Below are 72,089 nucleotides of genomic sequence, written 5' to 3' on the forward strand. Positions count from 1 at the left end.
TAAAATCACATATATTATAATAAATACTTTATTGTGGTATAATCCAAAAATTGGATTTTACACAAATCATATCACATATAAGATAGCTCAGATACAGACAACATATAGCATCAAATGTCAAGCATAAAAATCACGCATAACAACAGTATAAGAAGAGTATAAGAACAGGAGCACACTAGATAAATTTCATATACATATACATACATACATACATATAATTTGCCATATAGGCACAGGCTAAACAAACAACAATATGATAATATCATTTCAGTCGTTCATTCAACCATTGGTCTTTAAATTTCACAGTCCCATGGAGCGGCAGTGTATTAAGATACAATAAGGGATCATTTTATTTCTGGGGTAAAGAGATTGTTATTTCCGGAATAAGTAAGTAAGGGCTTTATTTGAGTCCATACCCTAAAAAGGGCTAGCTGTAAGCTTAGGGAAACTGGATTTAAGCATCCATACCAGAACACTTCGTCTTTTATAGTATCATAATTATGGACCCATTTTCCATATGCATTCATATATGTTGGGCCGAGTTTTGGGCACAAGGTTAGAACATGCCGCACAGTTTCCAGCATTCCTGTCACCTGACATATTCTACAAGTCCTGGACTCACGAGGGATTTTCAACCTTGGCCCAATTATAGTAAGGACCGGGAGCTGATTCGTTCTTAATTGTAGCAAAAATCACCTTAATTCAGGCGCCGGGTATAGCAATAGATAGATCTGGGGTCTTAAGTATCTGTGGGAAACATGAGAGACTGCCTCATATCCTTTAAGCTTAGTTAAGTGTTCTGTGTTCATACACCAGTCCCACTTATTAAGCTTATCTTGGAACGCTCTTTTCTGGTGAATGTAAGGCAAATGTTTTAACTTTTCATATGGCCAGTCAATCTCCACAAACAGTGATTCATTCAGCTCTTTGTATGAACCACCTCTAGGATGTTTTTCTAGGTAGTAGCTTTGCCCTGCCAGCCTGAACAATTTACAACAAGGGTTCGCTAAGGCTTTCAAATAGAAAGAACCTCGTGCCCGCAATGCCATTCCTCTCAGGAAGATAAGGCCCAATTCCAATCTTAGATATTGGACTGAATAAGATGGTCCCAGGCCCAAAACACTCCGCCAATAGAATCCCTCCAGGATGTTTAACCACATCAGGTCCTGCATTGCCAAAGCCTCCACCACATATATTGCCATTCCTGTCCAGAATATGTTAAACAGTTCTACCGCCTCTTAAAATGTGCAGCCACAAATTAGACTAACAACTCTGTCCTTTTTATATTTTTCACCACTTTGAATAACAAGTTTTGAGTCTTTAAAAATTGTTCATTGTTCATTCTTAACAGCACATGGTCCGCCCCTTAGTCTCTCCCTGGAGTCCATGAGTAGCACCCTCCTTTGGGGAATTCCTTCCAGAAACAGTTTACGACCCTTTCGCACCCCCGTTTCCTGGGCTGGAGGATCTGCCATTGTTCATTCTCTTTTTGTAGACAAACGTCTGGCCTAACCCACAATTATCATCTGCCAGTGAGTTTCTGCTGAGAGGATTTCCCTCCCCTTGCAGCTCAGCCAGGATAATTTATTCTTAATTTCTTAAACCCAGCGGATCCCAGCGGAACCCATCTTGATGGATCAAACATAAATACATTACTTTCTTAGCTTTAAATCTGTAGGATCAAAAACACAACTGAGATCTGTATTCCTTTTAGCAACAATCCTTTTGTGTTTGCTAATCCGGCAGACTTTTAATTTAGATACTTTACAGTTCCATCAGGAGCTCATCTGACAGCTGTCATTTACAGGTAGCCCGGTGTACTGCACACAGATTTAAACAGGAGCTGTCAGTTTACAGACAATCCAGTTTGTCTGAGGAAATGTTTTGCTTTTTACACTTTAGGACTTTGTATATTCGCCATGCTTCATTAGATTACATGCATTTTAGCACCAAGCAAGCTTTTGAATTTTGAGAAGTGTTGTGTATAGGTATTTTGGAGTTTTTAGCAACAAAGCAAATGTCATTTATAGGCACATTTTTGGAGTTTCATTTGCAAAGTGCTGCTTCTCTCTCTGCACTCTGTTTGCTGGTCATGAAGCCCACTGGCACATTTTCTACAGTGTGTGCTCTATCCCAACCCATATGCACCATGGGTGGCAGGTTGTGCATCCATCTTTTTGTGCATTTAAACACTCGGTTTTGGAGGTTTTTGGTGCACACAAGAGCTCTGCCTCCTTTGTTGCTGTTCCTTACATCATAACTATCAGAGTGATGCTGCATAAGATAGCGGAGTGGGTCAATACGTCCCACAAAGGGGACACAAAGATGATGCTGTATTGAGTGAGGGGCAGGAGGGCTATGATGAAGGAGGACTTTAAGAAAGGAGTGGGACGATGAAGTTGGAATGTGATGAAGGTGGACTATGATGAATATGAATGAATGTAAGGAAGAATGCAATCAAATAGGACTGTGATTAAAGTGTGCAATGAAGGCGAATGACTGTGGTGAAGGGCTGTCTCAAAAAGAAGAACTTTGATGAAAGATTCTGAAAGAGTCAAACTACCAACTGCACCTCCTCAGAGGTATTCTTCCTTTCCTCTCCTTCCCCTAGAAGCTCACTGTCTCTAGAGCTCTGGTTTGCACTAGACTGGACTACTGCAACAGCGTCTTTCAAAATCTGCCTGCTTCCACTGTTCGCCCTCTGCAACTCATCCAGAACAGGACTTTGAGACTTGTCCTTGGCCTCAGGATTCGTACCTCTCCTGCACTGAAATCTCTGCATTGGCTCCCAGTGGTTGCACGGATTAAGTTAAGGACCCTCTGAATTGTCCACAAAGCCTTCTGGGGCCTGGGTTCTCAATACCTCCAACTCTCTCTTTGTAAATACTACATGAGCTCTTCGCTCCCCCTCCTCCAACTCCCCCAGGGTCAGTCGCTTCTCCAAGCAACAGGTTGGTTGTCAATCTCTTTCGTCAGCTGAGGCCTCCCTCTAGAACAGCCTCCCTGCCTATCTGAAACTCGAGGAGAACAATCTCTGGTTGCAGAAGCACCTCAATACCTTCCTCTTTGCTTCTGCCTCCTCTCTTCCTCTCCCCTGCTGATTTCCTGTCTGTCACTGTGCTGGTCACCTGCCCAGTTGCACACCCACACTGCCACCCAGCAACCCTTGCACTTGGGTCTGTATCTGTAACCATACAGTCTCCCTACCTGCACTTTTGGACACCTGCTGTCTGCACTTACCCTTGCACCTGCCACCTGCTGGCCTCACTTCTTGTTATTGTTATGATCCAATGTACAGAGCTGCCACCTCCCCTTTCCCCTTCCTCCTCCCCTGCACTTGTGTGCTCTCAATGTCACTTTGCCTAGTAAGATCGTTGTCTATGTCCTCCCTCTGTTCCCCCTTCCTTACCTCATCGTGCCTGGAAACACTTGTGTATAGGTGCGTTACAAATGCCATATCATATTATATCATATCAAGACTGTGAAGAAGGAGAATGATCCTGGAGGGGAGAAAAGAGAACAATCCTGGAGGAGAGAAAGGAATGTGAAGGGAAATAACTGTGATGAGGGACTGATATGAAGGAGAAGGGCTGACCAAGGGAAAATGACAATGACTTTGACAATCGAGCAGAAAAGTAAATGAAAGAAATTGACTTTAATGAATGAGGTCTGTAATGAAGGAGAAGGACTGTGACATTTGAAAATGGAAAAGGTTAGTGAAGAAAGTGGACTGTAATGAAGGACTATGACACATGAGAAGGACAATTACAAAAAATTGGTGTGAAGCAGTAGGTTTAAAATGAAGAAGGACTGTAATAAAGGAGAAGGATAACGACAAGGTGGACTTTGATGAAGGAAATGTACTGTGATGAAAAACCAGAACTTTGATGAAGGACTGTGATGAAGGATAATTGTGATGAAAGATAAGGATTGTGACAATGGAGAAGTAAAGTGAGGCAGCGGGACAGATGAAGGTCTCTGTTGAAGGAGAAGGACTAAGACAAAGGACTGTGACAACGGAGAAGGCCTGTGAAGAAGAAATTCAGACGTAGAAATACTCACAAAGGGAAGAACTGTGATGACATATGTGGTATAGGAGAATTAATGTGGCAAAGGAATGAGTGGTGAAGTAGAAGGACAATGATGAAAATGGTCTTTGATGAAGGAGATGAATGTGATGAAGGAGAACCGTGACAAGGGAGGAGCGATGTGTGAAGGATTGCAATTTGGCAAGGGTGTAGAAGACCAGGATTACAAATAAATATTTGTATTAATAATACAATCGTGCAGGTAATTCTGTCCCAGAAATGGTTGTGAAAACAAAGAGAAAATATCGAGGCTGAGTACCCCAAAAGGAAATACACTGTTACAAAGGAACATACAAAGGTCTTTATTTTATACTGAACAGTTTCAAAGGATAAAGCAACAGATAGCTATTGGCCCTCAGTACAACACAGCGAACTCCAGCGTGGTTCGGTGTGCTCAGTGAGTGGGACTGTACATTAGACTAGTCTAACTTTATATACCTTCGAAAACATGATGTTCAACCCTTCTGTAAGTTAATATTGGTTAATACATTACAGATCTAGGGTTCATGCCGAGTTCATTCATCTATACATTTAGGGTTTACCATTAATACATTCACCAACAAGTTACAATGACAGTGTGTCTTCGGATTTCTCGTTGAGCCTTCTCATACATCTTTATACAATGCAATTAAACAAGTGTTCACATTTCAGTATTTGAATATATTATGTTTAACATGTGCTCACGGATTAACTTTGTTGGCACAGGTAACCCTCTATACATAGGTCAACGAAGGACAAGGTCTCAGTTCATGACCCTAGCATGTGGCCTGCAGGCAAGTTACACATTAGTTTGTACACAGAGGTCAAGACGGCCATGTTACATTCGGAATGACACTGGCCACCATTTTAGCTCACAGGGTGACTTTACGGAGAGAACCTAAAATGGCGGATAGACCTAAAATGGCAGTTTACATTACCTCTAAGGTCAAGACCTTGTAACACGGATTTCTTCGCAAGTGGCTTATAAGCAGCTTGGCGTAGGCCAATACACATATATTCATCATAATAGGAGGCACAATATAATTTCCCATTCGACAAACCCTCCTTTTGGCCTGTGCCAAGTGCTAAAAACTACTTCTGATACTTTTGCGAGCGAACAACGCGAGCGAACAACTCCATGTCTCATTGTCCATGCACCCTGAATCACTGTCGGAAATATCTATTGCCATTAGATCATCTATCAGGATTTCTTTTAACACATATCCTTTGAAGCTCTTATCTGGGGCATGTACCTTATGTCCTATTGTACCTATCGCCTGTGTGCAACATTCCCCCAGCATCGAACATATACTAGGCAAACACTGGATACAACAGCAAAGAAACAACAGAATTCCCAAAATGATCAGTAAGACCGAAAGCACCTTCAAACCCCAAGACCGCAAGAAGTCCCAGAACCAAGCGCTAAGATCCCAGTTTCCCTCGGGAACATGCACTTCTGAACTAAGGACGTGCAGATTTTGTATTGCCTTAAAGATAGTTGGAGAGGAATCTGGCACGAAAACACAGCAAGCGGACCCCACTAATTTACACACTCCACCAATTTCAGCCAGAATGGCCTCTAATGCCATCCAGTTCTGGAGTGCTACTAATCTTATTGCTTTTTGCTCTAATGTCATATTGTAGAGTATGTCCGTGGTCCGGTTGATGGTTCTCTCCAGTACTCTCGCTAGTCTTCTGATGTCTTCGGAATTCGCTATCTGTCCCCAAAATGGCACAAATGATTTTGCTACATCTCCGAGAACCTGTGCTGGAGTGTCACCATTCTCGTCCCGCCGTGGTCGAGCCTTTGAAACCTCTACAGTACTAGCTATGAATACCCCGGGTAACAGGATCCGCAAATAACAAGTTCCCTGCCAAAGTAGACAGGTTCGCCTACATACAAAGGTCTGTCTTCCCCAATCAAGTTCGCAACAGTGGCGCAACCTTTAAAATTTCCCATTGACTGAGTACCATTCCTCTGTATGCAGAAAGAAACTGAATCGGGGCTATGGTTAACAGCGTAAGATGGAGGCATGGCATCCTTATTGCCTATCGCAGCCATCTTGAAGGAAATCAAAGATTGAAAGGGATGAGACAGTCTATCAGAGGGCCTAATAGAATCAACATTAGGCTTACTTCTATTTGCGAAAAGCGAGCATCCCAGGGGAGTCAGAACACATTTATCAAAACTATTCAAATTAGTACCATCAAAGTTCCCCGAGATGCTATCGTTCCAACGGCCAAAGAACGGTGCTGTAAGAGAAGCATAACAAGAAGTTGTCAAAGGTAAAGGATGAATATACCAACCTAGCCTCTTATCCCCATGTTGCGGTAAATGCGAGCAGACCCAACAGTTGGGTCTATTGAAAATGGCATGTGTAGCATTCATGATAAGTAACAAGGTATTGTTGTAATATCTTTGTCTATGCTGGGAGTCTCTAGGAGACAGAGTATGCAAATGTACAAAGGGAGTAGAAACAGTGGGTACATTTTCAGTCGGTAACAAGGTCTCTAATGGATGTACTTCCTCGAGATGCCAAAGGCCTAAAACAGTGACTATTATAAAACCAATTATCATTATAAAAAAACTGCAATACGTTTTCGGGGCCCAAACAATTTGTCCATTTTCCTGGCCGGTCACATGATCATTTATTAGTCCAGTATGAGAGGTAGCGGTTGCAGGTATGGCAGTCTTCAAATTGAAACCCCAACGTTTTTTTGATGGCAACCTCCAGGCCGAGTGCCTTCTTAGTGCTTCCACAACCCTAGCCAACAGAATCCCCTTTTTCAAACAATTATTTGGGCCAAAAGCAAGCCCTTGATGATTTTCCCTTCCTTCTTCAGATGCACAGCCGAACCGTGCCGTAAATCTATTTCCTTGGACGTAAATTGTACCTTGTTGTCCCTGGTACTGATTGATCCGAGAACAATGTGTTGTCACTTCCCGTTGGAAGCAGAGTATCAAGAGCAAGTGAAGATGCAAGATCCAGAACGACAGTTTCCGGAAGCGAAACATTTGGAGAGTGTGGAGACAAAATGACTGGTTCCCCAGGCCTCACAGGCTCAGAGAGAATCTCTGATGCACTCTGAACGCTATTTACTGCTTCTGGATCGTTGGTTGCAGTGTTAGCAAGGGGTTCTGTTTCTTCTGTATCGTGGGTGAGGAATTCTCTTGACATGCGTCGCATGGATCTAGTTTTTTCTGCCTGCGACACGCACTGCCGTCTGTGTGACCAGCAGGACCTGGAAAGGGCCCCGCCACCGAGGTGCAAGGCAAGAAGATCGCTAAAATGCCTTTGTTAACACCCAGTCTCCGGGCCGAATGCTGTGGCCCGGACCCTCGTATCGCACAGGTAAAGCCTCTTGCACCTGGTGATAAATCAAATACAGGTTTTTAGTCAACTGGCTACAGTAATCTAAAAGAAGTACATTTTCAACATTCCTTAAAGATCGACATTTCGGAAGGTTCCAGATATTGGCAGGTCTCCCCATTACCACCTCAAATGGAGAGAACCCAGTCTTAGTTTGAGGGGTTGTACGCATGGCTAGAAACACGATCAGTAAGGCGTCTGGCCATTTTAATTTGGTGTCGGCGCACGTCTTAGCGAGCTTGTTCTTGATGATACCGTTGTGTCTTTCTACTAGTCCGGCACTCCGAGCGTGTCTGGCCGAATGGAACCGTTTGTCGATCTGCAATGCCGCACATATCTGCAGAATTACAGCAGCGACAAAATGTGGACCATTGTCCGACCAGATGACTCTTTGTAGACCGAACCTGGGAAAATACTCCTTTAACATGGTTTTTGCAGTAGTCATGGCTGTAGCGTCTTTGACAGGGAAAGCCTCGACCCATTTGCTGAAAGCACAGATGACAACTAACACATATTTCAAGTTATTACACCGTTCCATTTCAATAAAATCAAAGTGAATAACCTCAAAGGGGACAGAAGGTGGTCCAAAACTTCCCCTCTGAGTTGATGTTCCCTTTCCCACATTGTGCTGTAAACAGATCATGCAGTCTTAAACATAGCGTTGAGCTATTTTAGAGATTTTGTCATTCGCCCAAACTTTCGCCAACATTTTTGTAAGCTGCTGGGCACATACATGTGTAGGGCCATGAGCCATGACGACCATCATCATCACGTAGGCGTCAGGAAGTAGCCATTTCCCTTTGACTATGTCCACCCAACACCCATCATCATCAAGTTTCTCCAAGCCTTCAGCCCATTTCTTGGACTCTTCTAATGTGGCATCAGCTTGGATATCCCTTACGGAATCAACACCCTCATCAATTGCATAGACATTTACAATCTCCCTTGAAACATGCATTTCTGCAGAGAAATTGGTGGCAGTCTGCTTAGCTATCTGATCAGCGATAGCATTCCCTTTTCCTATATCATCTATAATCTTTCGATGTGCTGCACATTTCACGACAGCTAACTGAGTAAGGAGCGCAAGCGCTGAGAGCAGTTGTACTATTAGGCAGCCATGCTGAATCTTTGTACCATGTGAAGTTAAGAACCCTCTTTCTGACCAAAGTCTCCCAAAGTTGTGAACCACCCCAAAGGCATACTGACTATCAGTATATATGTTTACTGTAAGGCCTTTCGGAAAGTTCACAAGCTGGGGTCAATGTTATAATCTCTGCGGCCTGCGCAGAGTTATGTGTGATTCTCTTGGTTTCCACAACCGTGCTCAATGTAGTGATTGCATAAGCAGCTTTGGATGTACCATCCGGGAGTTTGAAGCAGGAGCCATCACAAAACAGCTCCCTTTGTGGATTGTTCAAAGGAGTGTCTTTTAGATCAATTATACCCTTTGTCTCTTGTTCGGTAGTATACAGACAGTCATGTGACTCTTCGTCACTGCAAGCAGTACCTTGCGGGAAAGGTAAGAGTTCTGCTGGATTAAGAACACAACACCTCTTAATTTGTATGTGGGGAGCGAACAAGATCAATTCATATCTCGTCAACCGTACGGAAGTGAGGTGTTGCGTTTGACTTCTGTTCAGTAGAACATCTACAGAGTGAGGCACCATCAGGGTTAGATCATGGCCTAGGACCATTCCCTCACTCTGTTTTACAGACGCAGCAGCAGCGACAGCTCGCAAACATCTTGGCAAAGCGCATGCTACAGGATCAAGGTCGGAAGAAAAGTAACCGCATGGCCTATTCTTCCCTCCATGTTCCTGTGTTAATACAGCCAAAGCACATCCATCACATTCATGCACAAACAACACAAAGGCCTTTTCATAGTTTGGTGTGCCCAAAACCGGTGCCGAGCACAATGCGGTCTTGAGCAGATCAAATGCTTGCTGGTGCTCCATGGTCCATGGCGATGGTGAAGAAATGCCCTTCTTCATCAAAGCCAACATCGGCTTGATCACTAGTGAGAAGTTCGGGGTCCACAACTTACAGTAAGAAGCCATTCCTATCAAGGCTCTAACTTCTTTCTGCATATTTGGGACAGACATGCCAGAGATGTGTTTTATTCGTTCAGGTGTCAATCCTCTTCCCTCCTTTGACAGGAGGTAGCCTAAATAGGCGACCTCCTAACAACAATATTGAAACTTTTTAAGCAAAGCTTTGTGTCCATGTTTAGCCAGATGATGAGTAATAACACAGTGTCTTCCTTACAAGCACTCTCAGAGTCTGCAGCTAAAAGCAAGTCATCAACATACTGAAGCAGTGTACAAGTAGAGGGCAACTCAAGAGTATGAAGTTGTTATTTCAAAGCTCTACTATAGATGCTAGGACTTTCCGTGTAACCTTGCGCTGCAGGGGTAAAGATGAACGAGCATCCCCCTGAGGTGAATGCAAACAAGTATCTACTGTCCTTGTGTATAGGAATACTTAAGAAAGCATTCTTCAGATCCATAACACTAAAGTAAGTAGCTGAAGCCGGAATCATAGTTAATATCGTCGTCACATCAGGCACAATTGGAAATTGCAGAGCGACGACCTTATTAATGGCACGCAAATCAATTATGAAACGAAATGGAATTGCATGATCGCCTTTTTTGTAAACGGGCAAAATTGGACTATTGCACAAACTACCTGCAATTTCCTCAATCACCCTTCAATGCACAAAATCGGAAACAATGCATTTCAAAGCATGCTCACCCTCAACTGAAATCTTATATTGTGGAATACGTGGCAGCTTTATTCCATGTTTCAAGACTATTTAACAGGCTCAATCTGTTAAACACCAACGTCATTGTCGTCAATTGCCCATAAACACTCTGGTACATCACTGAATTCTGGCAGCAAAGGTCTGGTTAAGAATTGTGAGACAGAAAGTTGCTGTGGTGAAATCGTCAAATGCATTCCATCAGAAGAACAATGAATTACCGCATTTAATTCTTTCAACAGATTCAAGCCCAGCAAATTCTCTCCACAATTCGAAGTCAAAAGGAATGGACAGTGGTTTGTGAAGGGACCCAAAGAAATAGGTACTGGCGAAGAAACTGGGCAGACAACTGGTGTGCCAGAAAACCCTACGGAAACATTGGTTTGCCCTGACAGTGGAATGTTTGGAACCCAAGAATGATCAATGGAACACTTCTGTGCCCCAGTATTTATCAAGAACAGATGTTTCCTTTTTCCCACTATCATTTCAACGTAGGGACCTTTCTGATTAACGGGAATAGGCGTTGTTTCCAAACCCTGCTTCGGGCAGTCCTAACGAAACAGAATATCATCAAAAGGAAGTTCTTCAGAGAGATATGCAGCAGAAGGATGATCAAATATGTTTCGAGTATCCACACTCGGAGTCTGATTATCCTGCGAAAAAGGTTGCTGTGGATCCTGTATAAACTGACCTCTACCAGGACCCCCTGCACCTGGGCGACCTCTGTATCATCTACTCATATTTCCAAATGTGTTATTTGACCTTTGTCGTAGGATCGGGCATTGTGCACGCCAGTGACCCTCTTGCCGACAATAGGCACACTGGTTAATGCTCACAGGACCCAAAGGCAAACTTCCTTGTGGAACATACTGACCTCTAATCTGTGAACTACCCCCTCTAGGGCCTTCTACAATTTGCTGTAATAATACTTTAGTCTTTACATCACTTTTTCTCTTCTCCACTCTTTCCTTTTCATTATTGACACGATTCTCATAGTACTGAGCCATGTGCAGTACTTCTGATTGAGACTTCGCCTGCCAAGCGCTCTCAGAAGACATCATTTGTGACTGGATGTCAGGCAGCAATCCACGCACAAATTTGTACACAAATAATCTTTTCACAGACTAGGTGCCTAAGTCTTGTCCACTGAAATCCGAGAATACCTGTTCGAACCGATTGAACAACTCGGTAACATCCTCAGACTTCCCTTGGACACAGGCCGTAAGCTTGTCCCAAATAATTCTCTTTTCGGGAATTATAGTTTTCAATTTCGCAATGATTCATCAGGTAAAGTTAGTATCACCTGAGGCGGTCTCTCACCAGCTGGCCTTTCTCCATCGAGTCTAATTATGTTAGCCCATGTATCTCCCAACCCTGGTACGTCGTCTATAGTTCTAACCTGTTTCCACAAATCTATGGGCAGGAGTACAGGAAATAACAGATCAATATCACCCAAGGTGAATACCGAGGATTGCAAGACAGACTCTATTTCTTTATTCCTAATATTCCTGTCAGATTTTTCCTAATGTCAGGAATAGATTGTCTAATGGTATTGACTTCCTGTCTTGAGAACGGAACGTGAACAAACTGCGATACATAATGAGCAGGAATGTTCACAGCAACCGTACCCGCTGCAGCATCGGCCGCAATCTCAACCTTCAGGACAAATGCTGGAGGAACCTCTCTCATAGGCAACTGAGAAGTGGGCAACTCCGAACGCTTACTAAGCAACAGAGCCAAGTCGAGCACTAAAGCAGCCGAAGAAGTGTCAAGTGAAAAAGCTCTCTTATAAATACTCAATAACTCTGTGGGACAACAAATCTTTCGTTTTACACATTCATCCTGCAGGTACTCTACCATTACCTGTATCACTTTCCTCTGCACTTCTGGTGTATACTGACTATATGTGTCATATACCTCAACCGGCGTTTATCGACATATCTGAGATCCATATCGCATCTTTCGTACAAATTCGTACTTCCTCAGATATCGATTTACGACAAGGAAGGAACTGTTTCTGTACATACATACTATCCTCGTCATCATCCTCATTCCGTAACCTTTCCAACTCTTTTCTATACTCAAATATCCTCTCGACATGCTCATGTACTTTCTCCACAGTGTCTCTTGAAAACGCTAAAGTGTTCAGATCTCTCAACCCTTTTGGGTTATCTGCATTATTTAATTTGCCCCACATTATACATAAATGAATCCCTAAACCTTCAATATAAACATTTTTCTCAGGAAAATTATCCATATTAGAAAGTGTGGCAAAAACGTTAGCTCGATCATCTTTTTCCATACAATGCTTAGCCCATGCAATTAAATCACGTTTCTTCTCTGGAGGTACAGTATTGCGAGTGACAACCCTTGACCCCGCACCTTGATCGACTACAAGCGGTGCAGGACCACTTGGAAGAGGGGGAGCAGGCAAGTTCAATGGAGGTACTGTCCCTGGTGCAATAGGAAGAGGCGGAGGAGCAGGTGGAGGAACAACAACTGGAGGAAAAGGAACAACGGGAGGAGCAGGAGCAACAGGTGGAGCAGGAAGAGCAGGATAACAGCAGGAAGAGGCAAAGCAGCAGGAAGAGGAACATACGGAGGTGGCGCGGTGGCACCGGGCCTTCGTTCATTTAACAATTTGTCAATACATTTGTCGGAAACATGAAGGTCTTTAGAAGGATAGATTTTCTGAATGCCAAGTGAGAAAGCCCTATCCATATTCCTAGCTTACTGAGACTGTTTATCTTGGTCATATAACAACGCTTTTTCGGCGTTCGTTTTATGACGGCGCGCATGTTTTCTCTACTCTTAAACTGCTGTAAAGCTTCTTTTTTCCAATTCTGCAAAACATCAAATGTTGCAGGTATAGCCTTTTTCTTTAACAAAATTGAATCTAAATACTCAATACGAGGGATTTCAAAACTACCATTGATTGGCCACTGAAGTTCGGAAGCATGTCTGGTTTGTCTGTGCCAAATATCATTCAACCTTATACTACCAATGCCATGCTTACAGTACATAGTACAAGCCGGCGACCCCTCCTGTAGTGCCAGACGGCGAAATGCCAAAGATTGCCTATCACTGTGGAATAACGCCCTGAAGCAGGTAGACAGTTTCCCAGCCATATCAAATTATTGGTGTTATCTGGTCAATAATTGTATTTGCAGATACAATGCGCCAAAACAAATTATCAGGCTACTTAAGAATCGGGTCACGACTCACCTGATCAATCCTAAGGAGGTCCGATCGGATTTCAAAATTCTTTTCTAACTGATACTACCTCGTGTTTGGTGATTTCGGCAAATCTGCCCGCCTCAATAAGTGGACCCTCATCAAGATGCCGTCTCAGCCCACAAGCTCATCGTCCAGGGATCGGGTTGTGCAGCGCTGCTGAGGTGTCGCGTCTCTTTCCGAAAGGGGCCCCGTTTACACCGTCCGATCCCGGTCTGATGGCGTGTGTCAAACTTCGACAATCCGGCATCAATCTTGAGGGTCCCTATTCGGGCGCCATCTGTGAAAACAAAGAGAAAATATCGAGGCTGAGTACCCCAAAAGGAAATACACCGAACACGGGTTACAAAGGAACATACAAAGATTTTTTTTTTATACTGAACAGTTTCAAAAGACAAAGCAACAGATAGCTATCGGCCCTCAGTACAACACAGCGAACTCCAGCGTGGTTCGGTGTGCTCAATGACTGGGACTGTACATTAGAATAGTCTCACTTTATATATACCTTCGAAAACATGATGTTCAACCCTTCTGTAAGTAAATATTGGTTAATACATTACGGATCTAGTATTCATGCCGAGTTCATGCATCTATACATTTAGTGTTTACCATTAATACATTCACCAAGTTACAATGGCAACAGTGTGTCTTTGGATTTCTCGTTGAGCCTTCTCATACATCTTTATATAATGCAGTTAAACAAGTGTTCACATTTCAGTATTTGAATATATTATGTTTAACATGTGCTCGCGGATTAACTTTGTTGGCGCAGGTAACCCTCTATACACAGGTCAACGAAGGACAAGGTCTCAGTTCATGACCCTAGCATGTGGCCTGCAGGCAAGTTACACATTAGTTTGTACACAGAGGTCAAGATGGCCATGTTACATTCGGAATGACACTGGCCACCATTTTAGCTCACAGGGTGACTTTACGGAGAGAACCTAAAATGGCTGATAGACCTAAAATGGTGGTTTACATTATCTCTAAGGTCAAGACCTTGTAACACGGATTTCTTGGCAAGTGGCTTATAAGCAGCTTGGCGTAGGCCAATACGCATATATTCATCATAATAGGAGGCACGATATAATTTCCTGTTCGACAGGGTGACCCGCTGTACACATCTCATTTTAGCAATTCTATGCCAAAGACATAGTGTATACCTGTGCCCTGCTGAATCAGCATCCTGATCTGCAGTGCCTGCTCTCCAGTGGCAGAGAACAGGTTCAGTTGTAAAACATGCCCTCTTGACATGTGATAGCCAAGTCACTTCAGTGCAGCATCTGGATTAAGATATGCACATCTGTTCCTAAAACACATCACTATGTGAGTTACTATCCTTATGGGAGATGTAAACGTTAAATATAAGGCACATCAGAGTTTAAAGTATGGTGGCTAGTATCTCCCTTATTTATTGAAGCCCTATCTAATTAGCATCATAGCTAATGTCAGGCCTGTGAGCACAGCCATGAACCGGCTATGTGTATTCTCCCTAAACTAGCTGGCGTAGTCCTGGAAAACAGGACTCAAGTGGAATGCCCAACACAAAAGGAATAGCCTCACACAGGGGTGCTACATATACAAGGGCCTTTGAGGCTGTGTACAAGGGGATACAAGGGGTTAGTGTAGACAGGGGGCACTCAGCATAGTTGGAGGAGGGTTCCATCATCTTGGTTCGGTCTGTTCATATCCCTCCTTCCTCTACCTTCTATGTCCTTTAGCACAAAGCACATTGGGTATGTTGCAGGCAAATAAACTTGTCTCAAGAACAGGGATTGGACCCCTTCAAGCAGGATTGCTTTAGTCCAATCACATGTTGGAGTTTTACCAATAAGAGGGGGTCACCCATGCCTTGTTTAATTCTCTTTTGGACTTCAAGACTTAAACAATAATTCATTTGGACCTCTTTTGGGAGAGTTGGCCTTTCCAAAGATAATGCCAAGGCAGAGGCAAGCCCCGCTTCCTACCCACTCTGAGGTTGCATGAGGGGTTATTTTTGCTCTGGACCAGGACCTGTGTCAAAAGACTGTATGAAAGCAGAAGGGTGGTGATGAATTAATGTGGTAAAAGGAAAAGACTGCTATTGAGAAGAGTGGCACATACGTAATGTGATGAAGGGGAATGAAAGACTGTGACAAAAGGATTATAACAACGGGTAAGGACTGTGCTGAAGGAGAAGGGATGTTTCAGGGAATGGCTTTGATTAAGGAGAAGAGATGTGATGATGGGCTGTGATGAAGGAGAATAACAAATGAGAAGGACATGTGATGAAGGAGAAGGACCATGATGAAGGAAAAGAACTTCACAAAGGAGACGCAAAGGAGAACAACTGTGACAAAGGACTGTAGTGAAGGAGACAAACTGTGACAAATTAGGACTGGGACAAAGATGAAAGGACTGACAAGGACTTTGACACAGGAGATGGACTGTAACAAAAGACACTCATGCAGCAGAAGGACTGCATCATAACAGCCTCTCTCTTCTCTCTGCCATTGTTTAGGCCACAAAGTCTGCCTATGCAATCTAAAACCAATAAAACACGATAGGGTGAATACACTAAGCTTGCATGCAAGGAGCCCCGAATTACAATGTATCCTTACAGTCATCCAGTAGTACTTGGGGAAAGTTGGGTTCATCGACTTTCATTCAAATCAAAAAGATGAAAGTAAAAGAAACAGGGATAGGTGGAGGAAAGCAGTCAGGACAAACACATGCATTTAAAAATACCTCCTAACACTGAAAGAAATGAACGGGAAACGTGGCCCTGTGCATAGAAGGTTCCCCCCTCTCATAAGAATAAGAATGCCTTTTGCGGCTCATCTATCCATATGCACATAGAGCAACTATTCTTAATTCCTTACTCTCGGATCGCCCTGCCCCTGCACTTAACCTAGCCTGATCTGTGCACTGACTCCATTATCACTTGATTTTGCTTCCCCCGTGCTTGCCTGTGCCGAGGATCTTACAAAGCTCGTGAAAGACGAATTGCCCTCGATCCCTGATCTTTTCCTTAGAGACTCCCCAGAGTCTGTGCTTGCAGGTAGAACCGAACCAGTCGCCTGTAAATGAAGTAAATACACCCATATGCTGACTTCAATTCACTGCCTAATTTTTTTACTCCCTACAACTCATGTTTGGATCATCACTCATATATGCTTCTAGATTCCCTTCAAAAAGCCATTCTAGACTCGGACTAGTCTGGAATGTGCAAGGCTAAACGGGGGGATGTTTACACTTGGCCCACTTCTGCATTCATTCTAGGCTAAGTAGACGCGACGAGCATAACGCCTTCTGCTCTCCTTGCCTGTGGGACTTCACTTTGTATTCGGTTTACCTCCTGGCGGGTCTGAGGGTATCTTTGGTCTTGTCCACCTCATCTTCATGCCCTACACCTGGAGTCTGTGTCTCCTACTCCCTGTTGAACTGCCGGTGCTCTAGGCTTTTAATTTGCCTGGTGTCCACTACTTGTTCCTGCTTTTCCTTTGCTGATCTGTAGCTCCAAATCTTAAAGGAATCAGTGTCTTCCCATGTTTTCACTGTGCATGTGAAACTAGAGAAAGGTTGTGAGGGTGTCTACACGCACGTTCCTTATGTGACAGGTTATCGCTATTTAAATCTTCCCGAAATCTGGAGAAGAGTGCTGCTCAGGGGTGGACTGGGAATCAGTAGAGGCCCTGGAAATAATTCTCAAAGTGGCCTCATATCACACTTTTTCAACAAGGCCAAATCTTTTCCTATGAGAAAATGTGGAAATACCACACTAAAGAGGCCCGGGGTTCAGAGGCCAGCGGGAAAATTCCAGAGTTCACTATAGGCCAGTCCACCCCTGGTGCTGCTGCTGCTTGAGTGATAACATTGTCCTCATTATAGCCTCAGCGCAGTCAGTAAAACAGACAGCATTGTAGAAATACCACCTGTTTTACAACCTGCAACATTACATGCTAGGAGGTATTTACAGCTGGTGTCATGCCAAAGGGCTGGATACCAACAGCAGTAAATACCACCTTATTACACATTGGAATATCACTCATGTTTGTGTCCATTGAAGAGTTGGAGTTAAGTGCTGTAGAAGGTTCCCTGAGGATTGTAATTCCATGTTTCCTATAGTGCAGGGAAACACGTGATTTGCTGCACTACAGGAAGCGCAGCAAAAAGTGTTGAGAAGATGTCCACTGTTGAACCTACTATTCAATGGAATGCACAGAAGGGTCAATGATGACTCTTCTCTGCACTGCAAAGAAGTGTACAGTAGCTGCATGATCAACTACTGTACATAATCCATTGCCATCCTCAAGATAAGGATAGGAACGGTAAGAAAAAGTAATAATAATAATGCATGCATATTTAATAAAATACCACCATTGGAATTTAATGAAATCTGAATCTGTTGCTGCCGTACAGATAGTATGCCTGGAATCTGTTACGCCTCTCACTTAATAGCAACTGATAATTAGCAATGGGGATATTCCACCCACAAAACTGCTGGGATGCAGTGAGGCCTAATGTGTTTCACACTACACACACATATTACCCCCATTGTGAACTGACAACTGGAGATGTTCTGTGTAAAGTACATGCTCAGCTTTATAGATCGTAAAGGGTTGCAGGGTAAAATGGTCCTCCCTCTGCAGTTCCGTATGCACGACAATATGTATTTGTATTTGTATTTGTTTTATTTATAACACGCTGTTATATCCGCCCTACGTCCCGCAGCGCGGTGACGTAGGGCCATCTAATAAAAGCCCCGCCCCCGACAGTGGGAGGCAGTTCCGGGCGAACACAGTACAGCGTGTGGGTGTCTTTTTGTCTGCGCTCCTGCTGATGCCGCGCCCTAGGCCGCGCGGCCTCCTGGACCGGAGCCAGCCCCACGTGCGGGGCCCTCCGGAATACTTATACATAACAATGGCGATGAGGAAGTGAACGAGCAACCAGGCGCTCGAGAACAATCTACACGCGGATGCCCCACGGACGTCCCGAACGAATTTTTGGACACCCGGTGGGGGCCACAGAGACCACGTGACCCCCACCCCAAAAAAAAAAAAAAATGTTTTTTTCTTCTCTCAAGCCCTCTCCCAAGGGGGTCGAGAATTTTTTTTTTTCTTCTTCTCTTTTTCTCCCGCATGGCGCACATGCCACAAGGTGCCCATCGGACGGCGCACAAGTGCCAGGGGGCACATTCACCACGAAAGAACATTCCTCACTGCAAAGTGCAGAGGAACCCATAAGGCAGCTGACCGATCCCTCTCCAAGGAGCAGGAGCTCCCAACCATCACTGCTGGAGCAGTGCACCCCCCCCCTAGAAGGTGTAGCTGGAGCTTCCCTTCCCCGAGGCTATCCCAGGTACTGCCCTGCCGTATGAATCGGCGTTTATTTTTCTTGAAGTGCGACTCCTGCGCACATTTCATCCGCCGCGCCTGCTACATGTAAGCAGCAAGGCTTGCTGCGGCTCCGCACGTCCGTGCCATCTGGGCACCATTCCCGAGGCTGCGGGTGGCGACCATTCCAAGATGGCGGCCCTGCCTCGCTGACTTCACCTCCACCGGCCCCTCCGACGACATCCCTGACCATTGGCCGACGACGGCTACAAGGCAGCCAATCGGGCACCGGGAGGCGTGAGCCGGCCCCACAGAACGAAGGCCAGCAGGAACTAAGGCTGTTTCCTGTCTCAGCCTGTTCCAGCTGACCGATCCCTCTCCAAGGAGCAGGAGCTCCCAACCATCACTGCTGGAGCAGTGCACCCCCCCCTAGAAGGTGTAGCTGGAGCTTCCCTTCCCCGAGGCTATCCCAGGTACTGCCCTGCCGTATGAATCGGCGTTTATTTTTCTTGAAGTGCGACTCCTGCGCACATTTCATCCGCCGCGCCTGCTACATGTAAGCAGCAAGGCTCGCTGCGGCTCCGCACGTCCGTGCCATCTGGGCACCATTCCCGAGGCTGCGGGTGGCGACCATTCCAAGATGGCGGCCCTGCCTCGCTGACTTCACCTCCACCGGCCCATCCGACGACATCCCTGACCATTGGCCGACGACGGCTACAAGGCAGCCAATCGGGCACCGGGAGGCGTGAGCCGGCCCCACAGAACGAAGGCCAGCAGGAACTAAGGCTGTTTCCTGTCTCAGCCTGTTCCAGCTGACCGATCCCTCTCCAAGGAGCAGGAGCTCCCAACCATCACTGCTGGAGCAGTGCACCCCCCCCCTAGAAGGTGTAGCTGGAGCTTCCCTTCCCCGAGGCTATCCCAGGTACTGCCCTGCCGTATGAATCGGCGTTTATTTTTCTTGAAGTGCGACTCCTGCGCACATTTCATCCGCCGCGCCTGCTACATGTAAGCAGCAAGGCTCGCTGCGGCTCCGCACGTCCGTGCCATCTGGGCACCATTCCCGAGGCTGCGGGTGGCGACCATTCCAAGATGGCGGCCCTGCCTCGCTGACTTCACCTCCACCGGCCCCTCCGACGACATCCCTGACCATTGGCCGACGACGGCTACAAGGCAGCCAATCGGGCACCGGGAGGCGTGAGCCGGCCCCACAGAACGAAGGCCAGCAGGAACTAAGGCTGTTTCCTGTCTCAGCCTGTTCCAGCTGACCGATCCCTCTCCAAGGAGCAGGAGCTCCCAACCATCACTGCTGGAGCAGTGCACCCCCCCCTAGAAGGTGTAGCTGGAGCTTCCCTTCCCCGAGGCTATCCCAGGTACTGCCCTGCCGTATGAATCGGCGTTTATTTTTCTTGAAGTGCGACTCCTGCGCACATTTCATCCGCCGCGCCTGCTACATGTAAGCAGCAAGGCTCGCTGCGGCTCCGCACGTCCGTGCCATCTGGGCACCATTCCCGAGGCTGCGGGTGGCGACCATTCCAAGATGGCGGCCCTGCCTCGCTGACTTCACCTCCACCGGCCCCTCCGACGACATCCCTGACCATTGGCCGACGACGGCTACAAGGCAGCCAATCGGGCAACGGGAGGCGTGAGCCGGCCCCACAGAACGAAGGCCAGCAGGAACTAAGGCTGTTTCCTGTCTCAGCCTGTTCCAGCTGACCGATCCCTCTCCAAGGAGCAGGAGCTCCCAACCATCACTGCTGGAGCAGTGCACCCCCCCCTAGAAGGTGTAGCTGGAGCTTCCCTTCCCCGAGGCTATCCCAGGTACTGCCCTGCCGTATGAATCGGCGTTTATTTTTCTTGAAGTGCGACTCCTGCGCACATTTCATCCGCCGCGCCTGCTACATGTAAGCAGCAAGGCTCGCTGCGGCTCCGCACGTCCGTGCCATCTGGGCACCATTCCCGAGGCTGCGGGTGGCGACCATTCCAAGATGGCGGCCCTGCCTCGCTGACTTCACCTCCACCGGCCCCTCCGACGACATCCCTGACCATTGGCCGACGACGGCTACAAGGCAGCCAATCGGGCACCGGGAGGCGTGAGCCGGCCCCACAGAACGAAGGCCAGCAGGAACTAAGGCTGTTTCCTGTCTCAGCCTGTCTATGCCTGCCTTGCCTTTTGCCAGAGACCCTACTCGTTGCCGCCTGTATCCAGACTATCACTAGGTATGTCAGCCTAACTCCCCTAAAAGAAACAGATAGGTCCCCCAGCGACGCAAGCGTGCATTCGCCGTTGCCACGCATGGGGTACTTGACGCAGCCCAATATGGCTGACTTATTCTTGCCGCCGATGGAACTACCTACATTCAAGTAAGGACTCTTTCAGTTACTTGATTGCCTATACTGTCCAGCCAGCCATACCCGGGTATTGCTTCTTCCAGTCACTGATTGTCCTCACTGCCAGGTGCACATCTTGCCTATTGTGATGTTGTGAGCCCTAGTCACTGTTGCTTTTGCACACAGGTGCATATCCAATCTTGCCTATTGTGATGTTGTGAGCCCTAGTCACTGTTGCTTTTGCACACAGGTGCATATCCAATCTTGCCTATTGTGATGTTGTGAGCCCTAGTCACGGTTGCTTTTGCATACAGGTGCACAACCACTTTTTGTTATTACTAATGTCGTGTGATTCAGCTACTGCTGCCTTGCACATAGGTGCATAGTCTCATTCTCCCCTTAGTGAGTTAGCCAGATCACAAGAGAAACCCCCACTCTAGATAGCTAACACCTGCCCACTCCCCTATCCAAACCAAGCCATACCATGCAAGGCTGCTTACTATTCATGATGTTCCCCTTCTGTGCCATCCCGTTTGATACACGTTGCACAGGTGCCCACTTCCTTTTCCACGATAATGGCCTATCCAGAGCAGCCTGCCCCCGTCATCATCCCATCCCATGCCCCACTCCCTTCCTGCCCCGCACCAACCCATTCCACAACCTGCACCCTCCGATCAACAGTTTAACAGATCACAAATGTATCCAAACGCTACGAAGCAACAACACACCTCACTTTTCACCTAAAACAACTACCCCAGTCCTCAGTGCACTTAGACGCACCAGACTCAGATCACGGACCTCCACATCTTCCTATCTCACTACGGGAGGACTACCCAAAGTTAATCAACCCAATCATATCCCAATTATAGGCACATCAAGAACCCTAAGACTCAGATCTAGAACCTTCAACCCTCCTCGTAATATCACTCTTACCAATCATGCTAACACAGAAGGCATACCTCTATCAAGAACTCAAGATAAACACCCCAAAAGTCCCATCATAAGCAAACAACAATCTAACGCTACTGAAACTACCAACACTCACCCACCCACCCCAATCCAAGAGCCACCTCCGGCCTCCCACCTCAAAGCAGCCCTCATTAACGCGCGCTCCATACATGCTCATGCCACTGAAATTCACGACCTCATTACTGAGCAAGAACTTGACCTACTCATAGTGACAGAAACCTGGCTCCACCAAGCATCCGGCCCCTCGCTCTCCATTGCCATTCCCCCAGACTATACCATTCTCAGAACTGACAGAACAAAATCAGTAGGTGGAGGAGTAGCCATCATCTCTAAAGACCACCTCAAATTAAGAACCAGCCCTATCGAGAGCCCAGACGGTTATGAAGTCCTGCTAGCTAAACTAGCTACGGACCACAAAACCACTATTAATTTAATAACCATCTATAGAGCACCTAACACCTTATCCCAACCAGAACTAGACATACCATTATTGCTAACGCCACTCATAAAACCAAACACAAAATGCTTAGTACTAGGGGACCTGAATCTAGGATTCAACGACCCCCAAGACCACAAAGCAGATGCACTACATAGTGCACTTAAAGACATGGCTTTCACGCAACTCGTGAACACCCCTACCCACATAAAAGGGAGGACTCTAGACTGGATACTATATCTTAACACTACAGTATCCATAGATTCCATCTCCCCGGTACCATGGTCAGACCATCACTGCATAAACTTCACTATCCTGAGCAAAAAGCCAGATGCACCCAAAACGGCCATGAAAGAATCATATGTAACAAGAAACACACGTAAACTCACAGCAGAAAATATCAACCCACTATTAGCCAAAGCCCTCAATACCAAAATCATTAACGCCAAAGAACCGTGTGCCCTGGCAGACTTTTACCACAACTCTCTTACTAGTACAATAGACGCCCTAGCACCCTGCGCTAATAAAACTAAACGTAAAGACAAAAAATCCTCCTTCTGGTTCAATGAGGAACTAGTCGCCCTCAGACGAATTAAAAGATCGCTTGAACACCGCCTAAAGAAAAACCAGACCCCAGAAGCTTTGGAAGAATTCAACTCGGCAAACAAAACCTATAAATCAGCCATCATCGCCCATAAAGCAGATGCCTTCAACACAAGAATCAGTAATGCGTCCTCCGATAGCAAAGAGTTATTCACCATACTCAAGGAGCTGGAGAACCCGATCCCTATAATTAACCCAGTCAAACCTAGCAAAGAATGGTGCACCACCATCCAAGATGCCTTAGACACTAAGATTAAATTACTACAAAACAAAATTATCTCTAAAAGAAACCTCCTATCCGACAAACACTCCACGGCCAACCAGATCTCCACTACCGGAGTAAACACTGCCCCTTCCTTCAACTTCACACCAGTCTCTCACGATACAGTACTTAAGACTATAGCCAAACTCAAAGCGTCCAACTGCAAAGGAGACAACTTCCCAGCACACCTAATTAAACTCTGCGCCCCCATCCTCACGCCCATAATCACCAACTTTGTAAATGCCTCCTTCTCCACCAACCAGGTCCCAATCAGCAATAAAGCAGCCTGGGTCACCCCCCTTCTAAAAAAGCCCACGCTAGACCCACTAGTGCCTACTAACTACCGGCCCATAACAACTGTCCCATTTCTACTTAAAATCATTGATAAAATAGCGTATAACCAACTACAAACTCACCTAGAACAAAATAATTTGCTAGGAGCCAGACAATCAGGCTTTAGGCCTAACCACAGTACTGAGACAGCACTCTTGGATCTAAAAATCCAATTAGACGCTATCAGAGACTCAGGCAAACTAGCTACACTACTGCTACTGGACCTATCAGCAGCATTTGACCTAGTAGATCATGACAAACTATGCAACACTCTAAAAAAAGATTTTAATCTTTCCAACAACGCCACTTACTGGATCAAATCCTTTCTTACGGACCGTACATCCAGAGTTGCCATTGGGAACTTTGCAGCGGACCCCATATTAGTGCCCTTAGGGGTCCCCCAGGGATCCTGCCTATCCCCCACACTCTATAATGCATACACCAAACTCTTATTCTCAGCCCTAGACGATATGGGTGTCATCTACACCAATTTCGCAGATGACACACAGATCCTCATCCCTATCTCAGGCGACTACACCCAAGACACCCTCACCATCAATAAAGTTTATTCCATAATCCAAAACTGGATGGCCCTGAACAGTCTTTGTTTAAATGATGAGAAAACGGAGATCCTCATCGTGGGCTCCCAAAAAAGATTAAGCACCCTCCAGCCGGACTACTCCCACATTAACATCGACGGTACCCAGATCCCAGTACTTAAACAAGTCAAAACGTTAGGTGTCTACATCGATGCCAACCTCTCCATGCACAAACAAATAGCAGCCCTCTCCTCATCCACAGCTTACACAGCAAAACTTATTGCTCTTAGTCGCCAATTTCTCACCCCTGTAAATTGTATCACTCTGGCTAGAGCCCTAATCCTAACAAAACTAGATTACTGTAACATCCTCTTCCTGGGAACATCCAAAACCAATATAAACAAAATCCAATTACTGCAGAATAAAGCCCTTAGAGCGGCTCTAGGGATAAAGAAATCAGAACATATCTCCAACATTAGAAGAGAAAATCACTGGCTGCCTATTGAAGCAAGGATCATATTCAAAACCCTTAGCATTGTATACAAATGCACCACTAACAAAGCGCCCAGCTACCTCAACAACTCTATCAAAAACAAAATGGCTTGCAGATCACTGAGATCCAACAATCTGGCCCTCCTAGAAGTTCCCACATTCAAATATAGCAGAGCAGGAGGAAGTAGTTTCAAAGTTCTAGCCCCTTCGCATTGGAACGCCCTTCCACTAAGGATCAAAAAGGAGGAATCTTTACAAAACTTTAAAAAAAGCTCTGAAAACCTGGTTATTCAATAAATATTGAACTATCTCACCAATTGTAATCTGATTTAGGACCATATTTTCCATTGTAACGTCTGTAAAAATATTACTGTCTTGAAACTGTAACATTGTGTATTAATTTGACTACCTTCTGTATCCATTCGCCGTGATACCCCAGGGTCTGGGCGAGTAACAAATGTATTAAATAAATAAATAAATAAATAAATAAATAATAAATCAGGCCAGCACGACAGCACAAACAACAAATCGAAGGTACGTGACACCATGGCGGCTGGGACATCAACTCCTGGACCCTCCACGCCATCCAGGATCGTGGCAAACCTGTCGATGGTATCGCCACCACCCCGCACACAGGGCAGTTCGTCGACGCTGGTACAACCCTTCGACCCGTTCACCGACCCATCGTCCAGTGGACCCAGATGGCAGTTATGGCAGTTATGGCTACAAAAGTTCGAGATGGCCATGGAATGCAAGGACATCACGTCATCCAGAAAGATGAAAGCTCATCTACTCCTCAGTGTGGGCGACGAGGTGCTACGCATCTTCAACTCCCTGAACATTGATGATGGCCAAGACGCATACCTGAGTGCAAAGGACGCGTTAACGGCACACTTTCTCCCACAACTATATCCAGACTATGAGACTTTCATTTTTTGCACAACCATCCAGGCCACTGATGAGACTCTAGACGCCTACCACACGAGGCTGAGGAAACTGGCCATGTCGTGTGAGTTCACGAACACTGAGAGGGAGATTAGAAGACAAATCATAAATGGCATACATTCGGAGAAGCTGAGGCGACTCGTACTCAGTGAGAAAGGCATCCCTCTACAACGCATCCTGGAACTGGGTCGACAGAGGGAGCTTGCCCACTCCAGGGCTGCCAACATGGAAGCAACACTACAGAAACTGCAGCCGTCCCTCTCCACAGCAATGGTCGCCCAGATCTCCGACAGACAATTTACGAGAGGTGAAGGTGGCGGCAGCCAAACCCAGAACAGGTGGCAACCTCGAGTACCAGGACCCACGGAATGTGGGTGGTGTGGTGGCCAAAGACACGGAAGGCGAAACTGCCCGGCACAAGGCACCACGTGCGGAGCGTGCGGCAGGAAGGAACACTACGCGAAAGTGTGCTGATCAGCGAACACGCCGCTGCAGCCCCCGCAAGGCTCTCAGGAAAAGGGGTCACCGAAAAAAAAGAAGCAAGCCAGCGCAAGGAGGGTTGCAGTAGTCAACTCCTCGACAGAAGAGGAAGGGGATGATCTCTCAGCCCTACGGCAAACGGCAGGCACGGAGAGCGAAGGAAAGGGCCGAAAGGTATACCTGGTATCTACACTGAACCAGGGTCCAGTACCACCGCCAAGAACCGCCAGGTGATGAAGATGCACGGTCACCATCCAAGGCCAGTACGTACAGATGACCATCGACACGGGAGCCTCGGTAAACATCATGCCAACCAGTGTTTTCCTAACACCACCACCTGAGCTCAAATCCACAGACACCCGTCTGTTTGCCTACGGCAGCCGGAGACCCCTGCCAGTTATCGGGAGGTTCCGCACCACTCTTGAACATGGCGAACATAAGGTGTGGTCTAAGATATATGTCGTGAAGGCGGGAATCGAAAGCCTACTGAGCGGAGATGCGGCTGAAGACTTGGGCGTGGTCAAATTCAACTGCCAGATTGACAACGCAGCCGAAGTCGAGAACTTTCTCAAGCAACACCCCAAGAAGGGGATAGGCTGTCTCAAGGGAAAGACTATCAAATTACACATTGATCAATCAGTACAACCACGTGCGGTGAGACACCGGAGGACACCGTTCCACATGAGGGAACAGGTAGAGAAAGAGCTAAGGACACTGGAAGCTGCCGGCATCATTGAAGAGGTCACGGGACCAACGCCGTGGGTCTCCCCGATGGTGGTCACCAGGAAGACCAAACAGCCCGGAAAAGTCCGGATCTGTATTGACATGCGCCTGCCCAATGCGGCCATAAAAAGGGAACGACACATAACACCGACAATCGATGAAATCATCACCGACCTCACTGGGTCATGTGTGTTCTCGAAGGTGGACCTAAAGGCGGGGTACCACCAACTCAAGCTCCATAGAGAGTCGCGCTACATTACCACTTTTTCAACCCACCTAGGTCTGAGGAGGTACAAGCGCCTGAGTTTCGGCATCTCATCGGCCGCGGAAGTCTTTCAACAGACCATCCAGGAGGTCATCAGAGGCATACATGGGGTATTGAACGTGAGCGATGATATCCTAATACATGCACCAGACACCAAGGAACACATCACGAGACTCAAGACACTCCTGGGTAGGCTGGAAGAAGCCGGACTCACAATCCATCGAGAAAAGTGCGAGTTCCTAAAATCGGAAATCATCTTCTTTGGGTACAAATTTGACCGCACCGGCATCTCACCTGATCCACAAAAAGTGGCGGACATCCAAGCTGCCAGTCCCCCAGCGACCCCCACCGAAGTACGCAGTTTTCTGGGAATGGCCACATACTGTGGCAGATTCATTCGAAACCTAGCAACCCTATCTGAACCGCTACGGGAACTAACAAAGGTCAGCACTAAGTGGGACTGGGGGCAGGAATGCCAGGAAGCCTTTGAGAGCATTAAAGACTCCCTGTCGACTGAAACCAAGATGGCCTACTACGACACGGACCTCCCGACAGAACTATTCGTGGATGCCAGCCCAGTAGGACTTTGAGCAATCCTGATGCAGGTCACAAAGGAGGGCGAGAAAAGACAGATCGCATATGCATCCAGGGCACTCACAGCAACGTAACAAAGGTACTCCCACATAGAGAAGGAGGCCATTGCCGTACTATGGGGGTGTCGACACTTCCACATGTACCTGTATGGGCGCAAGTTCACGGCAATCACTGACCACAAGCCCCTACTACCAATCTTCATCGGGTCATCGGCGCACCCACCGGCCAGAATCACCAAGTGGCTGCTACACCTCCAGCAATATGATTTCGAACTCGTCTATCAGCTGGGCAGTGGCAACCCGGTGGACTTCCTTTCGAGACACCCACGACCAGCCACTCAGCAGGAAGTTCTGATCGCTGAAGAAACGGAGGAACACATTTGCCAAGTGGTTCGCGCCATGAGGCCCAAAGTGGTAAACATTGAGGACATTGCAACAGAAACCCAGAATGACCCCTGTTGCGACCTGGTAAAAGATGCCATCATGTCAGGAAACTGGAAGGAATTCATGACGCATACCCGCAACAGAACCGAGGGGGCTAGGGAGTTCCTATCTGGCATGTTCACGGTTCGACAGGACCTCTCAATCACCGAAGGAGGGCTCCTGCTAAGGGGAGATCGCATCATCATACCCCCAAAGTTGCAAGACAGGATAGTAGCCTTAGCACATGAAGGACACCAAGGTCTCGCAAGAACAAAGGCCCGGGTCAGACACAGGGTGTGGTTCCCTCATATCGACGATCGTGTCGAAGGCCTAGTAAACACATGCTTGCCCTGCCAAATAACGGGTGGGCCCCCAGATCCAGAACCGATTCTGTCGGCCGAGCGCGGCCGGGCACGATGGGAATCGATCAGTATTGATTTTTGCAAAATCAGAGAGGGTCTACATCTACTGGTGGCAATCGATGATCACTCACGCTATCCAGAAGTCGAGATACTGGAGTCCACCGCCGCAGAAGTGGTCATCCCGGTGAAAGAAAAGATGTTTGCCACTCATGGTCTGCCCACAACTATCAAGAGTGACAATGGACCCCCGTTCACAGGGGAAGAATTCAAGCAATATCTACAGGAACTGGGCATCAAATACCACCATATCATGCCAAGGTGGCCACAGGCCAATGGGGACGTCGAGCGTTTTATGAGGACCATCAATAAGGTGTTAAGAGTATCAAGGGCAAACGCCAGCCCGTGGAAGATCGACTTATAACGGTTCCTGTGGAACTATCGGGTCACCCCACACAGCAGCACGGGCATACCACCTGCTGACCTCATGTTCGGAACAATCATCAGATCATCGATTCCCCATCACCTAAGCAGGACTCCCGATGACGTTGATAATGCCCGCATGGAAATGAGGAGAAGACGTGTCAATGCTCACATGAGTGCCAAAAGAAGAGCAAGGCCGCTCGACCATCGAGTGGGTGACCAAGTCATCATGTTACGAAACCCCACGAAGTCCAAGCTAGACACCAGGTACGAGGAACTGCCATGGACTGTCAGCAACCGGCGCGGGACCATGATAACTGTGACCCTGGGACGCCGGAAACTGACAAGGAATGCCTCCTGGTTCAAGCCCGTGCCCTGCACTCTCTGGACGGATCGCGAGGGCCCTCAAGACGATGACACCTTACAACAGGACAGCGAGGAGCCGGCACAAGACCCAGAGGAAGAAGCCACATGGGACCGCAGCTGGCACCCAGAGAGCCTGCCCGGCAGTGGGGACACACGCAGTGAAGGTGAGCAGATTCACGAGCCGAGCGGGGACGGCCCCCAGGTGAAGCGGTATGGTCTGAGAACCAACACGAGGCCACCCGCGAGGCTGAATGACTATGTATGTTGAGCAGGACACCGTCGCCAGGCATCCCACACAAGGGGGAGCTGGTAGAGTGTGAAAAGAGAACTGTGTCAGGAGGTTGAAGTTGAGTATGTTGATTGTGTTGATGTTAAGTTTATTTGAAATAAAGGAGGAATGTTATATCCGCCCTACGTCCCGCAGCGCGGTGACGTAGGGCCGTCTAATAAAAGCCCCGCCCCCGACAGTGGGAAGCAGTTCCGGGCAAGCACAGTACAGCGTGTGGGTGTCTTTTTGTCCGCGCTCCTGCTGATGCCGCGCCCTAGGCCGCGCGGCCTCCTGGACCGGAGCCAGCCCCACGTGCGGGGCCCTCCGGAATACTGATACATAACACGCGCATACCATCAGGCCCGGAGGCATCAGGGCGCACTTTGTGCAAAGTTACAATAATGCACATATACAGACGAAAATTACATTTACAGGTTTTAAGATTAACAAAAATTACAATAAACTGAATAATAAATAGCGTTTCTAACTACATATATTACAGTGATTACGCTGTCGCTAGACTTAACAGAGGATATACCCATAGGGTGTAAGGAAGTAGTAACGGAGGTCAGAGGGGTAGAGTATGTAAGAGTATGTAAGATGTCTTGTGTTATCTTCTGTTCATTTTTGCGACAACGGTTTAGTCGAATTTAATGTACAAGTAATATTAATCACCCATATAATATTGTGTTTCTTCTTACTTAAAATGATTAGCTTTCTGCGTAGTCGGCATTACATTTACAATCTCATTCTAACAAATGCTGCCCCAAGACCAGCTGATCCCCTTAAAAGTTGCCCTATAAGTATGTTGAGCGGAGGGTGTGGCTTATCCAGGAACCGAGCAGGACGTGCTTGGTGTCGGCTCCATGAAAGTCAGACAGTGGCCTCAGGGAACCCATTGCCCGTGCACTTTGCCAGCACTGGCTCTGGGACACATAGGGAGCAGGGGGGCTGAGCCCCGACTGCTTTGACGGCTGCATCAGGCAGTCAGAGGTTTCCCAAACTGAGCAGAGGTTGCGGCCGAAGATGGCAGCTGCTTTTCTGGAGACAGAGCACACCACGCAATGGAGAGTGCCTGAGCCTAGTGGGAAGACTGCACCTGCCTGTGCGCGATTACTTCTGGGGACCCTCTAGCAGTATGGCGCGATCCGCGCACAAGGCCGATGAAGCAGGCTGTAGGGTCGGTGATGAGAGCTGAGGCAGGGAGCCTTTCAGCCACAGGGAGTGATCTTGGAGTGGCAGAGCATGATCTTGGTGTGGCTAAGCCCTGGGGACCCCTAATTAGATATGGTGCTTGTGGTGGGGGATGTTTGTTGGGAGAGACTTATGGAAGTGGTCAGCAGCATGGAGTCCGGCCGTTGAACCCCTGTATCTCTTGGGTGCTCAACTTTCCTGGCCCTGCCCTTCAACCTTATTTGTAGCCTGGAGAGGCACACTCCCCCAGTTGCCTGACCCGGAAAATCCTATCCTGGACTGGATTTTGGTTATGGTGCTCTCCATGAGAACCACGGTACTGCTGAAGTGGAATCCTCCTCTGTCTCTTAGGGTGGTAAGTTGTTAACATCTCCTGTTACTATCATCTTGGGGTTTCCCTAGCACTGCCTCCTCTCGTTACTTGGTGTGCTGTTGTGATGACGTCTGCCAGCGGGAATGGTGTCGACGGTCGCAAAGTCCGGGGGAACAGGATATTTGATAGTCATGATACGTATTCACGAAAAGCTTTGTAAAACGGAATCTTCCCCAGAAAACCAGTTAGAGCTCGTTCCGAGGAGGGTACCGATCCAAGCGCACTGGCAATGCGGCAGGATCTAGTGCAGAGTATTGTCGACACCAAAAGGGAGTTTCAGAGCTCTGTTGCGGAATTCACCCGGAGACTTGGAGCAATAGATACATTTGCTGAGGTCATTGACTCAGTTAAAATCCATTATTTCGGCTGAACGGCATAAAAGAGAGCACATACAAAAAATACTACATGAATACATACATACTTAAGTTATCTTACATGCAATAGTAAAAATGTAACAATTAAAATGAGGTTGAAGCCAAATTTATAAAAAAACACTATTGGTAAATGAGTTGGCAGTACTGTTATATATGATTCTTTCCTACCCAGCTTTAAAAACATAGTTTAAAAAAACATTTGATGTTAACGTTTCCTTCACACTCGCGCAACCATTATGGTATTGAATGAACTTAAGAACCACCTTTGGTTTTTGCCATCTGTGACCCTCATTTGAATTCCTTATCCTCATAGTACCTTAAGAGAATTACCAGATTGCATCAGCCTTAATATCTGTCAACAGATGTTATCTTAATTTTAAGGCTAAAATTCAGAATACACCAACCAGTATTGTTCCATTCACATTCATTTTCAATAGTAATTGTAATTGTTTATTTGTATATCACTTATACACAAGTGAAGTGCTTCAAAATGTGTCAAGGCGGAAAGGGCACAAGGGAATACAGTAGTCATTCTTAGACCTTGAGGCCGAATGATCTAACAAAAAAGTAACTAGCGTACTAGGCCTGACGTCATTTCTTCTAGTGCAAGCGCATGAAGTGTTTCCAGCACAACCAGATTAGGGAGGGAGGCAAAGTGGACAAAGACAGAACTTACTAGGCCTACTAAATTTGGGTTATGCAAGTGAACAGAAGGAAGAGCAAGGGAAGGGGTTTTGGGGAAACAAGTGCACCCAGTCCAGCAGGGCCCTGGTTTAAGTGCAGAGAGGTTACCCCTCTCATGGAACGTATGCTGAAAGTGCAGTAGTGCTGACCATAGTGCAGAGGCCCGGAGGCAAGAGCAAAGACTGGCATGGGAGCCTGGGACCTGTGAGGCTCTGGAGGTGAGCCAGGCGACCAGACAGCAAAAGCTGAACAGAGTTAGGGGAGAGACAGAGGAGTGAGGCAGGAGAGAAATAGAGAGGTGTTATGCTCACCTGGTATCCACAGGGACGCCATCCAGCCGGGTTACTCGCTGGTATGCTTCTCAGCTTTGCCCAGATGTGGTCTGCGGGGAAGGTTCTTGTGGTAGAGTTAGGCGTGCTCTCCGTCCTGCCTTCTTTGCAGGGGCGTGTTGTCTTTCATGGGCGTGTGCGGTCCAGTTACTTCACTGACGCCAGCCCGTTTGATATTGTTCAGGTAGGTCCTATTGCTGTTCTTTAGTTTTGTTGCTATCCTGCACGCCTTTCTTTGTTTAAAATGTCTCTTTTATCTCCCTTAGATATGCAGAGCTTCAGCGCGGCAAACTGGCTTGGTTCAGCCCCACTGGTAAATGATGGCGCATTAAGAGCGCTATGATGCGGTAAGTAAGCGCTATGCGCAGCGCTACGAAGTCTTGCCTTTGCTAACCTGTGTTTTCTTTCCTTGTAGGTCGTGGTGTTCTTCAGCATGAGTGGAATGTCCAGAGTGGTGCCAGCCGAGAGGCGACCAGCCAGGTAAGCCTTTTGAGCAGTTTGTAATTTACAAATGTCTCTACTGCTTTCTTTAATGTTGCCTCTATCTTCCTCTTTCAGGTCGTTCTGTCCGGGAGGCGTGCAGATTCGAGGAAGCTGTTCTCAGTAGCTGCGAGTGGCTAAAGATGAAGACTGCAGGTAAGATGCTGATGCTAATGATGTTCCTTTTGTCTCCCTGCAGGTTCTGCTTCTCCGAGGTTCGAGGGAACATCTGGACATGGTGAGTGTCACGCTGCAAGCTGCAAAGTAACGCAAAGCGTGTTGTCTTGTCCGGGTGTGGTTTAAATAGCCCCAACAAAATAGTCCAGGTAAAGTAGTCCCTAGGCTACCACACCCAAAACACTAGACCGCATAGCTTGGTTCCTGGGAACCAAGCTATGTGGATGCCTCCATGTTGGCTGACAACACAATAAGTAGTTCCCAAGCACATGTTTTTCATGGTGTATGAGCCTGGAGCCATAGGGGCCAGGAGTGGCCCCAATATGGTTTTGGAAAAGCATGCCAGGCTCTAGAGGCCCGAGTCCTGACTCCACCTGGCCAATGGGTTTGCCAGAGGGGGTTTTGGGCGAGGGTCGTGACAGGAGGTTAACAGGAGAGTACATCATAAAAAATCCATACCTCATAACTGGATATGCATCGTAAAGGGATCAAAACCTCCCTACATTGGGCCTCATTCTAAGTCAACAGGTGCACTGATAAAGTGCTGGTATTCATGGATACTGGCACTTTACCACACCGGCCGACTATGGATTTGCCGGTATGGCACCTCGGTTACATGGAGAGAAACCAGGTACTCTACCGGCAAAAAAAGCCACAGGTGATGGTAGTGACGGCAAATACCCTCATGGAGTCTTATAGGGGATTTACACTGTCACTTCGGCACCTGTAATCCAGTGGCAATGCCGCCAGACCAGCTGCTGAAAAGGTACATTTGCTGATATCCTGTCAGCTCTACCGCCAGGATACTGGCTAAGGTAAATATTCTGGCTGTTATCGAACATTGATATATTTCATGTTTGTCACCTAGTGGTATCATATGCCCGAAGTTATAGGCAAATCATGTAGCCATTTTAAAAGGCTTTTCTCTCATTGCCCAAGCTCTAAAAATATACTTTGCAATGGTATTCACCATGCAATTCTCCTTTGTTCTGTAGGAGCACTCCAGTGTTTCAATTTTATTTCTATTTCCTTATTTCAAAAATATCGGGCTCAGATATGTTTTCCTTAGTTTCAGTTAGGTTGTGCAAATTCATAGAAAGTGAAATGTATTCTTGATCGTTCTGTTGCAGCAATGACATTTGTCAGTGACAGTGGGATCCCAATGACTTCTTCGGCTGCTAATGGCAGGATGCCCATCTTATTTATGAGGTATAAAATGACACTTGTGAGATCAGTTACGGTCTTTCGCTCTTTGGCAACAGGATCTATCTGTTGGAGGAACAGCAGAGGCTCCTGCAAGATCGCCAGGAGGATGCCAATAATAGGTCTCAGACTGACCACAAAAGTGATGGGTGGAAGGTTTCGAATGAATCTAAACCACTGGCAATTGCTCTGGGCAACCTTCCACACCACCTTTTTTTAGCCCATCAGCGCCATTGCAAAAGGGGACCAGCCATGTGCAAATCAGTCAGCAGCTGCCGCCACCGAAGGTAGCAGCCCAGCCCGAACTGCTAGGCCGGGTCCCCTCTGCACAGAAAACCAAGCAACCCCAGACATGTTTCGGCATTGTTGGACCTCCTCAGTGAGGTGCAGCCTGGTTCCCTGTGGCGCAGCGAGCAAAGGACCCACATCTGGGCATACCCTCTCTCACAAGGAGAAACAAACTGACCACAAAAGTGATGGGTGGAAGGTTTCGAATGAATCTAAACCACTGGCAATTGCTCTGGGCAACCTTCCACACCACCGTTTTTTATCCCGTCTGCGCCATTGCAAAAGGGGACCAGCCATGTGCAAATCAGTCAGCAGCTGCCGCCGCTGAAGGTAGCAGCCCAGCCCGAACTGCTAAGCCGGGTCCGCTCTGCACAGAAAACCAAGCAACCCCAGACATGTTTTGGCCTTGTTGGACCTCCTCAGTGAGGTGCAGCCTGGTTCCCTGTGGTCTCAGAGCAGCAACATCTGGATTTGAGGGTTCTGAGTTTGTGTCAAGGACGCTGACCTACAGCCTTAGGTTGAGGACTCATTTTGCACCCTCCTTGCGAGTTCCGATAGCCAGTCCTCAGAGGTAATAGAACTGGAATGCATGCAGCAGATTATTTCAGCAGCTCAGCAGTGGAATTACTTGATCCTGGATGTCCTAGCGAGGGTCCACCTTTACAAGGTAAAGGACAAGATAATGCTGGAGGCACACTCGTGCACTGACTTCTGGTACAATGGGGATAGACAAATGCTCCTCCAGGGTCCGGCTATAGCGACTTTGGCAAAGAGGGAGCAAGGTTTGTGCTTTCCCTACATGGCTGAGGGAGAGAGAGTACAGATGGGGGTATCCATGTGCTGTGAGCTACTCTGTCAAAGGAGAACGGAGGGTGATCAGGTCCATGCAAGAGGTGAAGTTAATTAGGAATCCCAACTCGAGTGATGCCTCTTCGCCTCGCTGCAGGTACCTCTGAACCCTCTGGTCCCAATAGACCTCAGATATGTCCTTGTTCCAGAGTCAGCAGGCCTAAGGGCCAGAAGAGGAGTAGTGGGGTCCGAGACTGTCACAGTGGGTGCCGGCCCGTGACAAGGAATGCTGATATCCCTCATTGCTTGGTCCTGTTTGCACTTGTCACTAGCCGAAGAGGACTATATACATTGGATACCGGGTGCTGACCCCTACGAGGATGCTGGGGGTCTAATGACAGTTGCTTAACAGAGAGGGTGGGGTTTCCGTGGTGGGTAGTGGGTTTAGGCGTTGTCTGGGTGGTGCAGCCCTGTGCCCTCGAGCTGCAATGGGTGACAGGCAGGTTTGTTTAGTGTTTGTGTTTAGATCTCACTTAAGCAGGGCTTGTTAGTTTAATGGTGGTAAAATGTCACTTGAGATTTCTTGGCCATTTGGTGGAGGGGGATGTGCCCTCTGGGTTTGGGTGGTTGTTAATTGGGGGTCTTTTGATTTATTAGCTTCGCGGAAGGTTTCCTTGCGGGGCCACAGTTGAAAACATGTTGGATAGTTATGTTTAATGTCCAGGGCATGAACCTCCCGGTGAAGAGGAGATCATTATTGTACAGCTTTTGGACACAGGAAGTCGATGTAGTGTTCCCTGGGGGGATTTATCTGCTTTTGATGGATTAGAGGAGGCTTTACAGTCAACACTTTCCGAAGCAATATTTTGCTTCTTGTTACTCCAAAAAGAGGGGCACAGCAATACAGTTCTCTAGAGCCACCCCATTCTGCATGCCGGCTGTGCTCAGGGATCCTGTGGGTAGATACTTAGCAGGGAAGGGTCTTTTGTTTGGACACCGGATGGCCTTGAAATCTGTTTATCTTCTGAATGAGGGGCAGAGTGATTATCTATCCTCTTTGCTCCCAACACTAATTTGTTTTGCTGAGGGAGAGATACTTCCTGGGGGCGACTTCAACCTCGTTCGTGACCCTACTCTAGAAAATACTCTGCACCCTTCTCAGTCACATTTGAGGAATGGAATTGATCTGGCTAGAGTGCTGTGCAAACTGGGTCTAGAGGTCCTAGATTTCTCTCATGGCAAGGAGAGGGATTATACACATTTGTCTCACGTTTATGGGGTCAATCTTGGATTGACCTTTTTCTGTTTTCCTCTTCCTTGGTCCCATAAGTAGAGGAAGTTGCTATTAGGCCTAAAGAACCCTGCAATCAAGCATTGATTCCAGTCACTATACCAGTCACTGCTGAGAGTAGAATTCAAAGGGTGATGCGCCCGCCCACTAGAGAATGGCCATGATATGATCCTCTTCTTCAGGATCCAGTCTTCCGCAGGGTATAGCGGCAGTGATAACAAATCACTTTCTTATGAACACCAAGTGGGGCACTCCCCAGAGGGTGGTTTGGGATGCTTTCAATGATGTGGGCAGGTGCGAGATTATCAGCTGCTCAGTGGCGCATTATTTATCCAGTAGAAAGTTAAATCATCTCATGGAGGGTGAGCTTCATGAGAAGGAGAGAACCCATTCACTATTTGGGTTCAAAAGGGCATATAGGGCAGCGAGATTGTCTAGAGCTGATCTGGAAATGCTATTTGAGGCAGAAATTATGACTTTGCCATACTAAACAATTGTACTACTTGCATGGCAATACGCTTTTGGCCTACAGGCTACGTTGGCTTAAATCAATAAATTATGTGATGTGCATTATTGGCACAAATGGCACTCCCCAGTGTGGCGAGAGGACAAAGCTCAATGCCTTTTCAGCATTTTATCAGGATCTGCTGACCGCAGAGACTCTTCCCCCAAGTGGTGCAATTGGAGTGTGTTAAGGAAGTCAACATCCCTAGGTTCTCACAGCCTATGTATGAGGATTTGGAGAGCCCCATTACAGTAGACGAGGTTTGAAGGTACTTCCTCGAGGACTCCAGGGTCTGATGTTTTTTTGGCCCTATTTTATAAGGATTTTCAGGAATAGTTGAGACCGCCTATGCCCTCTCTGTTTAATTCCTTACTGGCCACTGGCATGGTAAAGGGCACAATGGGGAAATTAGTGACAACTTTTATCCTGAAGCCAGGGAAAGACCCTTATGCATGCTACTCATTTGGGTTTGTAAAGGGCTTCTTATGTGCGGCAAAAGATACCCCGATTCACCCTTTCTACCACATAATGGCCTTGTTTCGTTGATATCTATACATGACAGAAAAAATAAAGATTTTTAAAAAAATATGTTGCGCATCAAAAGGAACATAAAGACAGCCTCCATTTAAAAAAGTTCAATAAAGTCCTGGTGTGCTCAAAAACATTGCTAATTGACCCTTTGAATGCCAGCTCTCCACGGACTAATAATGGCAAACATTCAATGATTCCTAATGCATTTGTGTCACCTATATGCATATTTTTTTAGCAAGATAACAACTTTCTTATGTTTATAGATTTATTCAGTTTCACACTCCATCACATAGTGGCCGATTCACAAGGAATGATGTACCCTTAATTTAAAAGTGGGTATATCTATTATGTTCACAAGTTACTGTGCTTAGGAGGAAATCAGGGTTGGTCATGGTAACTTCTTTGCGAATGAAATAGCTCTTTCCAGGTATAAATCAGGAGTAAGTCAGTTACGCACTGGGCCTCATTACAAGTTCGGTTGTGCGGGAAATAATTTGAGGTAATTCCGTTAAGGCCAATTTTCCAGGCGGTAGATCTTCCACTTTACCTCATAAAATTGGCAGTATTACCACTCTGTAATTCCGCCAGTGGTAATTCCACCAAAAAGCCGCAATATAGACCTATCTTCTCCATAAAATGGAGATTAACACTGCCTACCACCACTTGTAATCCTGTGGTAAACACACAGGACTACGTGGTGGTAACGGTAATTCCATTTGGCAGAATTCCATTGGATTTATGCGGGAGTACCGCCAACTCGTAATGAGCTAGCCCATATTACTTGTTTGTGAATCTGTCCTAGACTGTTACAATGTTGTATTCAAAAGACACCTTCAGGGAGCACTACAGTACTCATGTACATGTTTTTCGCACTACATTACTGAAGACCCATATAGAGTCACACAGAAATCCCCCCCACCCCCCGCCAACCCCCCATGTGCTCCCAGTGAGCCAAAAACCATGGCGGGTATAGGAAAGATATTTGTATTTATTTGAATTGTAGGTAATACAAATCACACTAAACTACACAAGCCACCTTCTTTGTGGCTCACAATTAACTTCTTGTTACACAAGTGAATCACACCAATGGGTTAGGAAAAACACAAATTACAATACTTTTATTTCTACAAACTTCCTTTCAAGAAATAATTAAACTGATCAATAAACAAAAATAAAATAATTATATAGGCAATGCTGAGCAATTTCGATTTTGCTGCACGCTTAAAAGGCTAGCAGTTTTGTTTTACAAATGTGTGCAAATGCATATGGCAATTATTATTTCACCCACACATTTGATTTAAAATAAACCCATGGTTATTTAGCAGTTTGTTTTTCAGACCACCTCCACTTTGGTCAGTATTGGGAAAGCTAGACAGCAATAAAATGGGGATGATATGAGAATATTCGATTTCAGACCCTCCTCCTCTTAAAGGCATGTGCTGGGGAAGCGGGACAGCAGAAATAGGGATGATTTGAGAATTTTGTATTTCAGACTTCCCTTCACCTAAAGGCATGTGCTGGGGAAGCGGGACAGCATAAATAGGGATGATTTGAGAATTTTGGATTTCAGACCTCCTTTCACCTAAAGGTCTGTATTGGGGAAGCTGAACAGCAAAGATGGGGATGACTTGAGAATTTTGGATTTCAGACCCCCCTCCACTTAAAGGCCTGTGTTGGCGAAGCTGGCTTTTAGGGTTTTTTCTTTTAGTTTAGGGACAAAGATACCTCTCTTCCTAAAGGACAAATAAGATTGCCCAATTAAAGTATAGTCTATAGTTTTCAGCGTACACCGGGAATAAGCTTTGTTAATTTAGAATTTTAACAAAAATCACACTGTGGTAATCTGCCTAGAGGAATCAATTAAATTAATATTTTACACGTACATAGAAAGCCTCTGTTTAAAGTTCAGGAAAGCCAGATGCATTTCAAATCCCTCTTGGAGGATAGGGCAGGGGTCTTGTCACTCCACTTTCAAGGATGGCCCGGAGCACTCCACCATAGGACCCATTCATCGTTTAAGCCTCCCTAGCAATAGACAGCTATACCCAGATGCAATCTCCTTTAGTGATTCCTCACGGCTGTTAGTTGGTAAGCTTCAGCAGCTCCCTCTCTTCCTCATATTGCATCCACTTCAAATAGCAGCGATGACACCATCAAGTTTACATTCTTGGGGAGTACCCTGCAAGATTTCTCGCAAATGGGATTGGCTGGTTACCCTTCTCTCTTCTCTCCTCCTCACACCAGCCCATCTCTAAGGATTGGTTTAGGAGTCTGGAGCAGACATATGGCTATTCCATTTGTAATCGCCATTTGTTGACATGTGAAATGTTTGGCAAAAACTAGTTATATATCAAAAACTTTGTGGTATACTAGTAACTGCCATATGACATATATTTTCTGATTCAGCTAATCAGGGGGAATTTAATAAAACAACAGCCAGGTCTGCAACATGGGGTTGACCCTTTACCCCACCCCACATGTATCCTCTTAAAACATTTCAATATTTTTAGTGATTTGTGTTTCGTTATAAATGTCATTCAATATTTATTTTTTATCATAAACACTGTATACCACTTTCCACTATCCCCGTGCTTCCTTGTTCTTTAACTACCACTGATAGCTTAACAGCCCCGCACTCTATTGATCCTACAACTAACTCTGAGCGCAATACTGCATCTCATTCCTTTGCGATTGACAATGATGATCGATTGATTAAACATTGTTTACATTTGAAGCATAACCTATTGGGGGAGAAAACAGCTAATTACAATGGCAATAATTTATTTGTTTCAGACCTTTCAGCCAGTCCCAACCATACAGTTCTAACTTCAATTCCAAAGCCTTTGGATGAAGAAAGCTCATGTGTGGAAGTTGACACTGCTGCCCCAAACAATGCCTCTATATTGGAAATGGAGCATCTCATCTCTTTATCTTCCCACCTTAATTCTATCCTTTCCAAAGTTGATGCGCTTTTCACACTTTGTGCAATTTTTGTTGCAGAACATCACGAAATGAAACAAATTATCAGAAAAGTTGTAGATGTTCCCCTCCCTTTCCCCTTGCACTTCTTGTTCTTGCACTTGCGCAATCCGAATGACAAAAGGCCTAGACATATTGATTGTCTTGTCCTCCCTCTGTCTTCCTTCCCTTGTCTTGTCACATCTATAAACACTTGTGTACAGGCACGTTATAAATGACTTATCATATCATATCATTCTGGCAAGTACGATGGAATCAAATATCCACTTGGGGCCAAATTGCAAGCAGGGGGATACAAATAGACCAGCTCTTTGATAATGTGATCTCACTAGCAAAAATTATGAATATGGTAGAAGTGCAACAGCAGGATAGCCCCCTGCCGGATCCCACTATTCCTTGGAGGGATACTGTAACTATCACTGCAGCGACAGAAAAGGATGGAAATGAAGTGGCATGCCTTAAGATAGCCCTATTAGGTTGCTCACCTGAACAGCACGGTGGGTGTGAGAAAAGGCTCACAAGAAGAAAACAACACCGGCGCTTGAAAAGAGTGGAGTTTTCAAATGAGATGGCAGGCCATTCGAGACCTAGAACTCTTGTCCCTCTAACACCAACTATTATATCTAATGATATGGGCAATCGATATTCAAGGCAGATTAAACTTAGAGGTCCCATTGATAAAGGGCTCAAAGGTAATGCTAAAGGCCATGTACAGGAGCAACTTAGCCTGCCTGTGGGAAGTGAGCAGTCGGGAAATAACGATGATCCCAGGACCTTAAATAACATTCATTTTGCCAACGATTCCAACTTTAATACAACATCTGGTCTTATAACTTCGAAGCACATTGCTAATGTGAACGATAAAGTGTGCCATTGCTCAAGAACTGTCTCTGACTCAGGAACATTCAGGCCAACTCGTAAAACTGGAAGAACTTCTCCCAACGGCCGACAGCCCTTTCTTAAATCGATCCAGACTGCTTGCAATTTGGGAAAGCATCCCATGGCTTTCTTCAATTAAAAGCAATAATCTGCTATGTGTAGAAATACGCAACTGGGCATTGCTTAAATTGGCCTCACCAGCTATCGCTTCTTTACTTGGTGCCTGCTCTGGAGTATTATTGGAGTTGGGGCTTAGGCTGAGGGTATGTCATGATGGGAACGGGAGGGGGTGCATGAGTAGACTTGAAGCCAAATGTGAGTAACTCGGGGCAGGTTGCCAGTCGAATGTGCAAGGTAATGAGGTAGTCTCTGCGCACCCCCTGAAGCCTCTTTCCTGGAATATAGCAGGCCTAAATGGAGTATGATATGATATGAAATAATATGGAATTTATAACCCGCCTATACACAAGTGTTTCAAGGCACGAAATGCGAGTGGTGTAATTTTGTTAGAGAATATCAGGTGCTGATGTTCAAGGAAACACGGGCTTTAAGCCCTGTGAATCTCCAGGGATACGCAAACTGTACGATCCCAGCGACCAAGGGCTCAAGGTGAAGACCATAGGGATGCCTTCAGGTATGGATTGATGCCAAACTTTAATGGAAGGTGGTTAATGTAGAAACTCATTCAGTGGACCTCCAGCTTCTCTCGGTGGTAACAAAACGGGAAGATTGATTCTTATTAACACATTTTTATAATAGGCCAAATTCCAAAGCGAATTTAGTGTTGTTGCTGGAGATATCAACTTTCAGCTAGAACCCCTGAAAGAAACTTTTGAACTATGGGATGACCAATATATAGCCTGGTGTCTCCCTATTCTTTTGGCTGCCCCCCCAAAAAGGGTCCACAAGTGAGCAGTGGAATCAGCCTGTGCTACCACTAATCTGAACTTTAGGGCTTGACCAGCCAGCATAGATAACATTCAATGGCTGTAATGGTTTGTCATTTATTGATTATATATTGATTACAGACAGTAGCTGGTCCAAGGTTCTAGAGTTTAAAGCGGCTGAAAGAAGTTAGAGCGATCACTATCCCCTAATGCTAAAACTCTGCATGAGGGGCCTAATATCACCTCTGAAGTACGGTTCGATTAAAAATCAATCCCTGACAACTTCGGCCAATGTAAGGAAAATAATAAAATGGGCTAATTGGTTAGATAAAGCAGCAAAACGAAAAGTATATGATGCTATGAAAGATAACTTGGGTAACATCCATGGCAATAGCGTGCCTGATAGAATGGTTATCGGAGAATTTGAATGAATAGGCAGGAAACTAATCCCATTTTTAACATACGCAGTAGGCCAATCAAATAAAAAGGCGACAGAGATACATCTTTGGTATGACTGAGATTGTGCAAGGGCAAAGAAAGCTATTATTTTATGTAAATGATTTGGTGCAGCCCTTGATAAGCACCGCCTTTGAGATTCTAGGGCATAATACAAGGCCCTACTTTCTAGGGAAAAAAGCCTGCACGTCAAATCAAGGTGTGGGAAGCCCTGCATGTGGCACTACCACAGGGAAATAGTGTTGGATTTTGGAGACTGGATTCATCAAGCAAGACAAATGTCAATCAAGTATTGCAATGTCATACTTCTGCTGACGTGTGGTGGGGATACTTCTCTAGTCTGTATGCAAGCGCAGACCCATTAACAGGCAACTGGCATATCTCGACTGAGAGGTAAAAAATACCTTATGCTCCCATAAGTCTGGTAAAGCGGCTGGTCCTGGTTGACTTCTACAAAGATGCATTCATGATATGGGTTCCAATTCTATGCAAGTTCTTTAATGCTGCTATCTGCTCTGGAGTAATCCCCAAGACTTGGAGAAAGGTGATCATAGTCCCCATTTATAAGAAAGGGAGGAGAGGCCTCCCAGAGAACTATTGTCCCATCTCATTATTAGATTGTGTCAGGAAGATATTTGGTAAGTTTATCTAGACTTGAAAATTGGGCAGATGAAGCTGGGATTATCACCGAAGCGCGGTTAATTCAAAAAAGACTCTATTAATTCAAAAAAATGTATTCTTAGCAAAAACTAAATTGTAGCCAATTTTTGGGGATGTGAAGTCATCTTTTGATTTTGTCTCAAGAAAAACACTCTGGCAGGTATTAAGTAAAGGGAATGCATCTATGCCACTGGTTGATCTATCAAATTGCTATATTCAGAAACTGAGGCATCTGTATGCTATGGAGAAATGGGGGAGCAATCAGGACCATTTGTTGTGAGCAGAGGGGTGCACCATGGTTGCATTGTGACACCCCTCCTCTTTTTAATCTATACACAGGATATAATAGATGCATTAGAAAGGGGTGCTCTCGACCCTCCAAAAATTGCAACTAGGAGACAGCCTACATTGTTTTATGGTGATGATGCAGGCATCTTTGCTACTTCCCCAAATGGTTTAGAGACCGGATTTCCTATTTTTATTCAGCATGCTTGGCCTTGAATTGAATGCTTAAAAAACTAAAGTTCTGGTTTGTAAACATCCTTTTGTGAACAGTACCCCCCTGAGTATTAAGGTAGATGAAACAATGCTGGAACAAGATGCATTTTTTGATTACTTGGGACTTAGTTTTCATGAATCGGGGGGTGGTGTAAGCGATATTCAATCAACACTACAGCTAAGTCAATGCCTAGTCTGGGATGCTGAGGAAATCCCTTATTGATGTATTTTTATATCCAGTTCAGTACTCTGGATGACAACCCTTGTATAACACCCCCCGCTTAGAATCCCCCTGACCCCACTGAGCCAAGAAGTAGGTTTGTTTTGCAAATTAAAAGGTTTATTTGAACATTTAAACAATATATATATATATCACACTTTATAATAAATTAATATCTGATAGTACACTTAGACATATGATGTTGATCAACAATGGGTAATCTGGCACTAGCACACTTCTTTACAATCAATGAGGAGTTAGTATAGGATGGATAAAGTAGCAAAAATACTTTTATGGTTTCAAAGGAAAAGCAATAAGGAATAAAATGCAGTACAGAAATACTTGATATGATTTTAGCAAAAGATAAGATAATCACTTTTTCTCTGGCAATTCACCCCCTCCCCTATGCAATGTAAGAAATGGAAGGAGATGGAAAGAGGAGCACACAGTTCTCAGGAATGCAATCACATACAATACGAAATTCAGTTCCCCCACAGCAAGCTTAGAGGAAACAGGTAGGAGTTTGAAACACTGGCACAAAATGCTTTTTAAATGTGATGGCAATGGATGGGAAAATGTGCCAACTGATTTTAATTCCCTCTAGAGATTCAGGGTGAGTGGGAGATGCGTGTTGGTAGTAGTTCAGGCTCACTTTAGCAATGCTCTATGAGTTATTTCCAAGTTGCAAACGGATTTTAACAAAAGAAAGAATGGAGCTGCTATTTTGACAAGTGGAGAAATTGAGCCAAAATCGCAAATCACGGTAAATTTCGCGAGTGCGTACATCGTGATTGCAGCAAAAGTATAAGGAGTAGCAAGTCGGTTCTAGGCTTTCAGAGGAAAGTTAAATCTCGTTCCTAGCCCAAACGGTTCCAGAGATACGGACGATTAAATAAAGGTAGATTTTCGGATTTAAAGTAAACTCAAAATGACAGGTGACAGCTTGCAGCTGCAGAATTGACAGGTGACAGTTGTGCAGCTTTAAAATGACAGATGACACGATTTCTAGGAGGCTGTTCTAATTACGTTAAAATAGTTTGGATTAGATTATTTTAACTAAGAGATTGGTTCTGCACAGTTCTGCTAGGTACTCACAATATAAATTTGAACTAGGCCTCGTCACGGATCTGGTCAACACGTCCGGCTGCGGTTCTGGCTGCTCGGCGGGTCAATCAGGCACCGGTTCTGCTCACAGCGATCTGGGTCAGCTCTGCTCTGCTGGTCTAGCCTCTCTGGATTCTGGATGTAACACTGCTTTCTGGGTACTGCTACAGGTTCTTGCAAAAATTCTCGGTAAAACTTCAAACAGCTCGCCCGGCTGTTGAATAGTTTGGTTAGTTTTGAAGCCTGCTGAAGAGGATTCAGCTGGTGGATTCAGGCCTCTCTGCTACAAATTCTGGAGTTAAATTCTGCTACAGGTTCTGGAGATTGATGGATTTGAAGTCTGGATCTCTGGATGTGAAGTCGTCGGTCAGCATGCTCCGCAGCAAATGGAATTGAATGGCCCTACCTGTCCCAGCAGTCTCTTTTTATGTGTTTTGAAAATGGGTGTGTGCCTTGGTCATAACTAAACCTTCCCCTCTCACTTATCATTGGCCAATTCCTCCTCTCTCCCTTGATTGGGGGAAGAAAATGTGAGTCAGAGTGATGCTGTAGGTTTTATGGTCAGAGGAACCTCCCCTTGTCAGATTGCATACAAATCTATTTCTGACCCAAATACATATGTATCTATGTACCATTTTTCCAATATTATAGGTCCAGTTAACAAATTTTCTGTAGCACCAAACCATCCGATCCCTGTCTTTGTACGATGTCGTGTCCACTGATGACAGAATTCTCCCCTTTTCATCCAGATAACGACCTCTAAACCTTTCCAGATTTTACACAAATGTGCACCAGGGATATGGGTTACAGATGATAAAGTGTCAGATTTTTAACATGCATACATTTGGAGTGAGACCCTATTTTCCGCTAGCAACACCCCAGAATACACCACAGGGTCCTAACGCCTCTTAAAATGTTCACAGAAAAATCACAAAAATAATTATATTACTTATATAATTCTGACAAGTCCGCACTATGAGTTATCTACCTTTTTAAAATTATGCTCTGGTCAAAAAGGGGTGTGGCTTCCCACATCACAGGGTGGAATAACTGGTTTATCCACTTCCCCCAAGCTCAGCTGCTAGCAGAGGCACTGCCCCTCCCAGTTTCCCCCAAGAGGAAGCCACTTTACGGCCCCCCAATATAACATTAGCCTGAGTCCATTGTTCAGTTTCCTGCAGTTGCCCCTCCCCTAATCTAATCAGAGAGGTAGCAGGATGCAGCTAGGCCTGGGAACACAGCTGTTGATCCAGTTTCAACTCCTGTCGGGGGTAGTTGTCAGGCAGAATCCAGTTTAATTAAGCCAGGTTTCAGCTAAATGTCACTTTTTGTTCCCAGTTTTCTACATTCAAATCAAACTGACAATTTTTGCATATACATTAAATAATTACTTTCTTCAAGTCGTTTCAGAATATAGTTTTACATTGTATCCACCTCTTAGCAAGTCTTTCCTTGGTCTGGTTTGGGTTCCTCTGTTCAGTTTTACACAAAAGTCTGGTGGTTTTAAAACGCCGGCTTTCTGATAGTGGTGAGTACTGGTAATGCAACCATTTTTGGGATTAAGAAAATGAATTCCCCACAGTTCTGAGTTGCTTTTTTGGCAATCAGCATTGCCATTCCCAATGGTTTCAGGCTACTGTGTGTGTAGCCCAATGGTGGTTTTAGGCAGTGCCCTCCTGTGCTCACAACATAGGCAAAAATGGGTGGCAGCCTATTCTTCATGTTTTCCCTGTGCACTCTCTGGGGAGTTCTGGCCATCATGATGTTTTCCATGCCAGTACTGCACAGTTTTATGGTAGGGCTTGTATGCATGGGTAAAAACATCCCACAAGCCCCCCTCTTGCGATGGACATTCTGTCCTTTCGCTGATGGAACTCGCAAGATCTGGGATGTTCGCCTCCTCTTCTTCCAATTCCATGGATGGCACAGTTCAGCATCTTTTCCTCCCTCCAGTCGATCAATCAGTTCTCCTTGCTGGTCCTGATGGGAGGATTGGGCGGTACCCCGGGCCCCTCGGGTCTCTGCTCCCGTTCCCCGGTCGTCCTCCTTGGTCAGTCTCCATGGTTTCATCTCTCCTAGGATGATAAAGCAAAGCGGCAATACCTATTCGTAGACATTTCTTCACCACTATTAATGGTGTGGCGAACATATACATTTTATGAATCAGAAGATATGAACATATACATTTTCTTTTTTAAATTAGGAGACAAGAACATATATATATACAAGGACCACAGAATTGTATATGCTATATGTGGAATATTTTAGGGTTGGGACTGAATTACTCTGGAGCGGCCCCCTCTGGGATTCCAGTGGATTCCTCCAGTTGTTGCAGAATGTGCCTGGGATGGCAACACTTTAGCTGATTTATATGTGCCCACTTGTCTTCCCCTTCCGCCAGACTGCCTTTGGGGATGCAGATCTTATAGGCAACAGGGGAGATATTGTCTATAATGTCAAACGGTCCCTTCCATGTAGGCAAAAATGTTCTCTGTTTGGCCTGGTTTCTTTGGAAATTGTATAGATAGACCCGATCACCCACCTTATATTCCTTCCGGGTGGTCTTCAGGTCGTAGTGGGTCTTCATGCTCTCGGCTGATCTTTCTAGATTCCGCTGAGCATAGGCAAAAGCATGTTGAAGGTGTTTCCTTAAATTCTCCACATACTCATGAGTTGTGGAGGCATTTATCAGTGTCTGCTCTTGAGTCCTGTAGAGCAAATGCTGGGGAAGCACCATCTTGCGTCCCGTCATCAACTCAAATGGTGACATTTTAGTTGCAGATGAAGGGGTAGATCTGATGGCCATTAGGACCAGAGGTAATCGGATATCCCAACTTGGCACAGAATCTGCCACAAACTTTTTTAATATGCTCACAATGGTTCGGTTATATCTCTCCACTGCTCCAGAAGAAGCTGGCCGGTAAGCAATATGTAGCTTTCTTTTGACCCCCAGTATCTCCCACATCTTTGTCATTACTTCACTGGTGAAGTGGCTACCTCTGTCTGACTCAATCCTTTGAGGTAGACCAAAACGGGAAAAGATGTGGTTAATCATCAGGGCAGCTGCTGTTTCTGCCTTGCAGTTTGGGGCTGGGAGACATTCCACCCACTTGGTAAACAAGCATGTAACGGTCAACATGTACTTGTTTCCTCTAGACGAGCGAATCACAGGGCAGACAAAGTCGATTTGCAAATCTGACCATGGCAGTGTCATCCCCCTCTTTTGGAGAGGCACACGGTGTGTGAGGGATGATGGCTGAAATTGTGCACATACAAGACAACGTTTCAAGTATTGGTCGAGGTCCTGCCCCATGTGTGGCCAGTATGCAACCTCTCCTAAGATTTCCAGTGTTGTGTGAAACCCCCTATGCCCGGCGGTGGCCGCATCATGGGCGTGACTTAACATCAGGCTTCGGAATGAGGTATAAACTACCCACTGATCATGGCCAGTTTGGGATTTCCTTACCAACAAACCGTCTTGGATTCGGAACATTTTTGGACATTTCATCAACACTCTTAGGTCCTCTTTCCAATTTTAATCTGTGTCCGTCAGGGGAAAGTTCTCAGGGTCCTCAAGGTGTTGGTAAAACTTACCAATGATTGGATCCCCCTTCTGAGCTGTGATCAAATCAGCATCAGGGGTCTCCTTGCTCCATTGGGCAGTTGAAAGATCATTGTGAGCATTTGTCTGGGACCTAGTGATAGCAGTGACCTGGATTTCCCCCAACAGGGACTCTATTTCTATTAGATCCCCTTGGATGGCCCCGGTTTTGGCCAGCTGATCAGCTAAGTCATTTCCAGTTTTGTCTGGTCCCTATACTTTGGAATGACCCTTGATATTTTTCCAGTACATGGTCATCCCATTCGATGTGACCAGATCATCAATGTTTTGGATTAGCTTCCCATGTTTCAAGGGTTTGTTATTAGCACATAACATGCCTCAGGTTTTCCAGTTGACCAGGTGCTCCACGAACCCGTTCCGTACATAATCCGAATCTGTGATTATGACCAGTTTGTGGAGTTGATGCTGGACAGCAGTGAGGATGGCCTGATGCACAGCCAACAATTCAGCCACCTGACTACTTCGGGGAGCAATTTTGTATCCAGCGGAGGGTTCTGGTGACTCATTCACCCATGCATTCCCTACGCCGGCCACCAGTTCTTTCTCCCTGTTGTCGTCAACATGGTACGAGCATCCATCCACATAGACAGTGGGCATTCCCTCACACTTGTCTTCTTCAAAGACTTTGTGTGGGGAATTAAGGTATGCCTCCATGTTGTCCTTGATTTTTAGACTTTCGTCCTCGAGACAGTTTTCTCTGGCACAATCATGCATGTCAGCCAGTCCTTGCGCGAGGGGACTCTTCTTGTTTTGGCCATATCTGACCTCCACAGGAAAGCCTTGCATTGACAGAATCCAGGAAGTAATTCGGGAATTACTCACATTTCCGGCCCGGATTCTGTCACTTTGGAGATATTGCAGAGGCTGGTGTGGAGTCTCCACTATGATGTGTTCCCCCTGGATAAACGGGCGGTAATTCTTCAATGCCCACACCGTTTCTAGGAGTGCCTTCTCACAATCGTTGAATTTTTCCTCCACAGAGGATAAACTTTTGCTCGCATAGGAGATTACTTTATTGACCTTGTCATGCTTTTGATATAATACTGCCGTCAAGCACGTATTAGAGAACCCTGTCTCCAGGAAGAACTCCTTGTTTCTGACAGGGTAAGCTAGGCAGGGCGCTTGTGAGAGGCTTCTTTTGAGTTGTCTTACTGCCTCGGATTGTTCTGGACCCCATTCCCACTTGACCCCCCCCCCTTCAAGAGATGAATCAGGGGTCTAGTGATCTCTGTGTAGCCTTCAATGAACTTTCTGCTGTAATTAGTCAGTCCAAGGAGGCCCCTTAGTTCCCGCAGAGTTGTGGGGTCTTTCAGTTTCTGGAGTGCTTCCACTTTCTTTTCTTGGGGACAGAGACCCTGAGGAGTAATCTCATGCCCCAAGAAATTAACACAGGTTCTACACCACTGTGCTTTCTGAAAGGAAAGTTTTGCTCCGGCGGCCCTCAACTGTGTCAGAACATAACGGATCTCCACTATGTGTTCTTCCACAGATGAACTTTTGATGAGGACATCATCTACATAAGCCAGGTTACCCCTCGCACCCAGGTCGGGCATGGCCTTATGTAGGAAAATGTTGAATTCATTGCCGCAGTTGAGGTATCCGAAGGGAGTCCGGGTCCATGAGTACTGCTGGCCCCCAAAGGTAAAAGCCAGTTTGTATTGGTCCTCCCTACTGACAGGCACGGTCCAGTATCCATTGGTCAGGTCTATTGCTGTGAATACCTGTGACCCCTGGATCTGGGCCAGCCCTTGGTCAATGTAGGGCAGAGGCCATCGGGAAGTATGTACCCGTTTGTTGAGCTCCCTAAGGTCAGCGCAGAGTCTCCACTGGCCGTTTGGCTTCAATATTCCCAGCACCAGATTATTGAAAGTGCTGTGGACTGGACGGATTATTCCCCGGGACTCAAGGTTCTTAATTATTTCAGTAAGGGACTCCATGGATGCGAGAGGCAAACAATATTGCTTCACAAACACTGGAGTCATTCCAGGGTCCATGGGAATTGTTGTTGTGTGGATGTTGGTGCGACCACAGTCATATGAGTGTACCGCAAAGAGATCTTGGAAATCCAAGAAAACTTGTTTCAACTTTTGCTTTTGTTCCAGAGTCACACATGCATCAGCTAGGTTGACTCTCTCTTCCACCATCTGCCTGAAGCCTGGAAAGACTTCTGGTTTGGCTATCTCAGCGGCCTCCTCCAGCTGGGTGGAGAAGTCCCTGGTCAGAGTGTTGATTTGGATTGGAGGCCTCAGGTGGGAAAGGCAGCCTTCATGGACCTGGAAAATCACCTCATCCCTCCTGAAGTCACAAGTCACATCTTCCTTACCATAAGGGCAAGAAGTGTACACCAGGAAGTTCCCCCCATGCCGGGTGAAAATCCTGTCTGGTGTTGTATGGTCATAACTGTCACTGTCAAAACAGTCCTTGGGGATTGGTCCTAACAGTTCATTTCCTAAATCAATGGAGAAATGTCGGTCATCAACCGCCATTCCAATAATGGTGCCTGCGGCTAGAGTAATACTCTGTAAGTCGCTGTTATCCACCTCTATTGGAATGGTGTCATATTCGATGTTGACTAATGGAGTTGGGTTGACCCCCAACCCTTGTTGTTGGAGAGAAGCATTTAGATGAATATAAGCATCAGGGTTTTTCAATTTTTGTCCTCTTTTAACTTTCACTTCCAGGGAGAATTGTCGGGTCCTTTCTGGGATGGTGACTTCCTCTTTAATCTGAATTTCAACTGCATAAGGTAGCAATTGAGCTGACCTAAATGCTTTTTCTGAATCATCAAAGCCCATGGGATTATCGGCTAATCGGGACCAAGCTTTGAAGTTTATTAGGTCCAAACTAATGGCGAAGCGATTGAGAATGTCACTGTCTAAGTAAAAGGCGGCAGTGACATCTCGCACGACCCAACAATTATGGACAAGGCTCTTGTTGCCAATGGAGATTTTGAGCATACACCTGCTTGGCAGGAGATGTTTGGAATTGGGTGCTTCCAGGTCCATTTCCAATTTGTCTATCAGTTTGAATGTGGGAATGGCTGGATCTTTTGGGAGTTGGCGGCACATGGCTTCGCTGATGAAGCTCTTACCGTTGTTCACAGACACTCGAGCGAGAACAGAGTCCTTCCCATCATTTAACTGAACAGGGATGAACAACTGCTCTCCAATTTGCTGAATATCAGCCAGGCTCTGAGCTGATTTCACATCTTTCTGGACTATAGGAGTGGGAGTTTCTGATTGTGGATTAGTAAAGAATTTCAGGGTGTTTCTTTCCAGTGTGGAATACCACCGTAAACTGGAAGGAAGGTTGATTTTCAGAAATAGAGAGGACCCCCCACCACCAGTCTGTTGTCCTACTGCTATTACTGTCACGTCTCGAATTTGGCTAGTCTGGAAGTGAAATTCTACTTGGTCAGATTTTTGTTCAACCATGTGGCATGTGCCGTTTAAACTAACATGGTTGACACTCTGTTTTAATTTTATTGGTCGGCTAGTCTGGGTCCAGAGGACCTTGTTTACGCAATCTATTAGGGGTGACAACCTTCTCAGGAGGTCATTCCCTAGTAAACAAGGGGTGCCCTCTGGAGTCACTACTATGACCGGGTGTTTCACCTTGTGTCGCCCAATTTTAATGTCCAAGTCTGCAGTCCCCTCAACAGGAATTTCCTTCCCGTCAAAGTTCTGCAGTTGTCCAGGAAGAGAGGTGAGAGGAATTCGGTAATTTTCCCCCTTCCTGCATTTAGTTCCTCAAAGGCCCTTTTGGACAGAAGGGTAGCTTGGGATCCAGTGTCCACCAATGCCACAATTGTACCCTGCCCCTGTACTTGTACCAGGGCATAGTATCTTCCCTCCTTCTCCTCAAGGGGGCACAGATAATGCACATTTTTGTACAACTGTTGGGCTAACTTTCTGGTTTTGGACATTGCTAGCGAAGAGATTTGGGCATAATTCTGTGGAGAGCCTTGGGAATCTGAAAGAAAAAGTTGGCAACTGGAGATCAGAGCCATTGTGGGTTCCCCTGGTTCTGGTTCTGGGCCGCCCCGCCCTTTTTGGAGGCAGTCATCAGGATGGGTTTGACCCTTGGGATTTTGGTATTGTCAGTTCTGGGATGAGATGATGGGCGGCGGTAGCTCAGTCTCCACATCTCCCCAGTCTGAATTGGCATCCCTTGGGACCCATTTTTCCTTGGGAGGAGTTCCCCCATCTCTGAAGGAGAAGATCCTTTTCCCAGGATCTTCTGAGGATCCCTCTCCCTCAAATTGGAAGACCTGTACCTCCTCCACAAAGTGGGTCTGTTTGGGTCCTTTGTTTCTGCTACCTCCTCTCTGCTCCTTGGGTGGCAGACTTTCAGGGGTAGGAAATTTTGTTTCCGTTTCCTGGTTTTCCAGGGGCTGTTTACAAGTTGGGAAGGAGACTTCCTCCAAGGCTTTACACCCCCCTTCCCCTTGTGCCTCCTCCCTGGGAACCGGTGGGTTATCGGGGTGCTGCCCCCGTCATTGTTCTGGAGCACCAGGTCCAGAGTTTGGGGCATTCTGCGGTGGCATGCTCATCTGAGGGTTCTGTTGAGCCCTCAGTATGTGACCCAGATCCCGTGCCATATTTTGGACCTGGCGCTCAAGTTGTGAAACCCGCTCAGGCTGATACAGGGCTCTATTTTCTCCCCTGGGCTGATCCCAGGAAGGGTAGCTATCCCTTCTCTGGTAGTACCCCTGGTTGGGAATATTTTGGTACCCCTCCACCCTTGGCCTTCCCTCTCCCGGATTAGGTTGTCTGGGCTCAGGGAATTGGGGAAAGAAGGATGGATGATTTTGGGGCTGGAAATTGGGTGGATACCGGGGGAAAAAGTTCTGCTCAGGATTTGGTGAATTTCTGTCCTCCTGGGGGAAGTTAGAAGGGAAGTTCCCCGGGTCAGGTGCTTGGCTGGGTCCGACCCCCTTGGGCTGGAGGAGTCCACACATAACCCAGGATTGGTCGGTTTCCCTTGTAGCGGGGACTTACATAGTGAGGGGGTCGGAGGACCCCATTTGTGGGACTACCTCCTCGACTCCCTGTCTGTGACTGGCCCTAGGGCCTTCTGGGCTGTGAATTATTTGGTGCAGGCAGGTTTTTAGGCCCCCCCATCTCCAAATCTAAAACGGGGGCAACCATTACCTCTGCCACCTTGGCAGCAGCAGGGGTGCTGTTGGTTTTGGGGTTTTTCGGCGCATTATTTTTATTTTCGATGGGCTTCTGCACCTCATAGATCCGGTTGCCTGTTCAATGACCCAGTCTAAAGATCTTTTCTCATGAAAATCTCTCACGAGCTGGGTCATTATGTATTTGGGTAAGGCATGGAAAAACGTATTGATAAATTCTCTGCTATCCGTGCGCACCCTTCTGGTGGTCTGCGCAAAAGCACGCTTTAATTCTTGCACAAACTCTTGTGGGGCCTGATCCTCCCCACATTGCAAATTGTAGGCTGCCTTGCGAGCCTCTTGAGGATTTCTGTGCACAGAAAAATGTTTCAAGATGGCCGCCCTGTATGTGGACCACCTTGAATGGTTTTGATCCTCCAGCCCCGCAAAGAAACTGGAGTATTCTGGTGAGAAAGTCCACTTTACATATTGAATACAGCTTTGGCTGTCCTTCAAATGGAAAGTCTCCATCATTTGCTCATAGAACTCCAAGTGTTCCCAAACAGAATACTTGGCGTTCTTATGATAAGGCGTGATGACACTCCTTTTTGCCTTTATTTGTTTCAATGGGTCCTTAAGCAAGGCCCTTTTTTGCCTTATTGGCCTTTTTGGTTCGGGTAACCCTGGTCCATTCATCCTCCGACTCAGAAGCGCTGCTCCCAGAGGTGCCCGTCTGATCTTCCAGGTTTTCCCGGATTCTGCGAGCCTGGGAATGGCTGGCAGAATGTGGGGACCTGGTCTCCTGTGTCCTGTAATGCTCAGAGGAGCCTTCAGACCCCTCCTTGCTGCCAGGATTTGATGGGTATCCCCCCCACTGACCTAACTGGGCAGAGGTTTTCAGGATGCCCTTAGTGGGCCTACTCTCCTGGGGTTCCCCACTAAATTGCACTGTGCTTGGGTGCCCATACCCGGATGCCCACCCATCCATTCCTGGGAGGTACTGGCCTATAAGCCCCATACTTCTACCTGGATAGTAATCTGCCATCTCCGTGGCCCTGGGCTCATGTGCGCGAGGGGACATGGGGGTGGCAGAGTCCAGGGACTGGGAGAGATGAAGGCCTCTGGTACTAGGGCTCCTGAGGTTATGCTCAGGAGTTTCTCTTTCCCAGCGAACCTCATCTCTATCCGCCCCTGCTTCCTGTTGCAATGCAAGAGCCTGCGCTTTCAGTTCCTCAGTTAAGGCCTTACTAGACTCTATCAGTCTCTCCTGCATGGCTACCTGTTGCTGGAGCCTATCATTGTGCTGACAGAGAGCCTCATTCTCTCTCTGTGCCTCCTGATTGGTCCTAGAGTACTGGGCCAGTCTTTGCTGCAGGAGGGTTACCTCCTGAGCTGTGTCCCTATCGGCCTGCTCCTTTCTTGCCAGAGCATCCTCCACCCTCCTGGTGTGCTCTAACAAGTTCTGGTGTTCTTTTTGGAGGTCACCCAGTCCCCAGAGGGCCAGGTGATTTTCTTCCATTTTCCTTTTTAAGTGGCAGACTTCCTGGCCTAAGGTATCCCTTTCCTGACTAAGAGCCTGCATCTGTGCCGCCAGGTCGTCCCTTTGCCTTTGGAAGGCACCAGCTTTCTGGCGCTCCTGGTCAAACTCTGCCTGGGTATCCAGGTCTTTCAAAATCAGTTTATTGCTCTCTGCCTTATCCCTATCTAGGTGGCTTTGCAGGGTGACTACCTGCTCAGCACATGCCCTATTGAAATCTAACTGTTGCTCCAGCTTTTTCTGGCTCTGCAGTAGGGAGTCCAAACCTTCTTGGTACTCCTTCAGCAAAGCCAGAAATCTGGTATCCTGGTCCGCCTTTTCCTGTTGCAGTACACCCATATCCTCCTTTATTTTAGTGATGTACTGTTTGCTGTCCTTTTCTGACTCCTGGCTCCTGAGCAGCCTTTGCTCAGAAGAGTCCAGATCAGATTGGGCCTTCTCTAACGCCATCTTTTGCCTATTTGCCAGATCTTGGCCTTCAGCACATTTGTCTTGCACAGCTCCCATATATAGATACAAATATGCCGCTATCCTGGCAATCTTATTATGTTCATCTTTGGATTTAGGGGCCATATATAGTTCACTCAGGGCCACATGTAATGGACCCTGATCTCTCCATAAATCTGACCCTGTTTCAGTGACCTGTTGCGCGATTGCCTGCAACCCGACCGTTTGGTTCTGATGAGTCCACTCACCTCTCAAAAATAGCTTATGTAAGAAGTGCTCTCTGGCTATTTTCATATCTACCAAGGTCGTCATTCTGGAATTTGAGTTCCTTCCTGACTTACAGAAGTTTCCTTAGAGCGTTCCTTTGAGGGATGCTTTCACAGTGTAAAACAGTGTGGTGATCTAACCGGATATGTGTATCTGGTCAGTTGGCACACTGTATTAATCTGCACAAGTGGTAAATCTAACCCAGAATATCCCGGCTCGAGCCCCCACTTTTGTAAGCGATATTCAATCAACACTACAGCTAAATCAATGCCTAGTCTGGGATGCTGAGGAAAACCCTTATTGATGTATTTTTATATCCAGTTCAGTACTCTGGATGACAACCCTTGTATAACACCCCCCTCTTAGAATCCCCCTGACCCCACTGAGCCAAGAAGTAGGTTTGTTTTGCAAATTAAATGGTTTATTTGAAAATGTAAACAATATATATATATATATATATATATATATATATATATATATATATATATATCACACTTTATAATAAATTAATATCTGATAGTACACTTATACATATGATGTTGATCAACAATGGGTAATCTGGCACTAGCACACTTCTCTACAATCAATGAGGAGTTAGTATAGGATGGATAAAGTAGCAAAAGTACTTTTATGGTTTCAAAGGAAAAGCAATGAGGAATAAAATGCAGTACAGAAATACTTGATATGATTTTAGCAAAAGATAAGATAATCACTTTTTCTCTGGCAATTCACCCCCCTCCCCTATGCAATGTAAGAAATGGAAGGAGATGGAAAGAGGAGCACACAGTTCTCAGGAATGCAATCACATACAATACGAAATTCAGTTCCCTCCCAGCAAGCTTAGAGGAAACAGGTAGGAGTTTGAAACACAGGCCCAAAATGCTTTTTAAATGTGATGGCAATGGATGGGAAAATGTGCCAACTGATTTTAATTCCCTCTAGAGATTCAGGGTGAGTGGGTGATGCGTGTTGGTATTAGTTCAGGCTCACTTCAGCAATGCTCTATGAGTTATTACCAAGTTGCAAACGGATTTTAACAAAAGAAAGAATGGAGCTGCTACTTTGACAAGTGGAGAAATTGAGCCAAAATCGCAAATCTCATTAATTTTGCGAGTGCGTAAATCGTGATTGCGTCAAAAGTATAAGGAGTAGCAAGTCGGTTCTAGGCCTGTTGGAAAGTTAAATCTCGTTCCTAGCCCAAACGGTTCCAGAGATACGGATGATTAAATAAAGGTAGATTTTCGGATTTAAAGTAAACTCAAAATGACAGGTGACAGCTTGCAGCTGCAGAATTGACAGGTGACAGTTGTGCAGCTTTAAAATGACAGATGACACAATTTCTAGGAGGCTGTTCTAATTAGGTTTAAATAGTTTGGATTAGATTATTTTAACTAAGAGATTGGTTCTGCACAGTTCTGCTAGGTACTCACAATATAAATTTTAACTAGGCCTCGTCACGGATCTGGTCAACAAGTCCGGCTGCGGTTCTGGCTGCTCGGCGGGTCAATCAGGCACCGGTTCTGCTCACAGCGATCTGGGTCAGCTCTGCTCTGCTGGTCTAGCCTCTCTGGATTCTGGATGTAACACTGCTTTCTGGGTACTGCTACAGGTTCTTGCAAAAATTCTCGGCAAAACTTCAAACAGCTCGCCCAGCTGTTGAATAGTTTGTTTAGTTTTGAGACCTGCTGAAGAGGATTCAGCTGGTGGATTCAGGCCTCTCTGCTACAAATTCTGGAGTTAATTTCTGCTACAGGTTCTGGAGATTGATGGATTTGAAGTCTGGATCTCTGTATGTGAAGTCGTCGGTCAGCATGCTCCGCAGCAAATGGAATTGAATGTCCCTACCTGTCCCAGCAGTCTCTTTTTATGTGTTTTGAAAATGGGTGTGTGCCTTGGTCATAACTAAACCTTCCCCTCTCACTTATTATTGGCCAATTCCTCCTCTCTCCCTTGATTGGGGGAAGGAAATGTGAGTCAGAGTGATGCTGTAGGTTTTATGGACAGAGGAACCTCCCCTTGTCAGATTGCATACAAATCTATTTCTGACCCAAATACATATTTATCTATGTACCATTTTTCTAATATTATAGGTCCAGTTAACATATTTTCTGTAGCACCAAACCATCCGATCCCTGTCTTTGTACGATGTCATGTCCACTGATGACAGAATTCTCCCCTTTTCATCCAGATAACGACCTCTAAACCTTTCCAGATTTTACACAAATGTGCACCAGGGATATGGTTTACAGATGATAAAGTGTCAGATTTTTAACATGCATACATTTGGAGTGAGACCCTATTTTCCGCTAGCAACCCCCCAGAATACACCACAGGGTCCTAACGCCTCTTAAAATGTTCACAGAAAAATCACAAAAATAATGATATTACTTATATAATTCTGACAAGTCCGCACTATGAGTTATCTATCTTTTTAAAATTATGCTCTGGTCAAAAAGGGGTGTGGCTTCCCACATCACAGGGTAGAATAACTGGTTTATCCACTTCCCCCAAGCTCAGCTGCTAGCAGAGGCACTGCCCCTCCCAGTTTCCCCCAAGAGGAAGCCACTTTATGGCCCCCCAATATAACATTAGCCTGAGTCCATTGTTCAGTTTCCTGCAGTTGCCCCTCCCCTAATCTAATCAGAGAGGTAGCAGGATGCAGCTAGGCCTGGGAAACACAGCTGTTGATCCAGTTTCAACTCCTGTCGGGGGTAGTTGTCAGGCAGAATCCAGTTTAATTAAGCCAGGTTTCAGCTAAATGTCACTTTTTGTTCCCAGTTTTCTACATTCAAATCAAACTGACAATTTTTGCATATACATTAAATAATTACTTCCTTCAAGTCGTTTCAGAATATAGTTTTACATTGTATCCACCTCTTAGCAAGTCTTTCTTTGGTCTGGTTTGGGTTCCTCTGTTCAGTTTTACACAAAAGTCTGGTGGTTTTAAAACGCCGGCTTTCTGATAGTGGTGAGTACTGGTAATGCAACCATTTTTGGGATTAAGAAAATGAATTCCCCACAGTTCTGAGTTGCTTTTTTGGCAATCAGCATTGCCATTCCCAATGGTGTCAGGCTACTGTGTGTGTAGCCCAATGGTGGTTTTAGGCAGTGCCCTCCTGTGCTCACAACATAGGCAAAAATGGGTGGCAGCCTATTCTTCATGTTTTCCCTGTGCACTCTCTGGGGAGTTCTGGCCATCATGATGTTTTTCATGCCAGTACTGCACAGTTTTATGGTAGGGCTTGTATGCCTGGGTAAAAACATCCCACAGTGGTCTGACCACCTGGCTAAATTGAGTTTGGGAAAATACAGAGGGGCAATTTCTGCAGCCTTGGAGCTTTATGACAAGCAAGCTTTGCCTGTAGTTCTAAATGGGTCGGAACTGTGGGGTTGCACCAAAGTGTCTGCTTTGTCACGTATCAAGAATACGTTTTTGAAAAAACTTGTGTTGCTGCCTACAAGTGCTCCAACCTCATTGGTGTTAATGTATTATGGCGCTTTTCCCATAGCCAACCAGATTGCCCTGAAACTTGTGCTTTATTAGGTGAGACTGTGGACTTTCCTGGGGTTATCAACATACCCGGAGGCCCTAACAAATGTATTTCTCCTGGAGGGGGCAAAGGGCTGTGGCTGGTTGGCCCATTTAAAAAAAGTACTGTATATGTGAAACATGAAAGCTTTTTGGGATAGCCCCTTGAATTGCTAAAAGTCTGCAAAAGCAGATCTTAAAGTAAATGCCAAAAGAAAATCCCTGGAAAAGTTTGAAGCAAATGAGCCTTCTTGAAGAACGTTCCAGTTTTTTCCTAGGACATTGACGGGCAACATAATGAGCCTCTTGGATGAAATTCATCCACCTTATGAGCGCTCTCTGCTTGTATGCATGAGACTGGGAATGTTGCACACGGCTTGGCACACTCGATAATGGTCAATCATGACATCTGGACTATGTCCCCTGTGTGACTCTGCTGATGAAACAATACATTTTATGTGAATTTGTCATAATACTCTCACCTTAAGGTGCTTGTACTTGAAACCATTATTTATCAAAGTGTTTGTACTACTTATGAAGCCATGAAACTATTAATCTGTTCTATAGGAAGGATAACAGTTTTTGCATCTTCAAGGTATTATTTATTTATTTATTTATTTATTCACATTTGTTAAGCGCACAGCAGCCCGTGGGCATTGTGGCGCTGGTTACAGTAGAAGTTCATATCTTAGTTACAGTAGTCACGTAAACACATGCAGTATGAGGTGGCATTATGGCGCTTGTACAATAGGTGCAGAAGGCATAGCTGTGAGTAAGTACATACGGTGAGCTAACAGTTAATTGAAGAGAGTCGTTTTTAGATTTTTGCGGAAGGCATGCAGAGAGGTTTCAGCTCTGAGGGCTGTGGGTAGCGTGTTCCAGAGCTTAGGTGCTAGGTAGGGGAATCATATTCCTCCTAAATTTTGGCCCTTGTAATTCGTGGCACTGTGAGTTGGTTGGTGTACTCTAGTCTGGTGGGTCTGGTAGAATGTGTTCTGACTAGAGTGTCTGATAAGTAAGCGGGTGCAGTAAGGTTAATGCATTTGTGTGCGGTGGAGAGAATCTTGAAAGTGATTCGGTCTTTAACTGGTAGCCAGTGAGCATTTTTTTCGTGCTTGAGAAATGTGATCTCTTTTAGGAATACTGAGAGCTGCTCTGAGGGAGTTGTTTGGAGTCTGGCTAGGTTTTTTTTTGATGTTCCAGCTAGGAGTGAGGCGCAATAGTCCAGTTTGGCTCCTATGGTGGCTCTCACAATGGAGAGGCAGTTAACTTTTGTTAGAAACGGTTTCATGGCATTGATCAATTTGGTACTCAAAGCGGAGGCCGATACAATGATGCTTACTTGTTTATCCATAGATAGAGTAGCATCAATGTGGACTCTGAGTGTTTTAACTGAGGATAGGACTGGGATGACACAGTTGTCAATGCAGAGGTTTTGATAGGTCGGACCCAATTTGGCTAGTGTGGATTTTTGACCTAGGATGAGGATTTCAGTTTTATCCCCATTGAGGTATAAGCCAATGGTGGCCATCCAGGCTTGGATTGTGGAGTTAATTTGTTGAAGGGTAGAGGTGTCTTGGAGATAACTCCCGGTGAGGGGAAGGAGCACCTGGCTATCATCAGCATAGTTTGTGTATGTGATCCCAAGTGCATCCAGTTTATCAAAGATCCCAGGGGGACACCACAGTGTATGATAGTGGGTTCAGCATTTGCTATATTGGATAATACTTTCATGGCTCCGTCTTCTAGGAAGGAAGTTATCCACGTTGCTGCGTGGTTGGAGAAGTGCGTTGCATGCGTGAGGTGGTTGGTGAGGGTGTTATGGTCGACGAGATCAAACGCTGCTGAAAGGTCTAGGAGCAGGAGTAAGACAGGTTTACCCGTATCAAGGATGAAGGTGATTTGGTTTTTCACATCTAGTAAGGTGGTTTCCGTTCCGTGTCCTTTGTGGAACCCTGATTGTCTCTTTCTAAGGATTGAGTTGGATTCGAGGTACAACTGGATTTGCCTGTGGGCAGCCTTATCTAATATTTTAAGAAGAAATGGGACGGTTGTAATTGGTCTGTAGTTATTAGGTTGAGAAGGGTCTAGTGTAGGTTTTTTTTAGGAGTGGACGTACTCAAGCCTCTTTGAGGCAGTTGTGGACTATTCCTGTTTTGAATGAGGCGTTTATGAAGGCGGTAATTAGAGGAGCGAGTTGCTCAGCGCATTCATTGATGATTTTTGGGGGGCATACATCGCTCTTGCATAGCAATGGTTTGAGATGTTTTAGGATGTCTAAGACATCTATCTCTGATATTTCAGCGAAGGAGAATTTAGGAGGGTTATTACGTGTGCGCTTAGGGTGGGTTTGCTTCTGGATCTTCTGTTTAGGTAATGCTTTGTAGTGGTCAGAGATTTTGTTCTGGAGAGGGTCTATTTTTTTTTAGCATGGCAGCTTGTATGCTAGCGCACCAGGCTGAATCTTTAATGATTTTGTCAGCGCAGGTGGGAGGTTCTGTAAATTCTTTAAAGATGGTAAAGAGTTCTTTGGATTGTGAATTGGCCAAGGAGATTCTATTGTTGTAGGATTCTGATTTGGCTTTGAATATGGAGTCTTTGTGTTTTTTTGCGATGGTTTGGAAGATATCTTTGGTGGTGTCACAGGGGGTAGCCTGCCAGGTTTTTAGCGCCTGACGTTTGGAGTTGCGCAGATTTAGGAGCTCTTCTGTGAACCACGAGTTGGAGTGGAATGATTTCTTTTCTTTTTTGTTTTCTAACGGTGCGACTGTGTTGATGGCGCTGGTTAATGTGTCTCTGAATAATTCCGCTAGTATGACGGGGTCTGGTGAGAATCGTGGCGCTAGGCATGGCAGATTGAGATAGGCACTGATGTTCTCTGCAGTGAGTTTCTTTGCGCTTCTGGCTTCTGTAGCCGGTATTGGAGTGGTGGGCTTGGCGCATGGTGCTATGGGGATGGTGAATTGTAGGCAGTTGTGGTCTGTCCATGGGAGGGCAGTATTGGAAACCATGTTTGTGTCGCAGTTGTGGTCTATAATACAATCTAAGATGCAACCTTTTGTGTGTGTGTGAGATGTGACTTTCTGAGAGAGCCAAGGTCACTAAGGTCTTTTGTGAAGGATGTGGCAGTTTTGTCGTCGGTGTCATTGAAACCTAGATTGATGTCACCTAGGAGTAGCGTTTTGGTAGATTATTTGATATTGTTTCCTAGAAGGTGGGTTACTTGTCCTATGAAGTCTGACTGAGTTCCTGGTGGGCGGTAAACCACATGTATATTTATGGTACTTTTTGGTGATAGATCTATTTTGGTGGATAGGATGTCTACCTTTCCTTCTCCCTGGTAGGGCATAGGTCTGATAGATATGCTTCCTTTGAATTTTAGGGTATGTGCATCGGGCTTGGTTACTGAGGGGAAGACTTATGGGAACTGTTTGTAACAGAGAGGCTGCGAGTGTGCTTTCCTTTAAAATGGGATATCTGATGATGGTGTCATAATTTCCCAAATGGTGGGTTTTTATCAATTATTTTAAATTTATTGTGTCACATGTATAATTTAAATTTGTTTTTTTTATCAGTGCTAATGGTTTTTATGCTGAATAAAACTTTGATGATGATGATGATGAAAAATGATGCATTTATTTGTCAGCCCGCATTATTTGTGCTTTTCCAATCTGCACTTGGATTGTGTTTTTGTTTTTACTTTCTCTGGATTTCCCTTGCAGAACGACACCCACATAGTCTTCCTAAATAGGCCCAATTTTGTGTGCAGGTGTCTGAATGCTGGCAGGTCATTTCTTTTTCAGTGCGCCCTCCATTTGCTTTGTTTTGCGGCCTTTGATTACACCCTACAGTTAGAGCCACTTGGTCCCTTGCGTTTTCCACAGCGTTACAAGTGATGGTAGGGCAGTGTTAGTTCCCATTTATCATAACCTCTGGCATTGCTCTGGGCAACCCTCCAGACCATCCTTCTTCGTCTGCCAAACCATTACAAAAGGGAAACCATACACAAATCAGACTTGGTCGCACACAAAAAAGGGCAGTCCCTTAGGGATTTCTGGCAGAATTACCACCTGCGAAATGATTTTAGAGAAAAATGATCTACCTCCGGAAGCATGCTGGAGGTAAATCCTCCATTTTTCGTCCACAAATTGGCATAATTACCACTCTGTAATTCCCCTAGTGGTAATTCGGCCAAAACGTGTTATGTGGCGATGCAAGAAAAATTGAGGTAATTCCATTACCGTCCAAAAATGTGGTGACAATGGAATCATCACCTCTTTTTTACTGTGCCGTCAAACTTGGAATGAGCCCCGATTAGTGGAAAGGACAGAGTTCGGCGGTATTGATACTGACGAACTCTTAAGGAAGTTCAACATTTTTTCTTTTGTAAAGAAAAGACGACCCTATTGGTGTTTCTTGTGCTTGCAGCTCCACATCCAGTGACTCGTGTTCATGCAACAATAAAAACATTCAAGAACTCAATACTTCCTGATGTTGATATGGAAAATAACAATTTCTCATTACGCCTCTTGGAAGCGTGCAATGAAATCAAGTGAATGCGTCTTCACACTTAGTAAGCAGCCCTCAAATATGTGTCAAAAGAACCAAATGAGCTCCCACTGTAAGCTACAACTGTTCAGAACGTGTACATGTGTAATCCCAGAAATAAGAAAATGAAAGCAGTCGCTGTTTCCCTTTTCTTTCATGCAAAAGAGCTCTTTAAAGAGTTACACTCTTAAGATTAAACGCGCATTTTAGATATTTAGTCATGTCTATAAAGTGTTTGCAATTTGTAGGGGACTGGAACGAAACCGCCATGCACACTACACTTACAAAGAACCAAAGTTTTCCTTTTCCACTTAACTTTTGACCTTTAAACTTCCTGATAAGCGACTTATGTGGGAAAAAGCCATTTTTAGGTTTTCACGAAGGAGCTACCTCGAAAAATGCCTTTCTGGCATGTGAAAAAACGAGAAACATCCCAGGAAGTCAACGGGACGATGCTGCACTGTGAGAATCGGTATAAAAATAAACACTGCCTTATTTCAGGGCTGGTCTCTTGAGAGCACGAGACAAAATTACTCAGAACTGCGGGTCTAATCTTGACAGAACAAGGGAAATTAGCAAACAGTGCCAGGCTTTGGGAAAGTGACTGTGCAGGATATTTTAATGGAGCAGCCAAGTTAATCAGGTTATTCAAACAGCCGCTGTCTGCCCCAGAGAGCCGAGCTCTTTACATCATGTGAAAGAGCAACGTCAGAATGAGTGTCTCAGAAAGGTGTAAGTTGAAATTCGCAGAGGGGGCCATGCGTGGCTGAAAAGCAAATGCAACTGGGCACAACTTGAAGTATGCGGTGCGGAGCTGTGAATTTATCTAAACTGAATTCACCTTGTTTTTCTCACGAGGCCAACAGCTGTGAATGTTTATATGTAGTGGGGCACGGAGACATGCCAGCCTATGGCCGTGAGAAGCGAACATGTAAACACAGAGCTGCTGCAGGAAGATTACCGTGAATGTGCACCCTGCCTGACAACAACCATGTAGGAAAACACACTCAACATATACTTGAAAATATCCTAAATGAAATCATTCCACAAATCTCGACATGGGAGTCAGTGAGGATTGTCCGGTCCCTTGTCCTCCATACTCAAAAGGTCTATTGTACACTAGATGATGCAGAGCAGGGATATCCCTAGATGCAAACAATGTGCTGGGCCCATGTACACATGCAAACTCACTGAGCACTGATCCTCCCTTATACTTGCTCCTGGCATCAGCACTACCAGTCCTCCTCCACTCTTGCATGCCGAAGCACAAGCATCATCAGCAAGTGGCCGCACTGCTTAGGAACAGGTTTGCCTGATTCCACTCTGCAAACCCTTTTTCCCACTGGGCATTGCTAACCAGCGACACTATTCAGAGCTGCCCTGTGCTACACCTAACTTCCCCTTTAGTGCCACTGGCATTGCCCTTGCGACCATGCGGGTTGCTAGGGTCAGAAAACATGAAGGACGCTCCTGCATTTAATGATTAGACTCTGAAGCGTGGGGTTGTGCAACAAACAGTCACTGGGACCAAATGCGTAGAAGTTAAGCATCACTGCAGGACTTTTGCACTTCTGCAGAGCAAGAAATAAAGCACACAATTCTTGTCTATTTGCGTCATCAGGCATCTTTATAGTGCTGTACAGGCCACTTCATTGTCAGATCTGACCCGGGAAGATGATTTCTTGCAATCACATTTTTGCCCCGTTACTGTTACTTTTATGTAAGTGAGGAACATTCAGATGTTTTTCCCCCTTTTTTCCTTGTGCCTGAGACCAGGTAAAAACTCTCTTGAGCTCCCCCATTTCCACTGTAATAAAAGCAGGTCTCAACAACCCGTAACAATCATTGTGTATGAGATGCACTCAGAGGTGGAGTGGCCAAAAGGGAACTCTGGAGATTTCCGTTAGGTCTCTGCACCCTGGGCCTCTTTTGTGTGGCATTTCCAAGTGTTCCCGCAGGAAAAGGGTTGGGCTTGCTCAACATAATATGTGGTCACTTTGAAAATTATTTCCAGGGCTTCTTTAAGTTTCCAGTCCACCCCTTGTTGCACGCTAAAGGGGAGTGTGCCTTCTCTGACGATATTCTAGGTCAGGGACATCCGACCTATAGTTAATGTGAAACCTATCATCCCTAGGAAAAGCGAAGATTCTAGGGTTAATAACTTTAGAACCATAGGGTGGATCAGCACAGCGTTTGCGATTCCTAGATAAGGGCCCAAGACACCAGGGCTGGAAAGTGTCATGCAAATCCGTGTTATGCTTCTAAAGATTAGGGTCAAAAGAAGGTGTGTTTTCACTTTTCCATTCATATCAAATCTTTGCTCATGCACACAGCACAAACTGCTGGAAGGATATGTGAGAAATAAGGAAGAAGTTCGACAGGAAGTGCTCGAAGGAAATCCTTTCTTGTTTTGCCGGAAATCCGTCCAGTGATTTTATTTTTTAATTTGGTGCAGGGTGACAATGTAGCCAAAAAGTTAGTCATATCGCCCATGATGTATTGCTGCTGCTAAGCTTTTTCAGTTCTGAAAGTTCGCAATTATGTGATTTGAGACTCAAGTTCCGCATAGTCATTGGAAAGTGCACTAAAATGATGTCAAGGGTGTACATTAGAGAGTTTTGAAGGAAGGGAGCATGTGGGCAGTGGAAGGAAAGATGATTGGTGAAGGTTTGGTTCTTAAGGATATTGTATTTTTTTTCTCCAGGCGTTTTGCCAAGATCGAGACACAGCAGGAACAGCAAAAAAAAGAGTAAATACTTGAGAACTTTAATACATTGAGATGTAACAATCAGTGTGTTTGTTAGTTAGGGGAAGATGAGTGTTTTAAGTTAATTTAGGAAGATCTCTTTGGTTGAAACTATATATTAAACATGATTTATAAATGAATTTAAAATGTTTGAAAAGGTTGTATTAAAGTGATTTAACATTCTGCATGTGTGTATTGAGATTGATAACTGTTTTATGTAACTTTGTTTTGTGAATGTAAAGTGTGTCACTGAGATGCGTTCATAACCGAGCCGTGGTTACATGTGTTATTTTTTTATTGGATGAGGTTTTCACATGATCTGAAAGAATGCTTCTCGATTCAGTGTTCTCTTCAGCGTGGTTCTCGAAGTCAGGCTTTGCACAGACGTTTTAAAAGTTGACCTTAGAATAGTTTAATGTATGATTTATTTGAAGGGAGGATGTTGGGGAATACAGGAGGTAGATTAGTGTTGTCAATTTTGGGAAAGAGGCAGTGGGCATGGAGATAAATCTGCATTATTTCGCTTGAAGTCTTGATTCGTAAGACAGGACTAATGAACAGTATACAAAGCAAAAAAGGTGAATTATCTAATGAAAAAAATTAGATCGAGATCTGTTTTTATTAAAGTTTATTTTCAGAAAATAAAAGATGTATGAGTATTGGTTCGATTCAGATTTCATATTTGTATATTGGAAGTTGATGCTGTTGTATTAACTTTGCTATATTTAAATGGATACAAAACAGAGTTCAGCAGTATTGGGCAGTGGTGCGGCGGCCTGTATTCTCTGGTATAAGCCTGCGTTAGAAGTAGCCTGGCTGCGGCTGGCCAGCAACCCCTTCTCCTGAGCATCCTTCTGCTCTCCGCTTCCCCCTCACTTCTTTGCACCTGTGTAGTTTTCAATGCAGTTGCAAAGGGTGTTCAATATAAAAATAAATATGACCTTGCAGTGTGTCGCTGTACCGTGCCGTGCTCTCTAAAATTCATTTCTTTGTTGATGATGTCACGGTCATCAACAGTGAAAATTGATTTACGGACTACTGCCTAGCACGGAGGTGCACCAAAAGGTGTATTTCTTCAATTCAACCCCCATAGAACCTATGTATGAAACTACATGGGTCCTAATGGCCGTATAATCCGCAACAACAGGCCGAGACTGCCTGCAAGAGTACTGCTGCCTGCATTAAGTGACCCTTGGTCTTTTAACTTGGGCAACAGGAAGTTTCTGGTAGGGTTAGCCTGTTGCTGTACTGGTTAATTTTAAACCCACCACTCCCCAGGTTAGATTTTTTCTTTTTACATTTATAGTGTTCTAAAAAGAACCCTTGTGGGATTAAGGAGGGAATGGAGAGGTAGTGGATGTAGAAAATATAGGTGGAAAGTAGATTTTAGTATTTATGACAACGTTTTTTTTTGTTTTGTTTAAAAGTCTGGTAAAACATACCTGAAAAAGAGAGTAAAAAAACAATTGTCAATTTCACCCATGCTCCACCCAGGCTCAATCCAGGCAGGGCCGTCATTTAGGGGTCACTAGGGGTCTCAGCTGCAACCCCTGTGGTCTCCCTTGCTACCCATAAAACAAAGAAGAAAAAAATCCCTTTTTTATTTTTTATTTTTTAAACGGAAGCCCCTGGGCTGTGGCCAGCACCATGTGGCTCTTTGTTGCTGGAGTAGCTGGCTTTCCTGGTCAGGCCGCTTTAAAAAAACAGGGATCTCCACAAGTGTAACACTTTGAGCAGTGACCCTAAATAAGAAAAAATAGGAATAACAAATAATTGATTTTTCTGGAATTCTATCCAATAAATAATTGCTTGACTCATTAAAGGTTTATTTCAGGCACACTTCAGGGGGAGAGTCACTGAATCACTGATTTAGTCTGTTCCTAAACACCTCAAATTCACAATGCAGACAAAAATTCCAAAAACCATTACATTTTTCTGCCGTTGTCTCTGTTACGATCATCACAAGACATTCAATTCCAGTGTCCTTGGTCACTTGACAAAATCCTTTGGCCTAAAAGCTTGTGTACAGTGTAGACCTGTTCGACCATAGCTCAGAAAGTGGCCCTTGATTTCATTGTGCCACACTTTATGTATCTATCTTCCCTATCTCCCGGGCATGCTGTTCAGGATGTTTGTTTGCATGTATGAGGTAACAAGTGCCCAGAGTACGGGATGCCTTGTCAGTGCGCTGCTTTTCCTGCGCTATTCTAAATTCTTTATTACTCCGTTATGAACCATCCCATTGGTATGTATTTTGCCATCCTCTGAAGCCTGGAAAGTGAGATCCGTGCAAGCTTGACAATTGGCCAACGTTGCACCAGCCCTGCAGATGAACTGGCCTGCTGTTAAATCTCAATTACCAGTTTAATGGTATCCACTACAGAGTGTAATTTGCTTTCTGGCTTTGGGAACATTCAGACATGTAATTACTAATTTTACTATAGCAGGTTAGATAGTTCAGTGAGTTGAGCGCTTGCTGCTGCAATGTCTGTGTGATCTGCAGGTTGCAGGTTTGAATCCCAGCAAAACCAACTCAGCCTTTCATCCTTCTGAGGTCAATAAATGAGTACCAACACAGGTTGGGTGATATTATATGTATATTTGTTCTATATAAAGCGCATAAGCGCAAGTGCTAAATACACATCATTATCGTTTGATCTTAGACGTCTGATTGCATTCACAGTAATTTGATAATATGGGCATGTACGCACTGATATTATCGATACATACAGTGAAATGTACATCACATTACAGTGATATCATAACCATATTTTCATAATGTACTTAGAAACAATTCTATGTGATGCCACTTCCTGTTTTGTCAAGCGCTGAAAGGTCATGAGCCATCGCTTCCAGTGATGTCACTTCTTGGGTGGGGTCAAATGACATCACTTCCTGTGGTGTTATCAGAGGTCAAGGGATGTGTGATGTCACGTCCGCTACCACTTGGATTTTGGTGAAATGATCCCTGCATCCAGGCATCATCAATTGCCCCCAAAGTTGTTGTTTTCATTGCTATTGGCATATACCACTTCCTGAAGTTGAAAACACCACTTTCTGGAGACTTGCATTGGCATGGAGGGACCAAAGCAGGGGTGTTAGAAGAGAAACGCCCATCATTGGCACCAGATGAAGTTGACAGGAGAGGTCCTGAGGATGATGCAGTTGTTGGCAGTGGTTCTGCTTCATCAGTGGCCTTTGGCATTGCAGGTCCGGCAGTGGAATTGCAACCAAGGTGTGTTAGCTGTTGCCAGAACCTGCTCCTGAAACATTTGCCCACTTTTTGCCACTGTTAACTAATCAGGTGGTTGCTGTACCCTGTGGTCCCCAAGCTAACCGTAGGAACTGTAGAGATTTCGCTCACCTCGCCACAAAATGTCCACTGTCCATTTTTGACATCAGAAAATATAGTGTTATTAGGGAGACTAAAGGACTACCAGCAAAGGGAAGGTGTAAAACATCTGCAGTGGCACTTCTTGGGTGGAGCTAGCTGCTCTACCCATTTGATGTCCTCTTCCTGCGTGTCTTCAGGGAGAGTGATGATGTTGATCTCGTAATCGCTGTAGGGTGCCTCGGGATGTTGTTTCTCCCTATCCAGAAAAAAATGAAAATTTTAAATTAAAATAATTGTGTGTTTTTAAAAAAGGATTAAACAAAAACGAATGTAAAACAGACAAACCAACAAAGTACAACAAAGGTAGAACACAAAGGGGAAAGGTCCTTGGACACAATAGATGTCCAGTCAAAGGGCCTCATCACGACTTGGGCGGTAACGCCAGCGGTATTACCGCTGGTGGTATTAGCCCTACCGCCGAACTCCCTGGCGCTAATAGCCCTGGATCACGACTTTGGCGGTAATGTTAATCCCCATTCCCCATTGAGCCCATTCGGGAATGCCTCATTCCCCATTGGGCTCAATGGGGAAATTTCACGCTAATACCGCCGGCGGATTTTTCCGCCTGCGGTATGAGTGTGAATTTTCGGCAGATTTCCCCCAGCTAAGAGCTGGGGCGAAATCCGCCGAAGTCCTGATTTGGAGGACCCTTAAATCCGGCGGTAATAGCACTACACCCGGATTTAAGGGTTACCGCCAAAGTCATGATGAGGCCCAAAGTGTCGAAACATTTGTTTCTAATGTCAAAAGTTCCGACACAAAAGTGTCCAAAAAAAAGTTTTGAATTTATTTATTTAATATTAAAAGGTTTATTTTAATTTAATATAGTTAAGTAAGTGTGTAAAAAAGCAAAAAAACAGAGTTTTTTGGGGTGGGGCCCAAAAAAAAAAGGGAAACTTTTTTTTCCAACACTTTTGCGTCTGAACTTTTGGCATTCGAAACTTTGACTTTCGAAACAGTCACTAGGAACCGACAAATAGACAGTCAAAGTTTGCACTGTGACTATCTGAATTTGTATCCAAAGCAATGAGAAAGTATAAGGTTTTCTGGAGAATATATATGTGATTCACAAGCTGTGTGTCTATGAACCAATCAACTCTTGAGTTTCATACGATGCATGTGCCCTTTGTCCAATCCATTTACAGATTTGTTTGAATGCACGATTCATTATTTGAAAATACATTATTCAGTTTTTATTCTTTTAAGATTCTTGATTTTTGAATTTGGTTGTTAGACGGTGGCAAATACTTATTTCTAAGAAAGTTATATGTAGGTTTTATCATTGTATGAGTATTCTGACTAATCAAGATTTGAGAATCGGAAGTCGAATTTTAGTGCTGCCAACATTGTGGTCATGAAGTTGAACAAAATAGTGTGTTTTTTTCTGTTTTTATTGAACTTTTTCCAAAAGAGTGTGCAATTATCTATGT

The sequence above is a fragment of the Ambystoma mexicanum genome, chromosome 6p (assembly GCF_040938575.1).
Source record: "Ambystoma mexicanum isolate Mex_15411 chromosome 6p, UKY_AmexF1_1, whole genome shotgun sequence".
Taxonomy (NCBI): domain Eukaryota; kingdom Metazoa; phylum Chordata; class Amphibia; order Caudata; family Ambystomatidae; genus Ambystoma; species Ambystoma mexicanum.